The 60,948-nt window shown below is 37.6% G+C and overlaps 3 protein-coding genes across 3 annotated transcripts in view; all 3 read left to right on the top strand.

Moving 5' to 3' along the window:
- The first annotated feature begins 20,526 nt into the window (after nucleotides 1-20,526).
- Nucleotides 20,527-22,041, top strand: LOC129925950 (uncharacterized PPE family protein PPE12-like). Its single transcript, XM_056027555.1, has one exon. It carries the CDS (start codon nucleotides 20,527-20,529, stop codon nucleotides 22,039-22,041), a length of 1,515 nt encoding a protein of 504 aa, XP_055883530.1.
- Nucleotides 22,042-26,749: 4,708 nt separating this feature from the next.
- On the top strand, nucleotides 26,750-42,403 carry LOC106066368 (thyroid hormone receptor alpha-like). Its single transcript, XM_013225362.2, has 9 exons — nucleotides 26,750-26,796; nucleotides 28,447-28,683; nucleotides 29,114-29,289; nucleotides 29,757-29,828; nucleotides 30,066-30,209; nucleotides 30,691-30,929; nucleotides 31,146-31,276; nucleotides 31,488-31,580; nucleotides 41,132-42,403. Exons 2-9 carry the CDS (start codon nucleotides 28,560-28,562, stop codon nucleotides 41,287-41,289), a joined length of 1,137 nt encoding a protein of 378 aa, XP_013080816.2. The 5' UTR covers nucleotides 26,750-26,796; nucleotides 28,447-28,559; the 3' UTR covers nucleotides 41,290-42,403.
- A 6,624-nt stretch (nucleotides 42,404-49,027) lies between these two features.
- The window catches only part of LOC106066371 (uncharacterized), a 12,635-nt gene continuing 714 nt past the window's right edge, over nucleotides 49,028-60,948 (top strand). The window contains exons 1-4 of the mRNA XM_013225364.2: nucleotides 49,028-49,102; nucleotides 51,825-51,922; nucleotides 60,572-60,638; nucleotides 60,874-60,948. The exon at nucleotides 60,874-60,948 is cut by the window's right edge and continues 101 nt beyond it. Of these exons, the coding sequence (XP_013080818.2) occupies nucleotides 51,863-51,922; nucleotides 60,572-60,638; nucleotides 60,874-60,948 (202 nt within the window). The 5' untranslated portion in view covers nucleotides 49,028-49,102; nucleotides 51,825-51,862. The remainder of the gene's footprint in view (nucleotides 49,103-51,824; nucleotides 51,923-60,571; nucleotides 60,639-60,873) is intronic.

The following is a 60,948-nucleotide window of genomic DNA, read 5'->3' as shown; positions in this document are numbered from 1 at the left end:
AAGAAGGAAAGAGAGATAGAGAGAGAGAAAGAGAGTGAGAAAGAAGGAAAGAGAGATGTAGAGAGAGAGAAAGAGAGTGAGAAAGAAGGAAAGAGATGTAGAGAGAGAGAAAGAGAGTGAGAAAGAAGGAAAGAGAGATGTAGAGAGAGAGAGAAAGAGAGTGAGAAAGAAGGAAAGAGAGTTGTAGAGAGAGAGAGAGAAAGAGAGTGAGAAAGAAGGAAAGAGAGATGTAGAGAGAGAGAGAAAGAGAGTGAGAAAGAAGGAAAGAGATGTAGAGAGAGAGAAAGAGAGAGAGAAAGAGAGTGAGAAAGAAGGAAAGAGATGTAGAGAGAGAGAAAGAGAGTGAGAAAGAAGGAAAGAGAGATGTAGAGAGAGAGAAAGAGAGTGAGAAAGAAGGAAAGAGATGTAGAGAGAGAGAAAGAGAGTGAGAAAGAAGGAAAGAGATGTAGAGAGAGAGAAAGAGAGTGAGAAAGAAGGAAAGAGAGATGTAGAGAGAGAGAAAGAGAGTGAGAAAGAAGGAAAGAGAGATGTAGAGACAGAGAGAAAGAGAGTGAGAAAGAAGGAAAGAGAACGTTTCTTTCATTTTTCTGTAAGCCTACTTCAGGGGCTAAGTACGTAAGTGTCCTTCTAAATCTAAGGCGAGCAACTCAACGAAACAAATGGAATATCAGAGGATGTAGTTATTAGCAGTTACAAAACACACAGACAGTGACGTCAGCCATCAATACCCAAGGAGTCTTGTCATTAGCTCTGCCAGTCCTTTCCTACCCAAACCTTAATACCGACCACAGACACACTTCTCAGTGTCACTCCAGGTCCTTAATCCAGTTCTCTGGAAGCACGAAGGACTGATTTTAGTTCCAGACAGCTCATACTTCTCTTGCTAATCACTTCCTCCGGATCTACAACAGTCCTTCTTCTAGTATCGACCTGTCTATCACTCGTGTAGAACGGTGCGCTAGTGTGCAGCATCGGCCAGGGGCAAAGTTCCAATAGTATGCTGGGGGATCGTTAAAATGTGGCCGGATTATTGAAATTTCAATTCCGTTTGAACCTTAAAACCCCATAGGCTACATTTTTAAACTTTAGAGACTTCTGCTTTCCTTGGGGTTTTTATTGGCGGGGGGTTTTAAACTTTAGAGACTACTGCTTTCCTTGGGGTTTTTATTGGCGGGGGGTTTTAAACTTTAGAGACTTCTGCTTTCCTTGAGGTTTTTATTGGCGGGGGGTTTTAAACTTTAGAGACTACTGCTTTCCTGGGGTTTTTATTGGCGGGGGGTTTTAAACTCACCCCACCCCCCATGGCTAAGCTTATCGAATTAGGTGACTGTTGTTTGCTTAACTTTTATACTGATGAGAGTTTTTCAACATCAAAACCATCTGGAGGGGTTTTAACTTCAAAACCCTCCTGCCGGGGGGGGGATTTTATTTCGGAATGGGTGATGAATCACCCCCCACCCCCAAATAAGCCCATGCTGCAGGTCTTCATCTAAAGAGATAAATAAGTAAATAGTCGTTCTTAGTCTGTATCTAGCGGCCCATTATTAGAATTTTATATTCTGTGAGTAGATTTATACGTTCGCTAAACCAGGATTTGCGGGGCGGGCGTGGGAAACTATTTCATTTTTTTAACACCTATCATTCATTAGTTATTGAGAGCAAAACAATCGATCATACAAAGGTTGGTCAGCTGTATAAAGGATGAATTGTCCCGGGGGGGGGGCGGAGAACCAGGCGTCAAGGATTATTTCCTGTAGTTAAAAAATTGTAGGTCAAAAACCAAATTTTCTTCCGGTATTCACTTCACTTTATGAATGGAACCCAGCGACAGGCAGACAATGATAAACATAGTGTTTGTATTGGAGGAGGGTAACAACAAAATTCCTTTCGCTTCGCTCATGAAATGGAGGATAGCTTGGCTTTTCCTTTTGTTGGAACAGGGGGGGGGGTTAATCTCAAAGCTCATCTGCGCTGGAGCAAGTGATGGTTTAACATTCAAATCTTACCCACAAAAGGCTAAAATAATCAGAATTAAGGCTACAAACTAGTCACAAAATTCCAGCCCTTAACCATTCGCTGCGGGTTTGAACCCCGACCCTCCACCGGCTACGCTCATACAAAAACAACTCTTTCTAGGGTCAAACTTCAAATAAGAATTATTGATGTTGTTTGAGTTTGAACATTTATTTAGGAAACATTTAATTATTCTAATATTTTACAACTGAACTACTGAGCCCTATCGAATGTATCGCCTTTGAAAGAACTTCATTGTAATGATTCATTGAACTGATATGGTGTGTCCTTCGTAGCCTTGAACTTAGTTAAAAAAAAAAGGTTAAGCAGAATTCAACTTTTTTTTTGTCTCAGGAATGTGACCACACAGCCCTGACTTGAGCACAGCATGTATAACACTAGCACATTTATTTAGACCATTAAGAGACACACATTTATTTCGACCATTAAGAGACACACATTTATTTAGACCATTAAGAGACACACATTTATTTAGACCATTAAGAGACACACATTTATTTAGACCATTAAGAGACACACATTTATTTAGACCATTAAGAGACACACATTTATTTAGACCATTAAGAGACACACATTTATTTAGACCATTAAGAGACACACATTTATTTAGACCATTAAGAGACACACATTTATTTAGACCATTAAGAGACACACATTTATTTAGATAATGATGACATTTGTGTTTTAATTGAGTTTTTTTTCCATGGAAAATAATGTTCGCCCTTCCTAATGCGCTGTTTTTAGCAATCAATTAATCAATCAATTTGTCAGCTCAATCAATTGATTAATAGATAATTAAAACAATAAATCAATCGATTTAATCAATTAATTGAAAATTGTTTAACTACAGACACAATTAAGTTAAATCCCCAGGTTGTAAATTTTTAGAAACTGTCACGCTACACACTTATCTTATCTTTGAGTTATTTGCAGTACAAAAAAAATAAAAAGACATTGAAAAACACTTAAAATGTTTTTGTGAAAAACTTCATTTTAAAATGCTAAAACTAAAACACGTTCAATAGATCCATTTAGTTTGGATGTGAACATGTGAAGTTTCGAATGTACATTTATTTTTAGCCAAGAGAAAAGTTCCAACAAACAGAATGTCAGATACAGTCAAAGAAATTCTCTACTCGTTTATATCTCTTTTTGATTGGACAAGAGACTCAATAGTATACATTTCATGATTTCAGACATCTAAAATAGCGGGTAAACATTTCAGACATCTAAAATAGCGGGTAAACATTTCAGACATCTAAAATAGAAGATAAACAACTGCGGACACAAGTAAGGCATGTGAAATCACCAGACCTTGTAGCACTTTCACCAACAGCTGTATCCTCTGCGTAGAGACGCTCCCTTTTTAGAACTTTTCTAACTTTGGTTGTTTTCTTCAATCTGGATACATTAAAGAATTTTCCAGAGGATCTTGTATGGAGAAATACACCTTTGTTCATGTCGCTGTACACATAATGCAGTCGTCAGGAGAAGAATATGCCAAACCGAGTAGGTGCGAGCACACATTCCCGTGTGCAGGGCCGGTCTTAAGCCACTGCAGCCTATGCGGCCGCAGATTGCCCCGCGCTTTCATAGGCCCCGCGCTAAGTATATCTGTAATTGCATAAGGATGCAAAATATACGAAAAAGTCGTGGAAATTATTTTTAAAATCTCCTGAAAATTAGACAAAATTGTTATATGGAAAACACAAATCTTACGCGAATAAAACAAGATTACAAAGAGAGTTTGTGTTACACAAACTCAGAGGCGGCCCCCGTCGAAGTCGGATCCCTGTCGGATCTGCATATTCGCAAATAATATTCAAGAGGTGATTTAATTTTGATGTAAAATGTTTTACACGTTTCGGATGTTCCTTCAGAGTTGAAGATAATTACTTCCTAGTCCAAACCTCCCGCAGGACGACGGGGGATGGGAGCGGGCAGGGTTTGAACCCTGGGCCATCCATAAATTTGAACGACAGTCCAGCGCGCAAACCGCACGACCAGGCAGCCATCCGATGGTCAAAAGTAATAATGTTTCAAAGATTCATTTGCCGTAAATTTAAATTTAATAAAAAAATAGTAGATTAGTTTTAGTATATTAAAACATTACAATATTGATCAAAACGTTTGGAAATGAAAATCTACACTTTTTTTTTACACTTTAAGTTTAGAAATTGAAATTCTACATCTTAATCTAGTCTATTTTAGTCTAAACTAGATCTAGAAATTCTAGATCTAGACTCTAAAATAATTTTAATTAGAATATAAATCCAGATCTAGATATACTGTAATAAAAATCTAGATCTAGTTTAAAAAATCTAGATTAGATCTAAATCAAGATATCATTCCTTTTTTAAACGCGAGTCACATAACGAGGCTTAATAAACATTACTATACCGAGTTCTTTTTTCATTTCATTTGAAGAATTAATTCCATATAACGTCAGAGGGAAAAAAAACACTACGTCACACGGCCTAGCTAGACTAAAAATCGCCTTTATCTATAAGAGCCATTTATCGAGTGTTCATAGACTTTGGTGCACCGAGTGCGTTCTTTAAGCATTTCATTTAAAGAATTCATTCCATATGACGTCAAAGGAAAAAAAACCACTACGTCACACGGCCTAGCTAGAATAAAAATCGCCTTCATCATTACGAGCCTTTTATCGAGTGTTCATAGACATTGGTGCACCGAGTGCGTTCTTTTAGCATTTCATTTAAAGAATTCATTCCATATGACGTCAAAGGAAAAAAAAACACTACGTCACAAGGCCTAGCTAGACTAAAAATCACCTTTATCAACACGAGCCATTTCTCGAGTGTTCATAGACATTGGTGCACCGAGTGCGTTCTTTTAGCATTTCATTTAAAGAATTCATTCCATGTGACGTCAAAGGAAAAAAAAACACTACGTCACACGGCTTAGTTAGACTAAAATATGTTTTCATTAATACAAGCCATTTTTCGAGGGTTAATAGACATTGGTGCACCGAGTGCGTTCTTTTAACATTATATTTAAAGAGTCCATTCATATGACGTCAAAGAAAAAAAATTCCATTACCTCACAATAGGCTAGTACCGGTACCATAAAAAAACAAGATTACAAAGAGAGTTTGTGTTACACAAACTCAGAGGCGGCCCCCGTTGAAGTCGGATCCCTGTCGGATCTGCATATTCGCAAATAATATTCAAGAGGTGATTTAATTTTGATGTAAAATGTTTTACACGTTTCGGATGTTCCTTCAGAGTTGAAGATAATTACTTCCTAGTCCAAACCTCCCGCAGGACGACGGGGGATGGGAGCGGGCAGGGTTTGAACCCTGGGCCATCCATAAATCTGAACGACAGTCCAGCGCGCAAACCGCACGACCAGGCAGCCATCCGATGGTCAAAAGTAATAATGTTTCAAAGATTCATTTGCCGTAAATTTAAATTTAATAAAAAAATAGTAGATTAGTTTTAGTATATTAAAACATTACAATATTGATCAAAACGTTTGGAAATGAAAATCTACACTTTTTTTTTACACTTTAAGTTTAGAAATTGAAATTCTACATCTTAATCTAGTCTATTTTAGTCTAAACTAGATCTAGAAATTCTAGATCTAGACTCTAAAATAATTTTAATTAGAATATAAATCCAGATCTAGATATACTGTAATAAAAATCTAGATCTAGTTTAAAAAATCTAGATTAGATCTAAATCAAGATATCATTCCTTTTTTAAACGCGAGTCACATAACGAGGCTTAATAAACATTACTATACCGAGTTCTTTTTTCATTTCATTTGAAGAATTAATTCCATATAACGTCAGAGGGAAAAAAAAACACTACGTCACACGGCCTAGCTAGACTAAAAATCGCCTTTATCTATAAGAGCCATTTATCGAGTGTTCATAGACTTTGGTGCACCGAGTGCGTTCTTTAAGCATTTCATTTAAAGAATTCATTCCATATGACGTCAAAGGAAAAAAAAACACTACGTCACACGGCCTAGCTAGAATAAAAATCGCCTTTATCATTACGAGCCTTTTATCGAGTGTTCATAGACATTGGTGCACCGAGTGCGTTCTTTTAGCATTTCATTTAAAGAATTCATTCCATATGACGTCAAAGGAAAAAAAAACACTACGTCACAAGGCCTAGCTAGACTAAAAATCACCTTTATCAACACGAGCCATTTCTCGAGTGTTCATAGACATTGGTGCACCGAGTGCGTTCTTTTAGCATTTCATTTAAAGAATTCATTCCATGTGACGTCAAAGGAAAAAAAAACACTACGTCACACGGCTTAGTTAGACTAAAATATGTTTTCATTAATACAAGCCATTTTTCGAGGGTTAATAGACATTGGTGCACCGAGTGCGTTCTTTTAACATTATATTTAAAGAGTCCATTCATATGACGTCAAAGAAAAAAAATTCCATTACCTCACAATAGGCTAGTACCGGTACCATAAAAAAACAAGATTACAAAGAGAGTTTGTGTTACACAAACTCAGAGGCGGCCCCCGTTGAAGTCGGATCCCTGTCGGATCTGCATATTCGCAAATAATATTCAAGAGGTGATTTAATTTTGATGTAAAATGTTTTACACGTTTCGGATGTTCCTTCAGAGTTGAAGATAATTACTTCCTAGTCCAAACCTCCCGCAGGACGACGGGGGATGGGAGCGGGCAGGGTTTGAACCCTGGGCCATCCATAAATCTGAACGACAGTCCAGCGCGCAAACCGCACGACCAGGCAGCCATCCGATGGTCAAAAGTAATAATGTTTCAAAGATTCATTTGCCGTAAATTTAAATTTAATAAAAAAATAGTAGATTAGTTTTAGTATATTAAAACATTACAATATTGATCAAAACGTTTGGAAATGAAAATCTACACTTTTTTTTTACACTTTAAGTTTAGAAATTGAAATTCTACATCTTAATCTAGTCTATTTTAGTCTAAACTAGATCTAGAAATTCTAGATCTAGACTCTAAAATAATTTTAATTAGAATATAAATCCAGATCTAGATATACTGTAATAAAAATCTAGATCTAGTTTAAAAAATCTAGATTAGATCTAAATCAAGATATCATTCCTTTTTTAAACGCGAGTCACATAACGAGGCTTAATAAACATTACTATACCGAGTTCTTTTTTCATTTCATTTGAAGAATTAATTCCATATAACGTCAGAGGGAAAAAAAAACACTACGTCACACGGCCTAGCTAGACTAAAAATCGCCTTTATCTATAAGAGCCATTTATCGAGTGTTCATAGACTTTGGTGCACCGAGTGCGTTCTTTAAGCATTTCATTTAAAGAATTCATTCCATATGACGTCAAAGGAAAAAAAAACACTACGTCACACGGCCTAGCTAGAATAAAAATCGCCTTTATCATTACGAGCCTTTTATCGAGTGTTCATAGACATTGGTGCACCGAGTGCGTTCTTTTAGCATTTCATTTAAAGAATTCATTCCATATGACGTCAAAGGAAAAAAAAACACTACGTCACAAGGCCTAGCTAGACTAAAAATCACCTTTATCAACACGAGCCATTTCTCGAGTGTTCATAGACATTGGTGCACCGAGTGCGTTCTTTTAGCATTTCATTTAAAGAATTCATTCCATGTAACGTCAAAGGAAAAAAAAACACTACGTCACACGGCTTAGTTAGACTAAAATATGTTTTCATTAATACAAGCAATTTTTTCGAGGGTTAATAGACATTGGTGCACCGAGTGCGTTCTTTTAACATTACATTTAAAGAGTTCATTCATATGACGTCAAAGAAAAAAAATTCCATTACCTCACAATAGGCTAGTACCGGTACCATAAAAAAAAATGTCTTTATTTACACGAGATATTTAACGAGGGTTCATAGACATTGGTGCACTGAGTTCTAATAGATATTATTTAAAAAGGATCAAAGCTACATTGTTTTTGCGTTTTGTCTGTCAGTCGGTATGTCCTTTATCTTGATATAAAAAAAAACAACTAAAAGTTATTAAAAATTGATTAACCTTTATTTTACGTTTCAAAACATCGCAATAATTTTTAGGTATGAACACAATTGAAAAGTTTATATAATAGATTGTTCCGGATGTTTGTATAAATAGTAAAAGAAAAAGAGAATTTCAGATAAATGTAATACCGTTAATTAAATTTTTTGGATGGTCTCGTATAAAAATTAGATGTTCTACAGCCACGTGGAGAGATTTTCATACCTTACTTTGGTGTTTGGATTCTGTTTTCCTTAAAAATCGGAACATAATATTAACGATAATTAGATTTTTTAATGTTTTAGGTAGAAAGTTAAATGTACTGTAAGAGAGTAGTGAGTTAAAATATTTTTCATAAAAATCCGTAAAAACATTATTTCGTAAATGAGAAGATTATTTGTTTATTAATTAGAAGAGGGAGTTCAAACAATTATTTGGCGTTAGTAGATTTTTAAATAAATTCGGAAATTTCTGGCGACGATTTGTAAGAAACAAAATCCGGAACTTTCTTTATCGGTTACAAAACTTCTATGTTATGTTTTACAAGAAAATTAAATGTCTAAAAAGTAATTTTCAGTAATCAATTCTAGTAAATTACTTTTTTTAAAAGCCTTATGCGATTTCAAACAATCATTAGGCATAATTCATGTTTTATAAAACAATATTCGGAACATTTTTACACTTAATGAAATATAAGTCAGTATAGAGATTATGATTTAGCATTAATATGCTATTTACATAAAAAACGGAACAACATATTATTGATAATGTGTTTTTGCAACGTTTAAGCATGGAAATTGAATGTAATATAAGTTAGAAGAGCAAACAAACATTTGTTGGCGTTGATTAGTTTTGCACAAAAAAATCCGGAACAATCAATTTTAGATACTTAAAACTATTGAGATGTTATGGGAGGAACATTAAAGGGTAAATCAGATTTTCAATAGCTTTTAGAGTTCTAGTTTTTTAAATCTAATCGTGACGGACAGACCGACCAACAGACAAAACGCACAAAAATAAGCTTCTTTTATTCGGATGGGGGCACTAAACAAAAAATAAATAAAATCTGATTTTTTAAAAAAGTTTAAGGAATTGGTTTAGCACCTGATCATGTTGCGACGTTACGCTACTGCACGAAAATCGCTGCATAAAAAGTCCATTTAAAAAAATGTGCGTGATATTTACATACAAAGTGCATTATTAGCCTTTATAAACAAACAGAAATGTTTTCTTTTAATTTTAGCAGCTAGTTGACCAGAAAAAACGTCTTTAACTATTATTTGTATTTGTTGTAAACATTTCCTGTACATTTTAAAAATATATTTGACTTAGTGATACTGAAAATACACAAAAATTGTCCATCTTTGTTAGCATATTGTAACATTGCCTCCCTTACATTTACGTAATTGTTTTAGAATTGGTGTATTTTTATGAAAAAATCGCTTGCATAATTAATTTTATAAATTAAACGGTTTGCTTTTAGAAAACCAAAAGTAGCCGTTGCACCTAAACTTTTCAAGCCGGATTTAATGATGAAATAATATTTTTCATATCTCTTCTAGTTTTCGAGATCTGAGTGTGACAGACGGACAGACGGACAGACGGACAGACGGACAGACGGACAGACGGACATTTTGCACAAACCTAATAGCGGCTTTTCCCCTTACGGGGGCCGCTAAAAATGTCTTTATTTACACGAGATATTTAACGAGGGTTCATAGACATTGGTGCACTGAGTTCTAATAGATATTATTTAAAAAGGATCAAAGCCACATTGTTTTTGCGTTTTGTCTGTCAGTCGGTCTGTCCTTTATCTTGATATAAAAAAAACAACTAAAAGTTATTAAAAATTGATTAACCTTTATTTTACGTTTCAAAACATCGCAATAATTTTTAGGTATGAACACAATTGAAAAGTTTATATAATAGATTGTTCCGGATGTTTGTATAAATAGTAAAAGAAAAAGAGAATTTCAGATAAATGTAATACCGTTAATTAAATTTTTTGGATGGTCTCGTATAAAAATTAGATGTTCTACAGCCACGTGGAGAGATTTTCATACCTTACTTTGGTGTTTGGATTCTGTTTTCCTTAAAAATCGGAACATAATATTAACGATAATTAGATTTTTTAATGTTTTAGGTAGAAAGTTAAATGTACTGTAAGAGAGTAGTGAGTTAAAATATTTTTCATAAAAATCCGTAAAAACATTATTTCGTAAATGAGAAGATTATTTGTTTATTAATTAGAAGAGGGAGTTCAAACAATTATTTGGCGTTAGTAGATTTTTAAATAAATTCGGAAATTTCTGGCGACGATTTGTAAGAAACAAAATCCGGAACTTTCTTTATCGGTTACAAAACTTCTATGTTATGTTTTACAAGAAAATTAAATGTCTAAAAAGTAATTTTCAGTAATCAATTCTAGTAAATTACTTTTTTTAAAAGCCTTATGCGATTTCAAACAATCATTAGGCATAATTCATGTTTTATAAAACAATATTCGGAACATTTTTACACTTAATGAAATATAAGTCAGTATAGAGATTATGATTTAGCATTAATATGCTATTTACATAAAAAACGGAACAACATATTATTGATAATGTGTTTTTGCAACGTTTAAGCATGGAAATTGAATGTAATATAAGTTAGAAGAGCAAACAAACATTTGTTGGCGTTGATTAGTTTTGCACAAAAAAATCCGGAACAATCAATTTTAGATACTTAAAACTATTGAGATGTTATGGGAGGAACATTAAAGGGTAAATCAGATTTTCAATAGCTTTTAGAGTTCTAGTTTTTTAAATCTAATCGTGACGGACAGACCGACCAACAGACAAAACGCACAAAAATAAGCTTCTTTTATTCGGATGGGGGCACTAAACAAAAAATAAATAAAATCTGATTTTTAAAAAAAGTTTAAGGAATTGGTTTAGCACCTGATCATGTTGCGACGTTACGCTACTGCACGAAAATCGCTGCATAAAAAGTCCATTTAAAAAAATGTGCGTGATATTTACATACAAAGTGCATTATTAGCCTTTATAAACAAACAGAAATGTTTTCTTTTAATTTTAGCAGCTAGTTGACCAGAAAAAACGTCTTTAACTATTATTTGTATTTGTTGTAAACATTTCCTGTACATTTTAAAAATATATTTGACTTAGTGATACTGAAAATACACAAAAATTGTCCATCTTTGTTAGCATATTGTAACATTGCCTCCCTTACATTTACGTAATTGTTTTAGAATTGGTGTATTTTTATGAAAAAATCGCTTGCATAATTAATTTTATAAATTAAACGGTTTGCTTTTAGAAAACCAAAAGTAGCCGTTGCACCTAAACTTTTCAAGCCGGATTTAATGATGAAATAATATTTTTCATATCTCTTCTAGTTTTCGAGATCTGAGTGTGACAGACGGACAGACGGACATTTTGCACAAACCTAATAGCGGCTTTTTCCCCTTACGGGGGCCGCTAAAAAAACATTGTCAGCTTTCATATTTAAATAAAAATATAATAATAGTGCGAATTTTAACCGAAACGAAAGTTCCAATAGAACTAGAATACATTTTTAAAACGATCAAAACCCGAAAATGAGAACATAATCACTTTTAGTGAGACAGCTGAAACAGATTCTATGAAGAATGCAAAGACTGCAGTGGTGAATGTCGTAAGAGAAGAAGAAAATGATGTAACACTAACAACTTATCAACATGTTGTAAGAGATGAAGGCAATATGTAATGACTGATGAACATGTAGTTATAGATGAGCTAAATGTGGTCGATTCATTAAGAAATCTGGATTATCCTGCCATGTGTCTAGACAAAATTTATTACAAAAAGGTCAAACCTGAGATTACATTGGAGAATTTTCCGAAAAATAAGGATGGTAGACATTTCTCTTAAGTGCATTGTAAACCAAACCTGAGTAATGGTGAAAGTGTTTTGCGTCCTTGGCTGATATATTCTGTATCAGCAGACAAGATCTATTGTTTCTACTGTCGTCTACTGGAAAAACAAAAAAGTTCCTTTTTAAATGAAGGATTTGACCAGTGGCAAAGCTGTACCACAAGGTGAGCAGAGCATGAAAAAAGACGCCATGACCAGTTGCTGTGAAGCTGGAGCAAGACTAAGTAAAAAAAAAAGCAGGCATTGACAAAGTTCACCAGGAGATGCTTTATTCTGAAACTAAACGTTGGACTAGTTGCAATTGTACGATTTCTAGTGAAACGCAATTTAGCTTTAAGAGGGACCATTGAAAGACTTAAAGAGCCAAGTAATGGGAATTTCCTGGTCTAGTAGAATTACTAGCAAGTTTGATCCAGTAATGGGCGAACAACTTCGACGTGTTACCAATGCAGAAATTCATGATCATTACCTGGGAAAGAAGATTCAAAACGAACTCGTTACTGTAGTAGCTGATGATGTGGTGAATTCTATCCTTCGAGACATCAAGAATGCAGTGATATTGGATTGTACTCCAGACATAAGTCACAACGAGCAGATGTTATCGGTATCTCTCAGATAAAGGTTAATGTGAAAGAGCTTGTGGTTGTGTATGAACGTTTAAAGTTTCTTCCTGTTGTTTCTTCTTGTGACAGCAAAAAGAAGTTGGCTGGAAACATGGATGTTGTTGCAATCTTTCCAGCCAAAAGTCAAAGGAAAAGGCAGTATGATAAATATGTGGAAAACTTCACACATTGAAAAGCTGAAGATGGCTACAGGATAAAATGCTTCAACAGAATTGTGAACACTGCAATTTACTCCTTGCAGCTGAGATTTGAACTGTAACTGTGGCATCTTGTTAAAGAAGTTTCTCGCGTCTTAAACTAATCAAGAATTACTTAAGGTCAACAATTCACGAAGAGAGATTGAAGTATGTGACAATTCTTGCTATTGAGCGTGATCTATGTAGGTAACAGAATTTTGATGATCTGTATGGCTTCGCTACACACGAGGCTCGTAAAGTAAAGTTAATTTTATCGTGATTTTGTACTTAGTTAAGAATGTATAAAATGCAAAGACGAATTTATTTTTTAATACAAAATCTTAATTTTCACTTATATTCTTATCCCTACCCAGAATAGGCCCCGCGCAATCCGTTTCGCATAGGGCCCCGAATTGCTAGGACCGGCCCTGCCCGTGTGACACCTCTGCTGACCTCAAAAGGTGCTGATTGGGTTAAATTAAACAGTAATACCAGTTTCAAACGTCTCTGAGAAATGAATGATGAATAGGACAGACGCTGCAGACATCATTTTTGTTCACAAGAGTCTAAATCCAGATGATCACTTTGAAGTGTCCCAATCAGTTATTTAAAAAAAAACAACAACTTTATAAGCACTGGAGAAATTAAAAGTAAACGTGAAATTTCTAATTAATATATAAATTTGTTTATAAGGCTGTAGCTATAACTACACACAAGTCTATTACTACACTTAAACCTATAGGTTTATATATATAAATAAGTTTATCTTTTTTTTTAATCTTTAGATTTTCGCGAGTTTGTTCAAAATTGACATTTTCACATGAAACATACAAATAAAAATGTTCCTATTTATTTTAAAGACGCTCAACTTCTATTCAATCACTGCAAAAAAAAAGTATTTCATCAAATGGAGTTATTATTTTACGCTGAAATATAATTCCAGGCTAAACTGGCAAATTTGAAAGCAGTTGAAAGGAAACAAGTTTTTTTAATCAAACTCTCGTCTGCTGAGATTTTTTGTACAATCTGAGCTGACAAAACAATAGAGAAAGTGGAAAAAAAAAAGATTAAATTTATAGAAAAAATTAATTTTGGTTTATCAAAACATATTTTTTGCTATTTTATGGCTTGTTTTAAAAAGAAAACTAAGGTCGAAATAAAATGGAGTGTCGGTGAACACCTGAGTAGGGCAGGTAACTCTTAGATCATTTTTGAAAAATGAGGTAATTAAGTCTGCTTTAAATTGATTTCTGAGTTCGCGCCAAATGTTTATCTACATATTTTTTGATTTGGTTGATGGTAAGAGTTGAAAGAAATCTGGAGAAACTTGTGTCCTTGAACACTTCCGTTTGATAGGAGTGGCAGACAACAAAAACTCCACGTGCATCGCAATGGCTCATCACTTGGATGAAAGGGTCATCGGGTTACCTGGAGGAGAGCTTGCTGGAACTGACCTGCTGGAAGAACCAGATTGACCTATACAGGTGTAACCTTTGCTTCTGCTGGAGTTTTTAGATTTAAAAAAAAAGCCGACAAATACACAAAGAAACTCTTAAAATGTGTGAAATTAGGGCAGGTTTTAGGCATAGGCAAACTAGGCAGCCGCATAGGGCATCGATAGGTGGGGATTTCGCGTAGGGCTTCGTATGATCTATTAGAGAAGAAATAGTGCAACTTGTGTCCAGTTGTATTGTTGGTGAAAACTCGATTTTGAATCTATTGCATAATTTTAGTTTTTTTCGCCGTTAAATGTTATTTTTCTATTTCATTTGGGGGGGTGGCACCTAATTCACTTTCCGATGAAAAGATATGACCACTTTCTGTCACTGGCGGATGCAGGGGCGGGGGCGGTAAGTGGAGGGGAATTTCTATAGAAAATCACCCAATTTTTGTACAAAATTATTTACGTATCTTAACTATAAAATATACTTATTATTTATATTTTAACCTAGTTTAAATTATTTCGCCCTCCAGACATGTTTGCCGATTTTGTGGGAGTGAGACGATTGCACCTTCTGGCCTCTCCCTCCACTGTAATCCTTTGGTTGGGAGCGGGGCGGGCGAATTTCTAGAGATAAATCGTACAATTGGTGGAAACATTTATTTACCTAATAATACATACACATTATTTATGTTCAAACCAATTTTATATTATGTCGCCAGCCCCTCTAACAGATTGTGTGTGTGTGTGTGGGGGGGGGTGATAGCATCTACCCCTCTCTCCCAGAGTTCAGCTGACAGGGCGGGGTTTAATTTGTGTGCAGTTCACAGTTTGTGAACTAAATTTATCAAATATATATCTCGCTGTTTTATACTATTTAATTGTTCTATCGCTACGCACTGTAATCTCAAATTCAATCATATGTAAACATAAAATAAAATAAATATTGTCATTGCCAGATTCGACAGTGCGAGGGAAGATAGATGCCAGCTGTCATTAATAAGCTGTATAGTCTATATATCACCTTCTCTTATATCGAGTCATTAATATTCAATACAAACTGGAGAGAAGACCAGAACTTAATGAAGTGATGACATTCTACATTCTACAGCAACCTCAGCGGAAACTTTTAAAACAGGCGTGTCAGATATGGCGACAGTTTTTACGCCATTCGTCAGGTTCCAAAACTTCTATTATCTGGCATGAATTTGTCGAAATTATTTTAAAAAATTGGAATTCCTAAGAAACTTTCTAAGTATAACTTTAAGTAGAACAAAAGAGTTGCGCTTTGAGCCCAGATACATTTTTCTTAGTGGCCTTTTCCCAATCACACATTTGTCTATTTTATAATTAACATTGTAGATTTAAAATGCTAAAAAAGCACAAAAACTAAACGTAATACGCTTCATTCATTTTTTTCAATATTACCAACTTTTTGTTTAAAGCTTTGCAAGAGAATTAAATTCTAGTTGTTTATCAAACCAAAGTTTCACACAGATGTAGTGTGTAGTGAACAAAATGAATGTCTTCAATATGAAGGTCTTCTTTTAAATATTCTTTTTCGAAGATATTTTTGATTTCAGGGGCGACTCTTCAATTCCTCTGAATCTAAATCAGCTTTTCTCAAGCTGTAGGTTGCAATTTGGTGACGGGGGTTAAAAAAAGTGTCTTTTTTAATCTCTTGGAAAAAATCGGTTTTATATGCAATGTATTATGGGCGTATGAATTCATATTTGAATACTTATTAAGTAACATTTTTTTTTTAATATTTATTCACCAAACCAATTCTACCCTTTTGCAAGCGTTACGATGGTCGAATTTACCCATAGCGTTGAACTATCGTTCTGTGAAGGTCTTCTGATGGCCAAATTAATCCTAATACAAGAGATTTCGCTTAACATTTAAGATAGACTCGGATCAATAGACTAGGGCTCCATCCATCTCCTTCGATTGATGATGTGGCTCTTCTTGCCCTGCTCTCATAGAGCTCAGACGTAAAAGAGTAGTTTAGACAAATAGAACACACTGAAAAATAGTGCAAAGATAATTTTTTATTATTAAATGTAAAAAAAACCAAAGAAATGATAATCGATTTTCGTAGGGAAAAAAAGGAAAATGATATTGTTTCTGTAGCTGGAGAGACTATTGAAATTGTGCAAACCTTTAAATACCTTGGTACTAACCTAGACAACAAACTAAATTTTACAGGAAATACTGATTATATCAGCAAAAAAGGGCAGCAAAGATTACGATTACTGAGAAAACTGTACTCGTTTAATGCTAGCGAAAAGGCCTTGGCTATGTTTTATCACGCTCATATCTGCAATATTTTAAGTTTCTATATCACTGCCTGGTATGGCAATCTGAGCATTAAAATAAAAATAAACTTCACAAAATCCTAAATGCTGCTGGTAAGGTCATTGGCAAAAAAACAAACCCCATTTGGGCAGCTGTTTGAGACAAACATCCAAAGAAAAAGCGAAAAAGATTCTAGAAATAAAAAATCACCATTTGGGTCAGGATTGTGTGATTTTATCATCACAAAAGCGATACAAGCCACCGATAGCAAAGACAAACAGACACAAACACTCTTTTGTTCCCCTGGCAATCAAATCATTAAATAGAAACAATTTGATATAAACTTTTCACATGTAAATTATGAGTGAGTCTGGTGTGAATGTGCATTTTGTTTTTAAGCGGCCCCCAAAAGGGGAAAAGACGCTATTAGTTTTGTGCGAAATATCTGTCCGTCTGACCGTCTGTCCGTCCGTCCCGTTTAGATCTCGTAAACTAGAAAAGATATTGAAAATCCGACATCACAATATTTTAGACCATTCAAAGTTCTGATGCAACGGCTACCTACTTTTTTTTTCTGAAAGCGAAAAATCTAATTTTTAAAATCAGTTATGCAAGCAGTTTTTTAAAGAGAAAAAGCTAATTAGTATGTATTATAAGTTAGACCTAAATTAAAACGAATAGTAATCTTGTATACTTCATTTTCGTAAACATTTCCTCAATTTTAAAGGATGTGGCTTCTGAACCGGGGGCCCCGGGTTCGAATCCTGGTGAAGACTGGGATTTTCAACTTCGGAATCCTTAGGCGCCTCTGAGTCCACCCAGCTCCAATGGGTACCTGATATTAGTTGGGGAAAAGTAAAGGCGGTTGGTCGTTGTGCTGGCTACATGACACCCTCGTTAACTGTAGGCCACAAAAAACAGATGAACTTTACATCATCTGCCCTATAGACCACAAGGTCTGAAAGGTGAACTAGTTAGGCCAGGTTCACATCTAACTTTGCATTCACTTGCACCTATCCTTTGATCTGCTGTACCGTTGGGGCACTACACAAGATCTGTCAACCTTCTTTCTCCATTCTTATCTCTCATTTGTCTTTGATATAATTTCATTTGGATGTTCTTTCTGAAAATATTGAAGCCTGCCTGGGTGGACCACTTCGGGGGCCGATTTTGAGTTTGTGTTTCCACACAAACTGTCTTTGTAATCCTGTTTTTTTAGTTATAATGTTTTGTTTGTTGTAATGCACAAATTGTGAGACAAATTTTCTTATGGACAATAAAGATTATGATTATTATTCTCAACCTTACTCAACCATTATTCTCAACCATAGGGTTAGGGTTTACATGGGGTTAGGGTTTACATGGGGGTTAGGGTTTACATGGGGGTTAGGGTTTACATGGGGGTTAGGGTTTACATAGGGTTAGGGTTTACATGGGGGTTAGGGTTTACATGGGGTTAGGGTTTACATGGGGGTTAGGGTTTACATGGGGTTAGGGTTTACATGGGGGCTAGGGTTTACATGGGGTTAGGGTTTCCATGGGGTTAGGGTTTACATGGGGTTATGGTTTAGAAAAAACAATACTCCCCGCCCCCAACGTTTTCCAAAGTTTAGGCTCCTCTCTAAATGTGAATCACGTTGGAAAGATCTGTTCAGACTCTAGCTAAGGTTTTGCTTGGGTAGGACAAAAGAGAAAGAAAAACACAATTACGTCCCCTCGGGTTTAATATTTGAGCCTAACGTTTTCTTGTGAGAGAAGTTGAACAACAACAGAATGGAGTGAAAACAATCTGTTAAAAAAGACATTTTATAGTCTACACATCTTCCTTACGTTACAACAGTCTCTTCACTTTTTTTTTACTTTCGCTGTTCAGACGCTAGGAATATGAGTTTCTGAAGGTGAAAATTTATTGAAAATGCAGCAAAAGCTTTGCGCCGAGGGCTACGTCCCGAAATCAACCGAGGGAGCGCTCCCTCACACGCACTAGCTGGCAAAGAAATGGGAGGAGGGGGGACACGCACGTAAAATTTTAAGTTTAAGGCAACATGACTTGTGAAAATTTGAGATCCACTGGATTCTGTGATATTATTGTTATTCGCTATGGACTCGAGGAAAAAAAACTGTACTGGTTTACAAGCTTGAAATAATTACTTCCGCCAAGATAAAAAAAAAATATATAGGTTAGTAAGACAAAGAAAGAAAACAAAAACCCAGACTATTGATTTGAACATCTTTTATTTCTTTATGAACTCATATTTCTAATTCTCTGAACATCTTGTCTTCTTTTTGTGCCTTTCTGCTGGATTTTGTTTTTCAAAGGAAATTATTTTTGTTGATTATTAAATTTTTGTTTTATTGAAAGACATGGGAAAAGGGGGAGAAGGGGGTGGCGATGTAGCCGCGGCTGTCCAAGGCAAGCACTGTGAACATGTCTGCAACGGACCACCAAGTCATAAGATTATCGAGCCGGACATATGTAGTTTCTTTAAATACTGTCCTTCAATATAAAACATATGTTGGTAATAAGACAGTAGCTTAAATTGACTTATTAACGCGCGGTATTCGAGAAATTGTTCTCTTTATATTTCCTGAGAATATTTTGTTAATATTTTCACATTTTCTTAACTTTTTTTTTTTAATTATCGAAATTCCCGCATTGCGTCAGCTGTGATGGTGACGTCATTCAAAAAGGGACAAGAATCATCAATTTAATTAAATAGATCAAAACCTTTTATACTACTTTTAAAAATCCATTTAAGTGTACTCAGCTTTTATCACCAAGTATACGATAGCACATATAAATCTGTCCTGCCCCGATACGTTGGTGACCAGAATTGACCTAGATCTGCCGTGTTAGGTCCACATTGACCTGTGTTGTTATGAAACCTCAGCAAAGATTACAAGTAATCATAGTCATCAACAACATTCCGACCAGGCAATCTCAATAAGTAGGACCTACTAACAAAACGCTGTCTAGTCAAGTCTAGTCTAGTCTCACTCTTTTAACCAGATAACAAGAACTAGTGAAGGTCAGAACAAAAAATCAATGACCTAGAAAACTTTGCTTCCTTCTTGTTTAGCAGAAGTCTACAGTATTTCGATGTCACGCTCCAATAACTGCGTAGCCTCCAACGTTTCTGGGTTAAGTAGCATGTTTGTTTTTCTATTCCAACAAAAGTTCTAGGGCTAGAGCCACGTTTGTACAAAGGACACAATATTTGTTTGAGTTTTTCTGGATTTGTGAATCCCTCAACGAATACATTGCAAAAATATTTAGAAAAATAAACCTCAAGCTTTGAACTTTGTTTGTTGAAGAGATTTATGTCCATACAATCAAAGTTCTAAAACTATCTGAAATCAGAACTATGATTTGTAAGTAGAGTTCCGTACACTACAGCAAGTGCTCTATGTGTATTGCTGAAAATAGAAATTGGATATTGAAACAAATGTTGTGTATATATTTAAAAAACGAATTCATGACCTTTCAATTCTACCCAGTTACATTCACCACTCTTCTTTCAATTCTACCCAGTTATATTCACCACTCTTCTTTCAATTCTACCCAGTTATATTCACCACTCTTCTTCTATTTTCTTTTCACGTTCTACTCTCACTTTGTTGAAGCACGGAAACAATGAAAATTAAAGCGTCTTGTTTGTCGCCAAGGCCAAAGGTAGACTGCCTAAAAATGTGTGGAATAGACGAGGTATTACCACATATACAAAGCTATGGGTCTATCGGGCTGTCATCATTCCCACATTGCTCTATGTCTCAGAAACTTGGACAGTTTTCAGAAGACATGTCAAATTAAAAACAAAAAAACAGAAACACTTTCACATGATCTGTCTCAAAAAAATACTGAAAATCATCCAGACAATCCTGATGCAGCGAAGGGCAGGCGATGGCAGCGGAATGGAAGACTTAGCATCCAAAAACAAATTCCTTTACGGCCATCAATGGGAAGCAAGCACAAGGTGGACAAAGAGAACCTTTTAGGGACAGCCTCAAAGAGTCTATGTAAGGCTACAACACTGCCACCTGGATGTCAGGCTACAACACTGCCACCTGGGAGATGTCAGGCTACAACACTGCCACCTGGATGTCAGGCTACAACACTGCCACCTGGGAGATGTCAGGCTACAACACTGCCACCTGGGAGATGTCAGGCTACAACACTGCCACCTGGGAGATGTCAGGCTACAACATTGCCACCTGGATGTCAGGCTACAACACTGCCACCTGGGAGATGTCAGGCTACAACACTGCCACCTGGATGTCAGGCTACAACACTGCCACCTGGGAGATGTCAGGCTACAACACTGCCACCTGGGAGATGTCAGGCTACAACATTGCCACCTGGGAGATGTCAGGCTACAACAGTGCCACTTGGGAGATGTCAGGCTACAACACTGCCACCTGGGAGATGTCAGGCTACAACATTGCCACCTGGAAGATGTCAGGCTACAACACTGCCACCTGGGAGATGTCAGGCTACAACACTGCCACCTGGGAGATGTCAGGCTACAACATTGCCACCTGGGAGATGTCAGGCTACAACAGTGCCACCTGGGAGATGTCAGGCTACAACATTGCCACCTGGGAGATGTCAGGCTACAACAGTGCCACTTGGGAGATGTCAGGCTACAACATTGCCACCTGGAAGATGTCAGGCTACAACACTGCCACCTGGGAGATGTCAGGCTACAACACTGCCACCTGGGAGATGTCAGGCTACAACATTGCCACCTGGAAGATGTCAGGCTACAACACTGCCACCTGGGAGATGTCAGGCTACAACACTGCCACCTGGGAGATGTCAGGCTACAACATTGCCACCTGGAAGATGTCAGGCTACAACAGTGCCACTTGGAAGATGTCAGGCTACAACAGTGCCACTTGGGAGATGTCAGGCTACAACAGTGCCACCTGGAAGATGTCAGGCTACAACATTGCCACCTGGAAGATGTCAGGCTACAACAGTGCCACTTGGGAGATGTCAGGCTACAACAGTGCCACCTGGAAGATGTCAGGCTACAACACTGCCACCTGGGAGATGTCAGGCTACAACACTGCCACCTGGGAGATGTCAGGCTACAACACTGCCACCTGGGAGATGTCAGGCTACAACACTGCCACCTGGGAGATGTCAGGCTACAACACTGCCACCTGGGAGATGTCAGGCTACAACAGTGCCACTATGGAGATGTCAGGCTACAACATTGCCACCTGGGAGATGTCAGGCTACAACACTGCCACCTGGGAGATGTCAGGCTACAACACTGCCACCTGGGAGATGTCAGACTACAACACTGCCACCTGGGAGATGTCAGGCTACAACACTGCCACCTGGGAGATGTCAGGCTACAACACTGCCACCTGGGAAATGTCAGACTACAACATTGCCACCTGGGAGATGGAAGCACACGAGAAAGTATCATGGCGCCGCAAAGTGAAAACTGGCGCAAAAATTGGAAGAGAAAAAAAATCAAGTCAACGGACACAAGCTCCAGCTGGCATAACCTTTCAGCAAGCAGTCGAACATGCCCGGCTGACATAGGTCTCACTGGCCACACGAGGAGACACAAAACCGCAGTGCAAAGCTTTCAGCCGCCTGGATGACCAGAGTGGTTGTCATCAAACCCCGATGGACAAACTATGAAATCAGAAATGACCTCAGCCATTGACACAAAAGTAATTTTAAAACTTATCTGAAGTAGATCTAGATCTTTATGTTAGTAATTATAGATTCAACTGGGAATATCTACTGTATGCTCATTACTTGAACTGCACATCTGAAAATAAATCTTTGCTAGAATTTTAGTGCACAGAACTTAAAGTGACCTGAGCCTTTGTCTTGAAAGCGTATTGGTTCTCCAGTTGTAAGGATTCCTCCTGGTGTTAAAGCTGCTGTAGTGCTTGCAATAAGTAATCGAGTGGTTTCTATTAGTAGAGTTTCAACTCTTAGTCAGACGTGAACACCAAAATAGCAAGTTCGCAAATTACAAAAACAAAAAATTGTTTCAGAATTTTTTTAAAAATTAAATTAAACTTAGACTAGTATTAACTATAATCCATTCATTTTTAGGAGTGTTCTTACATTCTATATATGTGGGATTCTTATTCCATTCTTGAAGTGCTTATTGATTCCAGTTTGGAATACTAAAATATCCGAGTGTCTGAAGAGGAAATAGTTTGACTCATGGGCGTAGCCAGGATTTTTTTCGGGGGGGGGGTGAATCCCCACCCCGCCCACCCACCACCCCAGCCGCCGAATTTTTTTTTATATATATGTGTGTGTGTGTGTACATAATTAATCTTTATTACATTCTGACCCTTTCGGAAGACGTTTATTGTTTCCTAGAATAAGTTCTTCCTGGAATTAGTGGAAAACTTGTAGATTCCCCGCCCTTGCTAGCAAGGGGGTCTGGAGGAGCTCGCAGCGCTCCCCCAGCGCGGGGCAAAGCCCCGCCCCCGAGCACTATTTCTAGTATTGAAAGCCAACAAAATGCATATTCTGAGGTATCTACAGTGCAAGATCTTGTTATTAAAATGTTTTATTTCAAAAACCTAATGTGCTATTCTTACTGACTTAGACCCTCTCGCGCCATTCGGCGCATTTTCCGGCAAGCTGTTTCCGCAACTCTTATTTTGCATAATTCATTTTGTCGGAGAACATGTCCCGCAAAACCTCATGCGACGCTCTGTCACAACCTTACTAAGGATTCGACTCCCAGTTAGGCATATGATTTCTTTGATTTAGACCCGATCTCTATGACTGACTCTTAAAATCTGTCTTAGCCATCTTTGTTGAGCCACATTAAGTGTTTTTCAATTTCGGCAGAAAACTATTCACACTTTATTAATGGAGCCCAAGCCACTGGTAGAAATTTGTAACCTTTCTTGACTACGCTCTTGGAATTACATGCCTGTATTTCGTTTTAGATTTTATATCGAAAAGGAAAGTGTTTTCGTCAAAATCATCTGTTGAGGGGTTTTAATTCAAAAACCCAATAGAGCTACGATCATAGAATTAGGTGACTGTAGTTGGCTTTAAAATAATATTGAAGAGAGAGGTTTTCAACTCTAAACGCCCTTTAGAGGAGTTTTAAACTCAAAACCATCTGGAGGGGTTTTAAACTTTAAAGAAAAAGCCATCTGAAGGAGGGGGATTTAAACTCAAAACCCCCTTTGGCTACGCTCATAGCATTTTGAGTGCGTAATTTTCTTTTTTTTTAAATATTGAAGAGGTAGTTTTCAGCTTCAAACCCCGATGGCAGGGGGTTTAAAACTCAAAACCCCTTTGGCTACACTCATAGATTTTATAGTTTGTAATTTTCTTTTTTTTTAAATATTGAATAGGTACTTTTTAGCTTCAAACCCCAACTGGAGGGGGGGGGAATTAAACTCAAAACCCCTTTGGCTACGCTCATAGAGTTTTGAGTGTGTAATTTGCTTTTTTTTATATTGAAGAGGGGGTTTATCGTAAATTTTGGACGGGGTTTTAAATTCAAAATCTTCCTTAACTTTGCTGTTGGAAATTGGGGATTGTTGTTTGCTTTTTTTTGTTTTGTTTTATAGAAGTGGGGGATTTAACTGCAAAAACCTCTGGTAGGGGGTTTTAAACTCAAAAACCCCTGGTAGAGGGATTTGTATATCAAAACCTCCTGATAGGGTTTTTTTAAAACTCAAAACCAACTGGTAGAGGGTTTTTAACTCAAAACCCACTCGGCTGTGCTGTGGTAAGTGATGCTTTAGTATTAAAATCTCACCTAAAATAAACAAAATGAAAGCAAAAATCAGTCACTTAATTCCGTTCCCCCTTCCCCTGCCGGGGGGGGGGGATTTCATTTCGGGGGGGGGGGTTGAACCCCCCCCCCCCCGGCTACGCCCATGGTTTGACTCAATACCAAATCACGTAGCTCCAACATACACCTGAATTTCGTGTTACCACTCAGGCATCAACACTAGTTACCTTACAATGACCACAGTATAGCAGCGTTACAACTGCTCATAAGTCTTGAAGTAGCACAAAGAAGTTGCTCCAATCATTGTATCATCGTCACAGTTCTGTCAACAATCAAGCTCTGAGAAACACAGGCACTGACCTAGATCTATACTATACTGTCTCTGCATTATCTGTATTTGGTTTTAAAATGAAAATCACACCAAGTGATAAAGTATCTGTGAGTTTAATAACAAACTTGGGCAGATCCCTAAAGAGTCCAGCAAGTTGGTCTCCCGAATGTCCAGAAAGTCACACTACGCTGCACCATTTCAAGACACGTGTCTCGTAAACTAGTTTCTCCAACTCACGTCAAGGGAGACAAATTCAATCTTCTTGTTTGTCTTCGTACGCAGTTTCTAGGTTTTGGTGACCAGAGTTATTCGACAGAGATTGAAAAATAACACGGTCACCTTATTTAAAGATATGTCAACAATCCCTGATGTGGCTACTGGTAGTGCGGCGCGATACATCGGTTAGGAGAGTGCGAAGTAATCAAAGGGAACATCCATTTTAAACGTCTCCAAAAAAAAAAGTCTTTTGAGACTTCCCTGCAGTGCCAAAGTGATGTGAATACACAAGAGCAACATGAATTAATATTAAAATGACCTGCACTAACATATTTGTGTGTGTTTTGTAACAACACGGTTTCTCACTCTCGTTATATTCTAAATTTAACAACTCTACATATTTATAAATCAGGAGTTAAGAGTCACTTTTATAGTAGTCCTAGTTTTAGGCCTAACTACAAAGATATACTTGAAATGGGCGCTGTATTCTAGTCAGATCATTTATTTATTTTCTAGTATCTCGATTACCGCTTCTCTCTACATTGTGTCTGCCTTAAAAAAAAAGCAGTTTTATCGGCCAAAAAGTAAACTAAACACATTTTTTGGGCCAATATAAATTTTGGCTTGTATACCTATCTGGTTAATGCTTAATCTGGTCGTAATGTTCTGTGTGAGTCATTAGTGCTATAGACACAGTACTTTGTAAACATATGATGACTGTTTTGTAGACTGGTCATTAGTTTCTAGAGACACGGTATCCTCGTAAACAAGGGAAGACTGTTTTGTTCTTTAATTCTTATGTTCAAGATAATAAAATAATGGCAATGTCTTCGATTCCGATACTATATGATGGCTGCTTGGTCTTGCGGTTTGCGCTTTGACTAATCAAAGGACTTATCGATGGTCCCTGGTTCAAACCCTGGTCGCTGCCATCCCCCGTCGACCTGAAGGAGGTTTGAACCAGGGAGTAAACTATCTTCAACTCTGAAGGAACACCCGAAACATGTACATTCTACAAACATCTTCGTTGAGTATTATTATTATTGTGTAAAGGAGCAAATTTAAATTCTAAATCTCCACATTAAGACCTATACGTTTAACAATTATTACAATGCAATGTGAAATGCAGTGAGGCTTGAGAAAATACAAGAAAAAAAAAAACAGCATGTGAGCCTCATATCATCTTCCCACCTAAACTGGAAGGTCTGAAAAGAGCACCTTTATTTTGATTTATTATTTTTTATCTGCAGAGATTTGTCTTATGTGGCTTGGCCATGGCCTGTATACTCAGCCTCCGCCATTGCATGACTAGTGACCCTGAAGACGAGTGCACTCTCAGAAGTCTAAATAAGGAAAATGCTTACACAAAAAGATTGTATGTGTACACATCGCCCGTCTCCTCCCTTTCCCATCAATCTAGAAAGAAAAAGACTTGTGTTTTCTGACGGCAGTGGGAACAGCTGATCTAAAGTCGGTTACACGCCGGCTTAGAAATATGAACTAAGTTAATTTATTTCAGGTCAAGGGAGGGACTTTTAAAAAAATAACTGACAGACATCTGGGCGGATCCAAACAATTTACCGGCTGAGGGTGAACAGGATGTCTTCCACATATGAATTGCTCTATAGATTGAAAGATGCTATGTCGTGAGTAAATTCTTGAGAAGTCACCACCCCATCGACTGGCTCAAGTTATTCGTTCACTTGACTAAAGTATACAAATAGAAGGGTCTAGAAAGTTGAGTCGTTCACTTGACTAAAGTATAAAAATAGAAGGGTCTAGAAAGTTTAGTCGTTCACTTGACTAAAGTATACAAATAGAAGGGTCTAGAAAGTTTAGTCGTTCTCACCGACTTAACGGAAAATAAAATCAATGCCCCGCCTCCAAAATAAAAATCAAGGTTACATGCATGCTGAACACCCCCTTGACCGGCTTAAATAGACTCGCCCGATTACAATTTCAGCTATAAAACAGAGCTGTTTTCTGTGAGCTCACCATGCAGAGACTTCACTGCTTTCTGGTAAGTTGAGAAATGTAAGAGTTTGGTTGAGCAAACTTTAGGAACAGAGTCAATCAGACTTAAGAAACATTGTAGATCAATAGTTGTTGTTTTTTTTTTGTAAATCTCAGTTGGATATATGTGAACAATATTTATACAAAGGTATATTATAGAAATAACTTTAATTTGGTGGGTGTCAAACTGAACAATTTAAGCTTTGGTTTTATATCAATAATGTTGCACACTTTACTAAGTGACCTGTCTTTGACTTGAATTGTTTTACAATACTGACACTGTTCTAGCTTTGTAATATGTCTTCAAATAGAAATGTTAAATGTTAAATCCGAATTGAAGCTTTTTATAGTCTCTCTGCCTCTCTCTCTCTCTCTCTCTCTGCCTCTCTCTCTCTCTCTCTGTCTCTGCCTCTCTCTCTCTCACTCTGCCTCTCTCTCTCACTCTGCCTCTCTCTCTCTGTCTCTGCCTCTCTCTCTCTGTCTCTGCCTCTCTCACTCTGCCTCTCTCTCTCTCTCTCTCTCTGTCTCTGTCTCTCTCTTTCTCTCTGTCTCTGCCTCTCTCTCTCTGTCTCTGCCTCTCTCTCTCACTCTGCCTCTCTCTGCCTCTCTGTCTCTGCCTCTCTCTCTCACTCTGCCTCTCTCTCTGTCTCTGCCTCTCTCTCTCTCTCTGTCTCTGCCTCTCTCTCTCTCTGTCTCTGCCTCTCTCTCTCTCTCTCTCTCTCTGTCTCTGCCCCTCTCTCTCTGTCTCTGCCTATTTCTCTCTCTCTCTGTCTCTGCCTCTCTATCTCACTCTGCCTCTCTCTCTGTCTCTGCCTCTCTGTCTCTGCCTCTCTGTCTCTGCCTCTCTCTCTCACTCTGCCTCTCTCTCTGTCTCTGCCTCTCTGTCTCTGCCTCTCTGTCTCTGCCTCTCTCTCTCTCATTGTTAACGTTAATTGCAATGCTAAAGTTCAAAGTGTCTTACGATTTAGTGAGAAAAAAAAAACAATAGCAAAATAATAATAATAAATAATAATAATTTCTGACAACTTGGCATTAGTTCAACTATCTAGATACATTCAATTCTGTAATATGTTCAGAAAAAAAGCTTTTAACCCAATAATTCGAATATATAATGTCATTTATTTACCGACTATATAAGTCTGGGAGATCTAACTTTCGATTTTCTAATGAATACATCTGTTGTGTTAGTTAGATGTCTGCTCATAATTCAATACATGTTATCTAAATCTAGATTTAGTTCATTGTTCATGCTTGTAATCATCTAGGTCTTGTTTTAATTCATATTCATAGTTCATAGTTCAAATCATTTCGTTAAAAACAACTCATAGTCGATACTTCTTATCGGTTAGGGCCTAGTTTCAACTTTAATTCATATCATGTAGCTCTGAATCTAGTTCTCAAACAGCGCGCATTGTCTTCACAATTTATCGGTTTTTAGAATTGCACAGATAGAAAAAAAAGCAGATTTGAAATTTCACGACGGATTAACTCTTGAACAGCTGTAGCGGAGGCACTTGTCCCATTTTTTTTATAATTCTACGCGTCTAGTGGTGGCTAAAGAGTTAAACCTACACGTGGTTAGAAAGTATCTACTTCCAGACGTCTACTACGACATTAACATTTAATAACACCATGTTATTATTGTCTCCCTTAACAGCTGCGCACATTACAATCAAGGCGCCATCTATACCAGCAGACGACTCAGCACGACTAAAGTTTCACTTAGTGTTTCTATTTTTCACCAACTACAAAACCGAAATTGAAAGTAAAATGGCCGAACTCCAGCGATTACTTCAGTCTAACGAGGTCTTCAGATTTGAACCCATGAAAGCTTTTCTGTCTGGTCTTCAGCAGACGACCACCGCCTCGCCCGTAAATCTCAACGAAACTACTGGTGAGTGACCGACTTTGTGATGTAAACTTAAGGGTTTTGGTGATCTCAATGCCTATTCCTGTACCTGATGTATCAGGGTGTAGTGTGGCCTTTACAATTATCTTACCCTTTGCTCTTTAATTCCATAACTCCTCTTCAGAGAATGAAATATTTTAATATCACAAGGGACTTAAGTCTTAGTATTAAGTTTTAAGTAGAAATCTCTAAATCTTTACTCGGGCTTAAACCTGAGTTTCTTGGTCGGGCAGTGAAATGCCTAAGTTCTCATCCACCCTACTCTGATATTAGGCTATAATATGAACTATTCAAACTGACATGGTAGTCCAACTGATAGTATAAGCTAGTAAACTATTGGAAATACAAGAGTTAGGTTTGAGAAAGACACAAGACAAACTGACTGCCTTATCGTGTAGGGTAACTCTATCTACAGGTGCCCTTCCACTGAATGCTAATGTCAACCTAACCCGTGGATCTCCTGGCTTTAACGCCAACCTGAACACCACCAACCTGAACACCACCTCCACCATCACCATCGACAACCAAGGGCACGCCAACATCAACACCAACGTCTCAGCTACAGTTTCACGTTGTCCTGTCAGACAAGAGGTAAGCACTCTCAGTCAATGTAGACAATCAATGATATCAAAACATTATCTCCCTTGGCGAGCTGATAACGACATAAAAGAGGAACCATAGTATATTGTATTTATAAGATGCGAGCCGCTCCAATAATAGTCTAAATGACTAAAGATGTACGTGAATTAGTAACTGATTAATAGTACTTGTATTGTGTACATCTCATGCATAGTGGTGACGTGAGGACAAATATCCAGCTATTTTAACATATCAACAATTTTATAATTAAGGTAGTGACGCTGAGGTTGTCAATTGTAGTCAAAATTAAATTCTCTTATCTCTTAATTACAGCACTGCGTGTTAAGGTTAAAGTTTACATTAAGTGTGTATGTTACTTAAAATAGTTACAGGAGGATTTTAAAAAAAGGAGGAGATAATAATTTGGTTTCCAATTAATAAATGTAGGGCTGAAAATCTTTGACTTTTTTGCTCTCCAGACTGATACCCAGACACAAGCGACACCAGACCCTAACGCTAATGTTTCTGATGTGGCCAGACTTCTGATTGGGGTAAGTTGTTGTTTATTTTTCAAAATGAAACCATTTTAGTTTTACAGTCTAAGATTTCTTTAGTATAGAGAGATATGCCATTTTGTTCAATACGCTATAATCTTACTTTGATTTTTAAAGGTTTTTTTTGCTAAATATTGTAAAAATTAATTAGACTTTTACTCTTCGCCTAAAAATGAAGAATCAATCTTGTTCTTGTGCCTAGAGTTAATACATTTTCTTCTGTCCTCTACGCAGATCCGCGAGGAGACAAATGAATCTGAGAAAGTGTTACTGAAACAAATCACTGACACGATTGTAGGCGCCCACCTGGACACCACCATCAACACCCACGCCAATGTCTTGGACGCCAACGAAAGAATTAAAGAATCTAATGAACAGGTACAAAGACGGCATCACGTCTAATCTCTCAACATGGAAACTACAGATTTCCCTCGGTTTTAATTCTATGTTGATTGAAACACAACTGAATGTAACTTTGGATAGTACTCATGAAAATAGTAGAAGTCTTATATTTAATATCATAAAAAAAGAGTCATTCTATTGAATATTAAAAAATCTCAAACCAAAATTCCACTGTTCAACAGACATGCAGTAATGTAAGAGTCAATTGAAAGCTGAATGAGCACCATAAATAATATTAACTCTTTTCTATTGAATATAAAATTATTTTAACAATTTTACGTGAGCATAACTTACTGAAAACTTGTGGCTCATTGCCTTTATAGTTTCTTATTTCCTCACATAGATCTATTGTATTGTGACTTCGTATTTACCTCTTTCTGTTGGAAGTCTCTCATTCAAAGTTTAACTTAGTAGCTGCATATATTAATACAACGTTTTGGTTCTATCTTATCTTCAGGTGGACAGCAACAACCCAAGTCTCGTCTGGAAACAGTTCACCACCTCAATGGTCCCAGAACTGACCAAGGTCATCAACTTCTGCAAGATGCTGCCAGGATTCTCCGAGGTCAACCCCGAGGATCAGATCCAGCTCATCAAGCAGGGCAGCTTCGAGGTTATGGTGACACGCATCTCCCTTCTGATTGATGAGGTCAGCCAGGAAATGTTGGACCCGCAGCTCAAGATGAAATGCAAAAGGTGAGAGCTCAAACCCCATTGTCCTATTTCTACTGAAGTAATAGAGAAGTTTGTTGGACTAATGTATAAATGTATCCGCTGTTAAAGACTGAAGTAATAGAGAAGTTTTTTGAACTAATGTATAAATGTATCAGCTGTTTAAGACTGATATTTTAAGAGTAGATGACAATGTATGTGTTAACAGTCGACTAACAGTTTCTTGTGTATGTCTCACAGAGATGTTGTCCGTCAGATGCCTATGGGGCCACTCATAGATCAAATGTTTCAAGTGGCAGAACAGTTGAACCCACTCCGATTGACCGATGGAGAGTATGGTCTGTTCACAGCAGCCTTACTCATTTCCCCAGGTAAAAAATATCCATTTGACTCAAAGCTTTGTCAAATAATTATATGCAGAAGTAAAAAGGGAAATAATCCCAAATGTTTAAATTATTAACGAGTAAAATTCCAACTCTCGGCTAAAAATTATTTTTTTAAAGTGTTATTTATTTTTTTGAATTGCCAATAAAGAACAACAAAACATACAGTTAGTTTTAAACATTCTAACTTTGCTTCCAGATAGAACAGGTTTACAGAATGTGTCATCAGTCAAGACTATTCAAAAATTGTATTTGAGAGCTCTCTACCAACTATTGAAACAGACACATAATGGTGAGATTTAGAGAATATATACATATGTATAACTTACGTACTACTAGTGAAATAAATTTCGTTTCTATAGTATTACATTTTTTTAAAAAATTGCTTTTCTATACGTGCATCTTTTAGTACGCTCTAGTCCAATATCTTTGTGGGCCTGCTGGGGAATGGGTGTATCTGGGAGGTTCCTGTGCTGCCTTTAGGCGTTCAGCAAACAAAACTCAGTTCGAATCAAGATTCAAACTCGAGCTCCCGTGCTATTAGGTTGTATGTATCCCACAACAACAAAAAAAAACAACAAAAAAAACCCAACATGTTGTCAACTTCTCGTGAATCAGATTAATTGGCAGAAAAATAATTCAATGTGATTAATGACGTGATGAGACAAGGAATAGTTAGCTCCTAGTGTCATTAGTCACATCCCGCTAGCTCCTAGTGTCATTAGTCACATCCCACTAGCTCCTAGTGTCATAAGTCACATCCCGCTAGCTCCTAGTGTCATTAGTCACATCCCGCTAGCTCCTAGTGTCATTAGTCACATCCCTCTAGCTCCTAGTGTCATTAGTCACATCCCGCTAGCTCCTAGTGTCATTAGTCACATCCCGCTAGCTCCTAGTGTCATTAGTCACATCCCGCTAGCTCCTAGTGTCATTAGTCACATCCCGCTAGCTCCTAGTGTCATTAGTCACATCCCACTAGCTCCTAGTGTCATTAGTCACATCCCGCTAGCTCCTAGTGTCATTAGTCACATCCCACTAGCTCCTAGTGTCATAAGTCACATCCCGCTATCTCCCAGTGTCATTAGTCACATCCCGCTAGCTCCTAGTGTCATAAGTCACATCCCGCTAGCTCCCAGTGTCATTAGTCACATCCCGCTAGCTCCTAGTGTCATTAGTCACATCCCGCTAGCTCCCAGTGTCATTAGTCACATCCCGCTAGCTCCCAGTGTCATTAGTCACATCCCACTAGCTCGTAGTGTCATTAGTCACATCCCGCTAGCTCCCAGTGTCATTAGTCACATCCCCCTACCTCCTAGTGTCATTAGTCACATCCCGCTAGCTCGTAGTGTCATTAGTCACATCCCGCTAGCTCCCAGTGTCATTAGTCACATCCCGCTAGCTCCCAGTGTCATTAGTCACATCCCACTAGCTCGTAGTGTCATTAGTCACATCCCGCTAGCTCCTAGTGTCATTAGTCACATCCCACTAGCTCCCAGTGTCATTAGTCACATCCCACTAGCTATTAGTGTCATTAGTCATATCCCACTAGCTCGTAGTGTCATTAGTCACATCCCACTAGCTCCTAGTGTCATTAGTCACATCCCACTAGCTCGTAGTGTCATTAGTCACATCCCACTAGCTCGTAGTGTCATTAGTCACATACCGCTAGCTCCCAGTGTCATTAGTCACATCCCACTAGCTCCTAGTGTCATTAGTCACATCCCACTAGCTCCTAGTGTCATTAGTCACATCCCGCTAGCTCCCAGTGTCATTAGTCACATCCCACTAGCTCGTAGTGTCATTAGTCACATCCCGCTAGCTCCCAGTGTCATTAGTCACATCCCACTACCTCCTAGTGTCATTAGTCACATCCCGCTAGCTCCTAGTGTCATTAGTCACATCCCGCTAGCTCCCAGTGTCATTAGTCACATCCCGCTAGCTCCCAGTGTCATTAGTCACATCCCACTAGCTCGTAGTGTCATTAGTCACATCCCGCTCGCTCCCAGTGTCATTAGTCACATCCCACTAGCTCCCAGTGTCATTAGTCACATCCCACTAGCTATTAGTGTCATTAGTCATATCCCACTAGCTCGTAGTGTCATTAGTCACATCCCACTAGCTCCTAGTGTCATTAGTCACATCCCACTAGCTCGTAGTGTCATTAGTCACATCCCACTAGCTCGTAGTGTCATTAGTCACATACCGCTAGCTCCCAGTGTCATTAGTCACATCCCGCTAGCTCCTAGTGTCATTAGTCACATCCCGCTAGCTCCTAGTGTCATTAGTCACATCCCACTAGCTCCTAGTGTCATAAGTCACATCCCGTTATCTCCCAGTGTCATTAGTCACATCCCGCTAGCTCCTAGTGTCATAAGTCACATCCCGCTAGCTCCCAGTGTCATTAGTCACATCCCGCTAGCTCCTAGTGTCATTAGTCACATCCCGCTAGCTCCCAGTGTCATTAGTCACATCCCGCTAGCTCCCAGTGTCATTAGTCACATCCCACTAGCTCGTAGTGTCATTAGTCACATCCCGCTAGCTCCCAGTGTCATTAGTCACATCCCCCTACCTCCTAGTGTCATTAGTCACATCCCGCTAGCTCCTAGTGTCATTAGTCACATCCCGCTAGCTCCCAGTGTCATTAGTCACATCCCGCTAGCTCCCAGTGTCATTAGTCACATCCCACTAGCTCGTAGTGTCATTAGTCACATCCCGCTAGCTCCCAGTGTCATTAGTCACATCCCACTAGCTCCCAGTGTCATTAGTCACATCCCACTAGCTATTAGTGTCATTAGTCATATCCCACTAGCTCGTAGTGTCATTAGTCACATCCCACTAGCTCCTAGTGTCATTAGTCACATCCCACTAGCTCGTAGTGTCATTAGTCACATCCCACTAGCTCGTAGTGTCATTAGTCACATACCGCTAGCTCCCAGTGTCATTAGTCACATCCCACTAGCTCCTAGTGTCATTAGTCACATCCCACTAGCTCCTAGTGTCATTAGTCACATCCCGCTAGCTCCCAGTGTCATTAGTCACATCCCACTAGCTCGTAGTGTCATTAGTCACATCCCGCTAGCTCCCAGTGTCATTAGTCACATCCCACTACCTCCTAGTGTCATTAGTCACATCCCGCTAGCTCCTAGTGTCATTAGTCACATCCCGCTAGCTCCCAGTGTCATTAGTCACATCCCGCTAGCTCCCAGTGTCATTAGTCACATCCCACTAGCTCGTAGTGTCATTAGTCACATCCCGCTCGCTCCCAGTGTCATTAGTCACATCCCACTAGCTCCCAGTGTCATTAGTCACATCCCACTAGCTATTAGTGTCATTAGTCATATCCCACTAGCTCGTAGTGTCATTAGTCACATCCCACTAGCTCCTAGTGTCATTAGTCACATCCCACTAGCTCGTAGTGTCATTAGTCACATCCCACTAGCTCGTAGTGTCATTAGTCACATACCGCTAGCTCCCAGTGTCATTAGTCACATCCCGCTAGCTCCTAGTGTCATTAGTCACTTCCCGCTAGCTCCTAGTGTCATTAGTCACATCCCGCTAGCTCCTAGTGTCATTAGTCACATCCCGCTAGCTCCCAGTGTCATTCGTCACATCCCGCTAGCTCCTAGTGTCATAAGTCTGTGGCATTTTACGTCTCGTGAGACGATCTTTTCCCTTTGCAACTTCTTGTGTGACTAAAGAGGCCAATCCTTGATACACAGCTGCGATCACAGGTTGGGCATATAAAATCACCAGGCGCCATTGCATTTTCACCCTTCTTTCTGCTTCTGTTGTGTATGACATCTGCAATCTGTGACCCTTCCTTTATGCTCTCTCTCCATGTGGATCTGTCCAGTGCCACCTCTTCCCAGTTGCCAGTGTCGATTTTGAAGAGCTTCATGTCGCGTTTGCATACATCCGTATAACGTAAAAGTGGGCGACCAGCGGCTCTCCTGCCTTCAATTAGATCGCCATACAGGATGTCCTGTGGAAGTCGACCTACTGGCATTCTACGAACGTGGCCAAGCCAGCCAAGGCGTCTGCTGCTGATAACAGAGCGGATGTCCTGGCATCCTGCTCTATGTAGCACTTCCTCATTTGTTATCTTATCTTGCCACCTTATTTTAAAGATCCGCCTTAGGCATCGGAGGTGGAAGACATTCAGCTTTTTTTCCTGCCATGAGTAGGTTGACCATGTTTCACTTCCGTACAGCAAGGTGCTCAACACACAGGTCCGGTAGACTAGGGCTTTAGTACTGCTAGTCAGCAATATGTTGTCCCAGACTCTTTTCTGCAACCGTGACATGGTGGCCATTGCCTTGGCTATCCTGTTGTTTATGTCTTTATCCAGTAGAGTGTTGTTGGATATGATGGAGCCAAGGTAACAAAAGTGATCAACAATTTCTAGTGGTTGGCCATTAATGCTTACTTGAGGTGCAGTGTTTGTGTTTTGGACAAGTATCTTAGTCTTGCTTTGACTGATGTTTAAGCCGAACTTCTGGCAAGCAGCAGATAGTTTGTCAACCATGGACTGTAGCTGAATATCAGAATCAGCCACAATAGCTGCATCATCAGCATACAGGAGTTCCCTGACGAGTAGCTTCCTAACCTTGGTTTTTGCCCGCAGCCTTGATACATTAAATAGTTTTCCAGAGGATCTTGTATGGAGAAACACACCTTCGTTTATGTCGCTGTACGCATAATGCAGTAGACAGGAGAAGAATATGCCAAACAGAGTAGGTGCGAGCACAAATCCCTGCTTGACACCGCTGCAAACCTCAAAAGGTGCTGATTGGGCTCCATTGAATTTGACAGTACATTTAGTTTCCTCGTGAAAACATTCAATTAACTTCAGTAGTTTGGGAGGGCAACCTATTTTCCTCAGGAGTTTGAAAAGGCCACTTCTGCTGACCATGTCAAAAGCTTTAGTCAGATCGACAAAAACAATGTAAAGGGGTCTGTCTCTCTCTCTGAATTTCTCCTGCAGTAGTCGTAGAGAAGATATCATGTCTATAGTGGACATACCACTCCTGAATCCACACTGAGACTCTGGGTAGACTCTAGAAGCTATCACTTGCAGCCTGGATAGTGCCACTCTAGCAAAGATCTTGCCCACTATACTGAGGAGAGAGATACCCCTATAGTTGTTGCAATCACTCCGATCCCCTTTGTTCTTGTATATTGTGACTATAGTTGCGTCACGCATGTCCTGTGGGACATGACCTGTTTCCCAACAGCGGCAGAGGAGAATATAGAGTTCAGGGAGCAGGAGTGATTCGTTGACTTTCACTACTTCCACTGGGATACCATCACTCCCAGGAGATTTTCTATTTTTTAAGCAGTTAATGGCTTTTTTGAGGTCACTAAGGCTCGGAAGCTCATCTAGACATTCCAGTACTGGAAGATCTGGTAGAGAAGCCAGGGCGACATCGTCTACTGTATTCTGTGTGGCATAGACTTCGAGGTAGTGTTCTGTCCATCGTTCTAGCTGCTTGGTTTGATCTGTAATTTTTTCTCCTGATTTGGATAGAAGGGGGGCAGGCTTAGACACTGCTGGACCCAGGGCCGCTTTAATGATATCAAATAGAGCTTTGCTATTTCCTGAGTGGAGACTGTCTTGGATTCTGTTGCAGGTATCCCTCCAGAAGTTGTTAGCACATTTTCTAGCCATTTGTTTTGCCTCTTTATTAGCACTTTTGAAGGCCTCCAGAGATTTTGGATTAGGCTTTGTCTTGTGAGCGAGGTGTGCAGATCGTTTTTTCTCGATGCAAGGTTCCATATGTGCTAGATTCGCCTCAAACCAGTCTACATTTTTGTGTTTTTGAGGCCCAAAGGCGGTGATTGCCGAACTGTAGACTACGTCTCTTAATTTCTCCCATCTGATCGAGATGTCTTCTTCATCACTTAACGAGGGGATTGAACTGTTCAGGAGCTCGCCAAAGAGTGCACACTTCTCTGGGTCACCTACATGGTTGACGTTAATTCGCCTAGTTCTGGGTTGAGTGGAAGTGTAAGCCTTCTTGAGAAGTAGTTTGATTTTGCTTAGCACTAGTGAATGGTCTGAGTTGCAGTCCGCACTATGGTATGAACGGGTGTGGATGACACTTTTCAGATCCATCCTTCGGGTGATGCAGAGGTCAAGCTGGTGCAACCTTTTTGAGCGTGGGTGCTGCCAAGAGACTTTATGGCGTTCCTTGCCAGAGAAGAATGTATTTGTTACACACATAAGTCATAAGTCACATCCCGCTAGCTCCTAGTGTCATAAGTCACATCCCGCTAGCTCCTAGTGTCATTAGTCACATCCCGCTAGCTCCCAGTGTCATTCGTCACATCCCGCTAGCTCCTAGTGTCATAAGTCACATCCCGCTAGCTCCCAGTGTCATTAGTCACATCCCGCTAGCTCCTAGTGTCATAAGTCACATCCCGCTAGCTCCCAGTGTCATTCGTCACATCCCGCTAGCTCCTAGTGTCATAAGTCTGTGGCATTTTACGTCTCGTGAGACGATCTTTTCCCTTTGCAACTTCTTGTGTGACTAAAGAGGCCAATCCTTGATACACAGCTGCGATCACAGGTTGGGCATATAAAATCACCAGGCGCCATTGCATTTTCACCCTTCTTTCTGCTTCTGTTGTGTATGACATCTGCAATCTGTGACCCTTCCTTTATGCTCTCTCTCCATGTGGATCTGTCCAGTGCCACCTCTTCCCAGTTGCTAGTGTCGATTTTGAAGAGCTTCATGTCGCGTTTGCATACATCCGTATAACGTAAAAGTGGGCGACCAGCGGCTCTCCTGCCTTCAATTAGATCGCCATACAGGATGTCCTGTGGAAGTCGACCTACTGGCATTCTACGAACGTGGCCAAGCCAGCCAAGGCGTCTGCTGCTGATAACAGAGCGGATGTCCTGGCATCCTGCTCTATGTAGCACTTCCTCATTTGTTATCTTATCTTGCCACCTTATTTTAAAGATCCGCCTTAGGCATCGGAGGTGGAAGACATTCAGCTTTTTTTCCTGCCATGAGTAGGTTGACCATGTTTCACTTCCGTACAGCAAGGTGCTCAACACACAGGTCCGGTAGACTAGGGCTTTAGTACTGCTAGTCAGCAATATGTTGTCCCAGACTCTTTTCTGCAACCGTGACATGGTGGCCATTGCCTTGGCTATCCTGTTGTTTATGTCTTTATCCAGTAGAGTGTTGTTGGATATGATGGAGCCAAGGTAACAAAAGTGATCAACAATTTCTAGTGGTTGGCCATTAATGCTTACTTGAGGTGCAGTGTTTGTGTTTTGGACAAGTATCTTAGTCTTGCTTTGACTGATGTTTAAGCCGAACTTCTGGCAAGCAGCAGATAGTTTGTCAACCATGGACTGTAGCTGAATATCAGAATCAGCCACAATAGCTGCATCATCAGCATACAGGAGTTCCCTGACGAGTAGCTTCCTAACCTTGGTTTTTGCCCGCAGCCTTGATACATTAAATAGTTTTCCAGAGGATCTTGTATGGAGAAACACACCTTCGTTTATGTCGCTGTACGCATAATGCAGTAGACAGGAGAAGAATATGCCAAACAGAGTAGGTGCGAGCACAAATCCCTGCTTGACACCGCTGCAAACCTCAAAAGGTGCTGATTGGGCTCCATTGAATTTGACAGTACATTTAGTTTCCTCGTGAAAACATTCAATTAACTTCAGTAGTTTGGGAGGGCAACCTATTTTCCTCAGGAGTTTGAAAAGGCCACTTCTGCTGACCATGTCAAAAGCTTTAGTCAGATCGACAAAAACAATGTAAAGGGGTCTGTCTCTCTCTCTGAATTTCTCCTGCAGTAGTCGTAGAGAAGATATCATGTCTATAGTGGACATACCACTCCTGAATCCACACTGAGACTCTGGGTAGACTCTAGAAGCTATCACTTGCAGCCTGGATAGTGCCACTCTAGCAAAGATCTTGCCCACTATACTGAGGAGAGAGATACCCCTATAGTTGTTGCAATCACTCCGATCCCCTTTGTTCTTGTATATTGTGACTATAGTTGCGTCACGCATGTCCTGTGGGACATGACCTGTTTCCCAACAGCGGCAGAGGAGAATATAGAGTTCAGGGAGCAGGAGTGATTCGTTGACTTTCACTACTTCCACTGGGATACCATCACTCCCAGGAGATTTTCTATTTTTTAAGCAGTTAATGGCTTTTTTGAGGTCACTAAGGCTCGGAAGCTCATCTAGACATTCCAGTACTGGAAGATCTGGTAGAGAAGCCAGGGCGACATCGTCTACTGTATTCTGTGTGGCATAGACTTCGAGGTAGTGTTCTGTCCATCGTTCTAGCTGCTTGGTTTGATCTGTAATTTTTTCTCCTGATTTGGATAGAAGGGGGGCAGGCTTAGACACTGCTGGACCCAGGGCCGCTTTAATGATATCAAATAGAGCTTTGCTATTTCCTGAGTGGAGACTGTCTTGGATTCTGTTGCAGGTATCCCTCCAGAAGTTGTTAGCACATTTTCTAGCCATTTGTTTTGCCTCTTTATTAGCACTTTTGAAGGCCTCCAGAGATTTTGGATTAGGCTTTGTCTTGTGAGCGAGGTGTGCAGATCGTTTTTTCTCGATGCAAGGTTCCATATGTGCTAGATTCGCCTCAAACCAGTCTACATTTTTGTGTTTTTGAGGCCCAAAGGCGGTGATTGCCGAACTGTAGATTACGTCTCTTAATTTCTCCCATCTGATCGAGATGTCTTCTTCATCACTTAACGAGGGGATTGAACTGTTCAGGAGCTCGCCAAAGAGTGCACACTTCTCTGGGTCACCTACATGGTTGACGTTAATTCGCCTAGTTCTGGGTTGAGTGGAAGTGTAAGCCTTCTTGAGAAGTAGTTTGATTTTGCTTAGCACTAGTGAATGGTCTGAGTTGCAGTCCGCACTATGGTATGAACGGGTGTGGATGACACTTTTCAGATCCATCCTTCGGGTGATGCAGAGGTCAAGCTGGTGCCACCTTTTTGAGCGTGGGTGCTGCCAAGAGACTTTATGGCGTTCCTTGCCAGAGAAGAATGTATTTGTTACACACATAAGTCATAAGTCACATCCCGCTAGCTCCTAGTGTCATAAGTCACATCCCGCTAGCTCCTAGTGTTATTAGTCACATCCCGCTAGCTCCCAGTGTCATTCGTCACATCCCGCTAGCTCCTAGTGTCATAAGTCACATCCCGCTAGCTCCCAGTGTCATTAGTCACATCCCGCTAGCTCCTAGTGTCATAAGTCACATCCCGCTAGCTCCCAGTGTCATTAGTCACATCCCACTAGCTCCTAGTGTCATAAGTCACATCCCGCTAGCTCCTAGTGTCATAAGTCACATCCCGCTAGCTCCCAGTGTCATTAGTCACATCCCGCTAGCTCCTAGTGTCCTAAGTCACATCCCGCTAGCTCCCAGTGTCATTAGTCACATCCCGCTAGCTCCTAGTGTCATAAGTCACATCCCGCTAGCTCCCAGTGTCATTAATCACATCCCGCTAGCTCCTAGTGTCATAAGTCACATCCCGCTAGCTCCCAGTGTCATTAGTCACATCCCACTAGCTCCTAGTGTCATTAGTCACATCCCACTAGCTCCTAGTGTCATAAGTCACATCCCGCTAGCTCCCAGTGTCATTAGTCACATCCCGCTAGTGAGTGACAAGGGAAACTATTGTTCTAAATCCTATTGAGTCTAGAAATGGAAACTGATGAAATTTTCTAAACAATGTTCGTAACACAGTAGCAATACGAAGTTGTACTTATTCTATGTTAAGATTTCTTAGTAGGAGTTCTCTCTCTTGTAGATCAGTCCTAGAGTGGTCTCTCTTTATTTTCCCCAGACCCAGATAAAACGTTCAGAAATCTTCTGAGTCTCCTGCCACTCCTGAACCAGATCAACCAGAGCCACATCAAATTCTTGAACAACATCAAAGACAAATCTCCAGAGATGTTCTCAGCCCACTTCCCACAGCTCCACCAAGAAGTCTTCGTCAGCTAAACACATTCACCATCTGAATACTTTGCAGTAAACACATACACTAAACTAATGGCAACTAACACAGCTATGTGCAGTCTGTGAAAACAAATATCTCTCCCTCAGAGATGCAGCCACTGGACCAGATCCACTTTAAAGATGTACTTATTTATTAGTCTAGAATGTATTATTTATTGATAGTATAAGTTTAAGTGAGGGGGGCGTCAGTTTTTTAATTATTTTTCTTTGGCCAGGTACTTGAATGAATAGCTAGACTAGTAGCAGTACTATTCATGTCTTTACCTTGCATGCCAATTAGTCCTATTGGTCCCTTATGTGACATATTATGAACATCCTTGACATTGAGAGCTTATTATCATGGATCATATGTCTTCAGAAATCCATATTGTATCACCTGGTGATGACTGCACTATGTCTTGGACATGCCCCCTTCCCCTACCTCCTCCACCCCACCATCGATATTTATGAAACTTATGCAAATCACTTTGTTTCCTGTCCGATGTTGTTTAGATCAGGACCAAATGCAGATATTATTTAAAGCAATCGTGTTCACGTGTTGACAGTGTGACATTAAAAGAAGTAACAATGTGATATGTAGTGTGTGATGTGGTGTGTGTGGTATGTAGTATGATGTGTTGTATGATGTGTGATGTATTGTGTGATGAGTATAGTGAGATGTGTTGTCAGTTGTGCATATGACAACGAGTGCATTGTTTGATCACAAGTTGTAAAAAAGTCTGGCACGCTTGATTTGCCAGGTAAAAATGTTTGAAGTTGACTGAAAAACAAATGTAAATAGAAACAAAACAAATCAATGACGTATGTACACATTAATGTATGTAAGCTCATGAACAAAGAATGTGTGTGTGTGTGTGTGTGTGTAATGTGCAGATGTGGCCATTGGATTCTCGACTAGAACGAATGTAAATGTTCTCCACAAATGTGAGACAAAAATCGAGATATATATATATTTTTTTTTTATATGTAGTAATGAACTTATGATATCGTCTCAATATTACCAGTTTGTTCTACTTTTTTTACTACTGTACAATTGTTATACACACGAGGCACAAAAAAAAAGTTTGTATTGCAGAAATAAATTATTTTAGTGAACAGATTTAGCCTTTTGTTTTTTATTTATGTTGTTTTTTTTGTGTATAGCATGTCTTACTGTTCCACATGATATCGTTCCTGTAAAGGGTGTCCATGTATATGACACTGCTCTGTAAGGATTCAAATATAATTGAGATGTTGTGTTGCATAGGATCAATTTGTTTTCCTCTGTCGTGCCTGGCAGCCCATTATGGAGTTATTGACTAGAAAAGAAAAACAAGAACAAAAACATCAAAAAGACATTATTTAAAACAAACAGATGAGACAAAGTGTCGCTGGATCGATTCGTTTGGATTAGTCATATCATTCAGTTTGAAATAGATCTACTAGACCAACAAACATACATCTGTGAGATGAGAAATATTTTTACCGATTGTTTTTGTTTAGCACCATTTCATGCTTTTAGCTTTCTTAATATGCTATGATCCTAGCGCTTGTCTGGACCAGTTGGGAAGATGGGGGAGGGGGGAGGAATTAAAGGGATATCTGGGTGAATTTTACCGTAATCATTTTTAAAAAGAATTCATTTAAAGGATTAATTTTCCTCGTTGATATCAAACAAAATAATTAACTATCAGTAAATAATTGGCTAATTGTTATTTTTTATTGATCTTTGTACTGTTTAGCTTATGCCTGGCGTTTGAATTGAAGTACCGATATTAGAGATATTGATCTTTTATAGTGACAATTAAAAGTTATTTTTTAGGTGGATAATCTTATTCATAGAAACCTTTTAACAACAATTCATTTCAGTTATCTTTATAAATAAAAAAAATGAATGGTTAAAAATCGTTTCTTTACCCAGTCTAAGATTTCTGTGTCTAGTATAATAAATAGTGCATAGCATAGGATGACTGTCTAATCTTATGTTAAGTGAATGTCAAGGTCACATAGTTATAATGTAGATTAAATGTCACTGTAATACTAATATACGTCACATTTTTAATAATCGTCGCATGTATTCACAACATCTTGTTTTTTTTTATAATGATACATTGCGAATACCGCACGACCAGGCAGCCGTCCAATAGACGGTTCCTGTAACTGTAAAGCACAATGGATGGAGCTGTAACTGTAAAGCACAATGGGTGGAGCTGTAACTGTAAAGCACAATGGATGGAGCTGTAACTGTAAAGCACAATGGATGGAGCTGTAACTGTAAAGCACAATGGATGGAGCTGTAACTGTAAAGCACAATGGATGGAGCTGTAACAGTAAAGCACAATGGATGGAGCTGTAATTGTAAAGCACAATGGATGGAGCTGTAACTGTAAAGCACAATTGATGGAGCTGTAACTGTAAAGCACAATGGATGGAGCTGTAACTGTAAAGCACAATGGATGGAGCTGTAACTGTAAAGCACAATGGATGGAGCTGTAACAGTAAAGCACAATGGATGGAGCTGTAACAGTAAAGCACAATGGATGGAGCTGTAACAGTAAAGCACAATGGATGGAGCTGTAATTGTAAAGCACAATGGATGGAGCTGTAACTGTAAAGCACAATGGATGGAGCTGTAACTGTAAAGCACAATGGATGGAGCTGTAACTGTAAAGCACAATGGATGGAGCTGTAACTGTAAAGCACAATGGATGGAGCTGTAACTGTAAAGCACAATGGATGGAGCTGTAACTGTAAAGCACAATGGATGGAGCTGTAACTGTAAAGCACAATGGATGGAGCTGTAACTGTAACTGTAAAGCACAATGGATGGAGTTGTAACTGTAAAGCACAATGGATGGAGCTGTCATTTAAACAATATGAAACATGATGAATACAGGAGAGAAATGGAATGAACTTATGAACTGTCTAGTTCAGCGGTTCTCAACTTTTTTAGCTCGGCGACCTCTTTGTACTGTTCCCTACTATTCGGCGACCCCCAACAGTATAATCTTTTTCGTTTATAAGCTTTAACTCTTTCTCTCCTAATTGACAATGCCAACGTTGATTTGACCCCCAATAAACTAAATGGAGCTTTGGATTTATAAACTTTAATACAATACCAAATATAACATTTTCTGATAACAAACAAAAACGTTATTGAAGTTTTTAATCATAACAGGATAGTGAGATACAAATGAGCAAAGCGAATAATACTATCGAAACGAGGAAAATAATTACGGAGAGAAAGAGTTAAGTAACTTTGTTTTTCCTTCTGGTATAAAAACGTAATCCACATGTGAATATCTGATATGTATTTCCTAAGTGTTATGTTTAATAACAAACCAATATGTAACAGCCGTAGATTCTTGAAATAGATATTTCACCATATAATTAAAGTCCAATAAATGAAATATCTAGAACGAAGAAGAAGCTACGCTCCAACAAAACAAACATGAGAACGAAGAAGACATATCTACATGACGGTCATTTATTAACTTTTAGTTTCGGTATTCGCCATATACATGTTCCATATTTATGACACAATTTGAGAAGCATGATGGAGCACGGATAGTGATCAGAGTTAGAGTAAACTACATCACTGCAATTGTTGCGACAGTCTGACATTCTTTCTTTCTGTTTCACCTAATTAGGAATCAATGGGACCCTAACGCTAACCTTTACAAAATCACAGCAAACACTTTATCCAGATTGGCGTAACTGACATTAAAGATAAATCATTTTGGCTCTATCGCTAGTAATGAGTTCTAGAAACTCGTTCTGCATCATCTTTGACTGTGAGTGGACTTTAGGCAAGTCTAGTTCTGGTACGTTTGGAAATGAGGAGGACATTTGTCCATAAGCATTCACAAAATGTTCTTTCAGAGAAACTACCATTCTATCTGTTGGTCAAGTTCAATGGTATTTTCATCATAGAGAACACTAACGATTGGCCACGTGTAGGACTAAAATGCTTTTGATCCTTGTAGTGACATTTGTCATAGCTTCTTGTCCTTCTTGTGGCTTTGTCTCTTCGTTTCTCATATTCCTCCATGAATCATAGAGTAAGTTTCGATACATTTTGATGGCTTATTATGTACCGAACGTGACACGGTATCCATGCCGACAAAGCGAGGATGTTAAGTTGCAGTTATGTAGGCTACATGGTTTCTGTTTGTAGAACTTCCTTACAAATGACGCACCGAAATGTTTCCATCTCTGCATTTACTATGGAAGTCAGACCATAACGAAAACAAGTCACAATAATAATTTATAGTTATGGTCTCTGGTATGTTATGCATCTATACATATACAATTAAAACATATCATTTTAATAATAGGGACTATTAAACGAGAACCTATTGTTATTAACTATAAACAAAATGGCTTTTTTAATTTCGTCAAGACAGTGCCATAGAAATGATATCTTCTATTCCGCAACGTTACGTTATGCACAAATTAATTAATTAAAACATCAGTTTAAACTGTTAAAAATGTATATGCTGCGACAATCAAAATGTTTGAAATTATACAGATTGGATTGTCTATCCTTGAAAAACAAAAGAAAAGATAACTTCCAAAAGGAGAACTTTGTACGATGTCAAGTTAAAAAAAAGTGTTCTTAGGTGATACCCGGTAAATTGTCATTCGAGCCTCAAAGAGGTCGCAATCCATATGTTGAGAACCCCTGACCTAGTCAATTCAGAGTCTTGTGGCGTCTCATCAATGTAGCAGATGTCGGTGCGAATGAAGGTGAAGGACATATGCTGCAGCTTTTACTTTTGGCAATTGGGTATCATGGTTCCAATTTTGACTTGTCAAAGAATTTTAATTAAAAAAATACTTTTCGAACGATATTATTTGTTAGAGCAAAGATTATAATGGCTCGAAGAATCCCCGACAAGTGGAGAGATAAACTCTAGTGACTGTAGTCGTAAGTTTTCAATTGATTTGTTTGTTTCATCCGAAAACAAGTTTCTTCTTTTTTCTTTTCTTCATTTGTTTTCTACCTCTGAAGGCTTTGCGTTGAAATACATTTCGATTGAATTCTAAGTTCATACAATTGTTAGGACTACACATTTAAAATACTTTAAAAAAAAACACAACAATACCTCCTATATGCAGCCTTTGAACTCATAGTTTCCACATAGGAAATGAAATGAATGTTTTAGATTTAAACACATTTTTTTTAACCCCTTCCCATTCTCCCTTTTTCCCGAGAAAGTGAATGTCTAGATCTACTACACCGTTTAATAGTCCAAGGATAAACATTTAGATCTAGAATTACAAGACAATGCGCAAAATCAGTGGCGTCACTAGGGGGGAGCGGTCTGAACAAATGCAAATTTTCAATAACTAACAATTTAAAAAAAAAAAGTAAGTGTTAGTGCAGTGGCTAAATATTGCAACATATTATTCCCAATTAATAACTATATCTATGTCCATTTTGTTTTAAGTTTCGGCTAAACATATTTACATTTTTTAATAAATTCTATCAAAATGTCCAAAATATTACATCATACTTTATATTACAAACAAAACGTGAAAGGTTACTTTCAGCTGTATACCAGCTGCATGAACATTGCTTTAATTTAAGAAATATTTTTAAGACTAAGACTAAGACTGCTTTATTGATCCTTACGGAAATTTGTTGTGATTACAAGGACTCGTTTCTCATATAAAGACAACACAACAGAAAAATACACATAAATACAACAGACAACATAAAGAGTTCATTCAGCGACTACACACAGGTATCTTGGTGCATTTCATGTTCCCTGATCAATGAGTGGCGGTGATAGAGTCTGACCGAGTGAGGTACGAACGAGTTTTTGTACCGCTCCGTTCTTGTTTTGATTGACAGCAGTCGCCCACTTCGCGACGACCTGGCGTAGTTCTGATGGAGCGGGTGGCCGTTGTCTTCCAAGATTTTTTCGATTTTTCTTAGGCACGTTTGTTCAAAAAGTTCCTTTAAATGTGGTAATGTTGTGAGTGTAATTTTTGATGCTTTTTTAATGATGTTTTCTAGACGTTGCAACAGTTTAGATGAGGCGTTGCCTTGCCAACAACTTATTCCGTATGTTAGCAGATTTTGTACAGTCGCGCCGTAAAATGTCTCAAGGATCTTCTTATTTAATTTAAAACTGTTGAGCTTGTATAGAAAAAAGAGTCGCTGGGCTGTTTTCTTTGTCAGAGTTCCAAGGTGGTCTTCCCATGAAAGCTTATCGAATCAATTTTATAGAAATTAATGAAGTAGTAGCTACTAGCTAGCGTCGTAATACAAGGATGCCAACCAATAATCACAGTTTATCAAATGACATTCTTCAGGCATAACATATAACACAAATCTCATATGCTAATAATGTAAATTTCTCAGAATCGAAAAGTAACTAAGTGACAATTGAAATGTCTAAAGACGATGATGTAATGTCAGATGTTGACTGTAAAAGAAACTCTAACCAAGATGAAGGAAATGTTGCAATGAGTCAGTCGAATGATATAGACTTCAATATTTTAGGGGATTGTTCTTCTTGGCATGTGCATCTTCACGTGAATTCATGAAGGAAATTATCCAGAGCTTAAGGAAAAGACACCAGTTGTCGACAGAATGGTTCTATAAGTGGCTTATTAACTGAAATGAATTTCTCACGTAATAACAAACAATTTTTTTTCTTTTAACTATTTTCAGCCAATTCTATAGAAATGAAATAAAAATGTGTTACTTCATTTCATAGGTGGCAAAAATAAAGTCTAAAATTGGGATATTAAAAGCTAAGGGTCACATGCTCTTGATTTTACTTCAAGATTTACTCTCAAATCATTGTTTATGTTTGAGTATAGAGTATAGAGGTTTAAATTAAGTGTTTTCCTTCCTCTGGTCTAAACTCTATTAATTCTTATCAAGTAGTATAGTGTCACTAAGTCCTATCTGTACTTAGCGAATAGTCTAGTTTTTTTCTATTTATACTTTTCTTCCCCTGGCCACCAAGTCATTCAATACAATTCAACTATCTGGTATAAACATTTCACGTGTAAATTGTGCGTGAGTTTAATGCGAATGTATATTTTGGTTTTCCTAAAGTTATACTGTTTTGTTTGGTGTAATGCACAGATTGTAAGACACATTTCTTATAAATAATAAAGATTAGTATTATTATGATCTACCTTACTCAGTTACTTCAACTCTTTGATACAAATTGAATGGCTGTTTTAAATTTGTGAAGTAAATATTTCAGTCTTTACATTTATTGAATTCAGAACTAATTATTTATTCGCATTTTTCGGTCAAGTTAAATATCAGTCAACACATGCGTTTTTTTTTCTATTGACATTCGAATTCCTTTAACCAGAATTCGGCTGGAAAGTGTACTCAATACTTTTTAGAATAAAGGGTAAATCGTAAAAAGACATTTGAGCTGCATATTTATTATGATAAGGGGAAGGGGGTCAAGCAAGATATGCAGACATCTGGCCCTGGGTAAGTTCAAACAAATATATCAGGCAAGGGTTGACCAACATGTTTTTGAAGATTTTTTCCTAAAGCGTTAAGGATAAAAATAAATCAACTTGAAGCCACGGCACCTTAGAATGACACCGCCGTGCCTCAAATATCACATACAAGTCATGGGGTATAGGCTTAATTCATCTTGACTCTCACCGACTTTGAAGACAAGAACAATCTTTGTCCCGCCCATCGAAGGGATTTCATGACATTCTGCACACCCCTTTGGCCGCCTTAAATGGACTAGCCTGATTTATTTTTGTGTATATATATCAAATTAGTTTGGTGTGAAACTCAAGTACATTTTTGTATAACTCTCAGGTGAGTAGACATATAAGTAGACTCTAATTGATTTAAATTTAATCCTTTGACTTTATAACTCTCGCAATATGTTAGTAAAGTTTGTTTCACTTTTTTTAATACTATTGTCTTGGAGAGACCGTCACGTCAAGAGTAGAGCATGGGCGTAGCCAGGGGGGGGGTTCTTGGGGTTCAACCCCCCCCCCGAAATGAAATCCCCCCCCCCCGCAGGGGGGGGGGCGGACTTAAGTGACTGATTTTTGCTTTCATTTTGTTTATTTTAGGTGAGACTTTAATACTAAATCATCACTTACCACAGCACAGCCGAGGGGGTTTTGAATTAAAAACCCTCTACCAGGGGGTTTTGAGATTTTAAAACCCCCTATCAGGGGGTTTTAAGATACAAATCCCTCTACCAGGGGGCTTTGAGTTTAAAACCCCCTACAGGGGGTTTTGATTTTTAAACTCCCTACCAGAGGTTTTTGCAGTTAAATCCCCCTCATCTATAAAACAAAACAAAAAAAAATGCAAACAACAATCCCCAAATTCCAACAGCACAGTTAAGGAAGATTTTGATTTTAAAAGCCTTCCAAATTTACGATAAACCCCCTCTACAATATAAAAAAAAACAAAATTACACACTCAAAATTTTATGAGCGTAGCCAAAGGGGTTTTGAGTTTAACCCCCCCCCCCTCCAGTTGGGGTTTGAAGCTAAAAACTACTTCTTTAATATAAAAAAAAGCAAATTACACACTATAAAATCTATGAGCTTAGCCAAAGGGGTTTTGAGTTTAAATCCCCCTCCTCCAGATAGCTTTTTCTTTAAAGTTTAAAACCCCTCCAGATGGTTTTGAGTTTAAAATTCCCCTAAAGAGCGTTTAGAGTTGAAATCCTCTCTCTTCAATATTATTTTAAAGCAAACAACAGTCACCAAATTCTATGATCGTAGCTAAATGGGGTTTTGAATATTAAAAAAACAACAAAAAAACTCCAGAGATTTATTGGTTTAAAACCCCTCAACAGATGATTTGACGAAAAAAATTTCCTTTTCGATAAAAAATCTAAAGCGAAATACAGGCATGTAATTCCAAGAGCGTAGTCAAGAAAGGTTACAAATTTCTACCAGTGGCTTGGGCTCCATTAATAAAGTGTGAATAGTTTTCTGCCGAAATTGAAAAACACTAAATGTGGCTCAACAAAGATGGCTACGACAGATTTTAGGAGTCAGTCATAGAGATCGGGTCTAAATCAAAGAAATCATATGCCGAACTGGAAGTCGAATCCTTAGTAAGATTGTGACAGAGCTTCGCATGAGGTTTTGCGGGACATGTTCACCGACAAAATGAATTACGCAAAATAAGAGTTGCGGAAACAGCTTGCCGGAAAATGCGCCGAACGGCGCGAGAGGGTCTAAGTCAGTAAGAATAGCACATTAGGTTTGTGAAATAAAAAATTTTAATAGCAAGATAATGCACTGTAGATACCTCACAATATGCATTTTGTTGGCTTTCAATACCAGAAATAGTGCTCGGGGGCGGGGCTTCGCCCCGCGCTGGGGGAGCGCTGCTAACTCCCCCAGACCCCCTTGCTAGCAAGGGCGGGAGGTCTACAATAAACGTCTTCCGAAAGGGTCAGAATGTAATAAAGATTAATTATGTACACACAAACACACACACACACACACACACACACACACATATATATATATATATATATATATAATTTTTTTCCGCGGATGGGGTGGGTGGTAGGAATCCCCCCCAAACCCCCCCCCCCCGAAAAAAAATCCTGGCTACGCCCATGGAGTAGAGTAACAATTTATAAAAAGAGTTTGCATAACTAATTTATAGTAGTAGTTGATAGAGTCAATTTATAGAAGTAGTTTATAAAATCAATTTATAAATTAGTTTATAGAATCAATATATAGAAGTAGTCTATAGAATCAATTTATAGAAGTAGTTTATAAAATCAATTTATTGAAGTAGTTTATAGAATAAATTTATAAAAGTAGTTTATAGAATAAATTTATAGAAGTAGTTTATAGAATCAATTTTATTAATGTAGTCTATAGAATTAATTTATAGAAGTAGTCAATAGAAATAATTTTAATTATTCAATTCAATTTATTTCAATTTATAAAACCCATTGGTAGAAACAATTTATAGAATTATTTTATAGATGAATTGTTATAACATCTCTTGATGTTGCTACTCATCGCCTTGTTATTAGTGCATCGCTGTAAAGGACTATAGGATCAATACTCTGACCATGACATTGCTATCAAAAGTCTTGACATTTTGAAATATACAAATTTCAAGCATATTGAACACTTACATCAGATTTCACTTTAAATATGAACCTCTTGTTGATTACTAATTTATTTCTGTCCTCAAAGAGTGATTTAGCAAAGAAACAAGTAAACTTATACTTCAAGTTTTTAGGCCAAAAAGAAAAAGTTATATTCATCAATACAATTTGTAGCCAGTCAGTTTTAGTCGTAGGGGATTTCGATTGATTTTATTTCTCAAAGCACAGATCAATATGTCTACTCTAGACTTATACTACTTCATTTCTTGATAGTGCTCATTGTGTACATGGGGGGGGGGGGACAGGTTTCACTCTTCTCCTTTGTCTCTGGACTCAACAAATAAGTTCATGGGAGACTTGAAATATAGTTATTAGTTGCACAAAATATTTATAAGAGACATCCTTTATGTCTAGCTAACTTTCTTAACATTTTAGACTCGAAACTCTGAATCAAACAAGACTTCAATAACATAATGGCTGAACTCCAAAGACTGCTTCAGTCAAACGAGGTTTTCCGATTTGAGCCGATGAAGGTGAGTAATATTCACCTCAATTTATATAGATTTGAGTTATTTTTGTCTAGTGTTAGACACCTTATTTATATAGGTTAGTTACTTAGCGACGCACCATAGGAGACGTATATTGAACGGGACTAGTGACGTTTGGGATATGTTGGGTTAGAGACTGAAAAATGAGTTAGCGATAGAACATTCCAGGGTAACGACGTGTTTAGTGACAGAGACTTCTACTGCGGCCTTTTATCAGAATAAATCCATGTACAATTGTTCATCAGAGTTGACTACGTCTCTTCACTTGTTAAAATAGATGTTGTATAGTCCTTGTTTGGATTGTCGTTCAACTGCACGTAATACACCCGAACAATTACACCCAAACGATTGCAGAGTAATTGGTTGACTTCAAGACAGCCTGAACTAGCAACATCACAGTGGCGACCCCGACGCTCGAAGCCCGAACCTCGAAGCCGAACATCGAACCGGACCTCGAAGCAGAACGTTTACTCAGGTGAGGGTCGTACACTCGAAGTTATAAAGTTTTATCGGAGTACGGCTGAACACAGAATCATCGCAGAGTGACTTTGTTCTAGATCTACATGTTCTTGATCGTACGTTCAACGAGCCGTTAACTCAGGGTGACCTTCGTCAGGACAGTAATCATCGCAACGTCTGGTCTACTTAACCAGTATATTATCAACGCCTGATCTTCATATGCCGAATCGACCTACAACCAGAGAAACCGTTCATTCATAACGGGTGAGAGATCGCTAGTGAACCTGTTGGACATATTTTTTCTTCGTCATAGGAGCCACATCGAGTATCAAGTTTTACCTCGTCAGTTTCGAGAAGGACAGTTTGCCCGCTGTCAGAAGTATTGTGAGTACTACAAGTTTGGTAGCTAACTAAATCGCTCTGTCGTCTTACCCTTGGAGAGATTCTTGTGGAGCAGTTTGCTCATTGAACCGGTTGCTTACCACGTTTATAACGGTCACTGTGTTTAGCCTTTGGAAGGTTAGTGAAGTAATATTTATCAGTACTGAACATTGATCTATGTAGTATTCGTTGGTCTAGACGATATCTAGACGTGCTGATATTGAAGTTGTGGAAACAGCTACATCCACCTAATTTCGTTGAAAACCGTTAATTGTCTAACGGAACGTCGTCGGAGGTGACCTTGGTTTCACCTAGTCTACATTGGACAGTTTGGTCTAGCGAAGCAGAGTACAACAGAAAACTTCGTCGTACTACCAGAGTAGCAGCAGAAGCAGTGAACTATTTTAGAGAACCGTTATTCGTCAGCCCAGATCAAGTCATCGTCAAGAAAGTCGTTATTCGTCAACCCAGATCAAGTCATCGTCAAGAAAGCCGTTATTTGTCAGCCCAGACCAAGTCATCGTCAAGAAATTCGTTATTCGTCAGTCGTCCAGATCAAGTTGCCGTCAAGAGACTGTTATTTGTCAGTAGTCGTCTACACAAGTCAAGTCATCGCCAGAAGAACCGTTAACCTATTCGTCAGTAACTGTGTACACAAAGTCGTCGGAACTACACATACGGTCATCAACAGTCATCGAAGAAACTGGGACATTTTGCTGTGGCATATCAGGACATCTGTGGCATTAAGTGGGATACTGGTAGCACCGGAGAACAGAGTCAGAACTGGAAGAGAGGCAGTGGAATTTGTTGTGATCTAGCATATTCGGGAGTCCGAACAAAGGGATCTTTCTTATCAAAAGCTAAGTGCCATTTTTCTTATTAGTATATGTTTAGATTGCCCTTAGAAATAGATTTTGTCTAAATTTGGTATGTTAGCCTGAGTAAAATCAGGTGGTGCTGAAGCCTTAAACCCGTTCGGGGTAAAGACATAATTTAGATGAAAAGCTATATTATACGTTTAGGGTTGTAATTTGTTTTGTTTGTGTAAACGTCATATCCGTTGTTGCCTGGTTACTTCGTGACGTTATCATTGTGTGCCATATTGTCACATCCCAACCCATAGTGATAGTCTCATTTTAATTATTTCATTTGTTTATATTATTTTAAATTATTTATTTTTATTAATTTAATTAGATCTGTATTTTTTTTTCACTTAATGATAGAAAGTGCGGGTAGGATTCTTTTACTGTGAATCAGACTAAAATAATTTTAATTTGAGCGGTTAAAATCAAATATGATTTTGCCATGAGAATAATGCCGAAACTGGCTATGTAGTCAAACACTATCGTCTGGCTAAATTTAGATCTACAAATTGTACATCTCTTTGATACATTTGATTATCTAGACTCGAATTTGGAATATTATCATTAATTGAAAAGATGAATGAAGGTAGTACATTCTAGATATATATATCGTGTTGAAGATCTATTTGACATTGTATACACATATTTGTTTCGTATGGTTAAATAGAACCATAATCTACTCTAGATCTAGACTCTAGACAGTCTTTGAATTTACTCTAGACACTTCAATCACATCGGATTTTAAAATTGATCATAGTTATTCATACTAGATCTAAAAGTCATAGTGCTCTTGATAACTAGATCTAAATGGTAATATTATACATACTATAATATACTAGATTTAAATTTGTATGATACTAGATCTAATATACAGATCTGAATATAACTCAGACTAGACTTACTCATTTACTAAATCTATAGATAGAGACATAACACTTAAAACTTATATAAAAGTTTGTAAAAACCTAAATATAAAATAAATTTAAAGTATAGCCATAACCAATATAGGCTAAGTAAAATATATATAAAATATAAAATACAATGGCTACATCATCATATGTGGACCTTAAGGAGGTTAAGGAAACAGCTATGCAGGATGGAAAGGCCATGGAGTTAAAAGGAAAGGACTTAGCAGCTTATGTACAGCAAGTTGTAAAGGAAGAAACGGAACGTCAAAGACAAGAGATAGAGAGACAGAAAGAAGAAAAAAGACAAGAGATAGAGAGGCAAGAAAGGATCAGAAAGGAAGAATATGAGAAGCAAAAAGAGGACCAAGATAGGCAAGACAAAGAGAGAGAAAAAATTAGAGAACATGAAGCTAAAATGGAAAAGATGAGATTGGATGCAGCACAAGCCAGAGCCCAAACTGAACTAGGAAATAACACAAATAACTCAAATAATTATACCACTCAAAGAGACAACCCTAATTCCCAGACATGGTTAAAGAGGAAGATACAAAGTTTTGATGAACAGAAGGATGACATTGGTGATTTTTTGAAAAGATATGAGGCAAAAATGTCTACATTTAATATGCCTGAAGAAGAATGGTCTGAAATACTGATAGACTTTGTTCATGGTCAAGCTCTAACAATATGTCAAAATCATGACCATCATATTGATGATAGCTATCAAGTCTTAAAGAGAGAGTTATTGAATGCATACGGTCATAATGCTACAACTTTTAGAAAGAAATACTTTGACAATATACCATCATTAGGAATAGAACCCCAAACTACTATTAATATGGAAAAGGATTTTTTCAATAAGTGGGTAAAATTAGAAAAAGTGACAAACTCTTATGAGGGATTAAAAAATTTTATTCTAGTGGACAACTTTGTAAATAAATGTGATCCTCAATTACAATCTTTTATTAGAGAAAGAAATCCAAAAACTATAGATGAAATAACAGAGATAATGAGGGTATACAAAAATGCCTATCCAAACAAACCATTTTCTGATAGGGATAAGAGCAAAGTAGATTTAATAGGATACACCAAAGAAAATGTTGATAGAAGTAGAAATAGAAACAGATCAAATAGTGGAAATAGGAAATATAGTGAAATAACCTGTTTTAAATGTCAAGGAAAAGGTCATATAGCAGCTAACTGTAGAAGAGGGAATAGTAGGCCTGGAAGTAGAAATAGATACAATGAACAAAATAACAGTAGATATAGGAGTAGAGATAGGAATGACAGGGGAAATTATAGAAATAGGAGTTACAGTAGGGAATACAAAAATAAAGGTACAGATAGGGTATATTTCATGGAAGGAAATAGGAACAATTTTGCAGTGTACCCAGGATTTGTAGATAGAATTCCGGTGGAATTAATCAGGGATTCAGGTTGTAACACCTTGGCAGTAAAAACTAAATTTGTCAAACCTCATTGGTATAAAGGGTTTACTAGGAAAGTAGAACTAGCAGATGGCACTGTAAGGGAATTTAAAGCTATAAGGGTATACATTGAAACTCCATTTTTCACTGGTTATTGTGATGGCATTGCAATACCAGAAATGAGATATGATATGTTAGTAGGAAACATAAACGGAGTTAAAGAATGTTCTAGAAAAGAATTAGAAGACTGGCAAAACAAATACAAAAACATAAGACAAAATTATGAAAACATAGAAACACAAAATATAACAAGTATGATAATAACAAGATAGGGTATACATTGAAACTCCATTTTTCACTGGTTATTGTGATGGCATTGCAATACCAGAAATGAGATATGATATGTTAGTAGGAAACATAAACGGAGTTAAAGAATGTTCTAGAAAAGAATTAGAAGACTGGCAAAACAAATACAAAAACATAAGACAAAATTATGAAAACATAGAAACACAAAATATAACAAGTATGATAATAACAAGATCAATGGATAAACAAGATAAGAAACAGGAAAATACAATAAATGTAATAAGTAATGATGAAGAAAAAGAAACCAGTAATGTAATACAAATAGAAAATACAGATATTAAGGAAAGAGAGATAGAAAATGAAACACAAAATAGTCTTGAAACACAAATATTTCAAAGTGAAAAAGAAACAATACCCACATTTGCATTAGAACAAATGAATGACAATATTATTGGGAAAATTTATTCAAGAATATCAGATAAAAACAATAATAATCCAATGGAGAAATTTTGTATAGAGAATAAAATATTATTTAGACAAACAAGTAATGATAACAAGAAAATAAAACAACTTGTCTTACCACAGAAATATTGGAAAGATGTTTTAATCATGACACATGATAATAATTTAGCAGCACATAGGGGAGTAAAGAAATGTTATAGGAATTTGTCAAAACAAGTATTTTGGCCCAAAATGAAAGCAACAATCAATAAATACATAAACTCATGTGACATATGTCAAAAGAGATCTAACAAAAGCCTAGTGAATAAAGCACCTATTCAAGAAATGGATGAACCTACAGAACCATTTCAGAAAGTATCTATTGATTTAATAGGTCCTTTAATTCAAACTGAAAATAATAACAAATACATTCTAACAGTAATAGACATGTTTAGTAGATATCCAGAGGCAATCCCATTATCAAATACAAGTGCAGAGAATATCATTAATGCCATAACTCAAAAAGTAATTACAAGACATGGTATACCTAAAATTATATTGAGTGATCAGGGATCTCAGTTTAAATCAGAACAATTTAAGAAATGGACTAAACAATACAATATACAACACATATATTCTTCGGTTTACCACCCGGAGAGTAACGGTTTATGTGAACGATATGGTGGTTCATTAAAAAGATCACTAACAAAAATAATTCAGAATAATCAGAACAAGTGGGATCATTACATTAACTATGTACTATTTGCTCATAGAAACAACATCCATGAAGCAACACAATTTTCACCATATGAAGTAATACATGGAAGAAAACCTAGAGATGAATTAGATGTTTTTAAAGAAAATCTAATAGACAATGAGAATAAATTAAATAATGACAGTGAAACAACAATCACAACAGAACTGAAAGAAATATGGACTCAAGCATATAACAACAATAAGAAGTACAAACAAAGTGCTCATGAGAATCTAAATAAGAAAAGACAATTGAAAACACTAGAAGTAGGAAACAATGTATTAATATTGATAAATGACCTGAAAAATAAAATTGGTAAACAATGGAAAGGTCCATTTAAAGTGATAAAACAAATTAATGATGTGAATTATCAAATTGAAATAAATGGGAAAATTAAAACATATCACATAAATAATTTGAAACTGTATCATGATAGAGAAGATGAGTTAATACAAAACATTCAGGAGGAAATAGAAAATACATTTTCAGAAAGAGAAGAATGCTTGATGATAATAACAAATGAAAATCACAATGAAAATGATATTAAGGAAATACCTGTAATAGAAACAAAAGAGAATCAAACTTGGCAAAAGATTAATCTTAATAATTTAACTAAGGAAAAGTCAAAAGATATTACTAAAATAATACAGGAATACAAAGAAATTTTTTCCAGTATACCAGGAAAAACTAATATTATTAAACATGACATTAAAGTAACAGACACAAAACCTATCAAGCTTAAGCCATATAGAATACCGCTACATTTACAAGACAAAGTAAAGAAAGAAATAGACAATTTACTAGAATCAGGTATAATTGAACCATCAACATCTCCTTATGCTTCACCAATTGTGATAGCCAAAAAGAAGAATGGAGATATACGGTTATGTATTGATTATAGGAAACTTAACAACATCACAGAATTTGACCCATATCCAATGCCAAATATAGAGGATATTTTACATAAATTAAATGGAGCAAAATTTTTTACTAAATTAGATTTAACTAAAGGTTATTGGCAAATACCTTTAACAGAAAATGCAAAACCTTACACAGCATTTGTAACACCATATGGTATTTTTCAATGGAATTATATGAGTTTTGGATTAGTAAATGCACCTGCCACATTTAATAGAATGATGAACATGATAATTGGAAACAAAGAAAATGTTATTTGCTATTTGGATGACATATGTATTTTTAATAATAGTTGGGAGGAACATTTGGTAGATGTAAAAGAAGTATTCAAAATAATAAAAGAAAGTGGACTTACAATTCAAGCAGAAAAAGTAGAAATAGGATTGGAGGAAATAATTTTCTTAGGACATAAAATAAATAACAACATGATTAGCCCTATTGAAGATAACATAAAGAAAGTACTTAATATTGAAATACCTACAACAAAAAGACAAATTAAAAGCATATTAGGAATAGTAAATTATTACAGAAAGTTTATAAAGAACTTAGCAGAAATAGTGAATCCATTAAATGACTTACTTAAAAAAGGAAAACCTCAAAAAGTAGTTTGTAATGAGGAATGTGTGAAAGCTATTGACAGAATTAAAGATGTTTTTAGTCATGAATTAATATTAAGACTACCTGATAAAGACAAAATATTTTATGTCACAACTGATGCATCTGGTAATGCTATTGGTGGTTGTTTAATGCAGAACTATGATAACTTACATCCTATATTATATGTAAGTAGAAAATTGTCAGAGGCAGAGAAAAAATATAGTGTCATTGAAAGAGAAGCCTTAGCTGTAATATGGGTAATTACTAAGCTAGAGAGCTATTTAATAGGAAGGAAATTCATTTTATTAACTGATCATAAACCTATTCAGTATATACAGCAAAAGAGCATGAAAAACAGTCGTGTTTATAGATGGTTCTTAGCACTACAGGAATATAAATTTGAAGTGAAAGCTATTAGTGGATCTGTGAATATTGTAGCTGATCTATTGTCTAGAATGACATTGAAGTGAAATAATTTTGTAAATAAACTATGATTATATTGAGTATGTAATATATATTAATAGATTGACACCATTTATATGTTATGAAAAAGGGAGATAAGTAAATTTGATGTTAAGCATTTAAAAGTAAGTATGGATATTTTTTTTTGTGTGAATCATTTCATATATCATTGATGAAAGTTAGTTCTATGGAAAATGGTGAGTATAAAAGAAAAATGGACAAAAGCGTATAAAAGGGTGGTAAGGAAAAATTTATTGAATGTGTAAATAAAGTCTGTAATTGTTTTTTGAAATATTGTATTTTATCAGATTACTGCCAGTGAAGAACACTTGTGACGTGTGACGTGCCCATAAGATGCCACATTTTCCTACATGATGAACTATGTACTAATGAAGATGATTCTGGAGTGTTATGAACATTGACATTGAATATGAGGAACTGTCAAGTTAGGATGAAGATGTCAAGATGAAGATGTCAAGATTTTATGTTTGTTTGTCTTCCCCTTAAATTGAAAATGCCCTTGTAAGACTTGACAGTAGTGGAAAAATATTGACATATTTTTTTTCAAGGGGGGGAGGAATCTGTTAGACACCTTATTTATATAGGTTAGTTACTTAGCGACGCACCATAGGAGACGTATATTGAACGGGACTAGTGACGTTTGGGATATGTTGGGTTAGAGACTGAAAAATGAGTTAGCGATAGAACATTCCAGGGTAACGACGTGTTTAGTGACAGAGACTTCTACTGCGCCTTTTATCAGAATAAATCCATGTACAATTGTTCATCAGAGTTGACTACGTCTCTTCACTTGTTAAAATAGATGTTGTATAGTCCTTGTTTGGATTGTCGTTCAACTGCACGTAATACACCCGAACAATTACACCCAAACGATTGCAGAGTAATTGGTTGACTTCAAGACAGCCTGAACTAGCAACATCACACTAGGCATTATAAAAAAAAACTATACGTTTATTTAAAATAAACCATACATATATTGTGCAACTTCTTCATCTGAATCACTTTGATTAATCCACAACTAACATTACATGGCTACATTGTTTATTTTTCGACTCAATACTTTCCACAAAATCAGTCTATTGTTTTACATCTTAAACCAGACTTTTCTGAGTGGTCTTCAGCAGACGTCCATAGCCACAAGCCCCAGCAACCTGAACGAGACCACAGGTACGTGTTTGATTCAAACTTCAAACCTGACAAAGTTTTCTGATGATAACTTTCTAAGGTTTAAACTATTCTTTGAATCCAATAAACCATCTGGAATTGAGGTGTTCAGCCTGCAATATAGTAATATCTCTTTACATGCAGGTAGCATTCTAAAGGCTTATTTTAAAAAGTCTTGTCTCTCTGCTTGCAGGTAGTATTCTAAAAAAAGAGACCTAATTATTGTATGTCATTGCAGGTCTTCTCCCTCAGAACGCTAATGTCAACTTGCCAAGGATGTCACCTAGCTACAATGTCAATCTGAACACCACCA

The sequence above is a fragment of the Biomphalaria glabrata genome, chromosome 4 (assembly GCF_947242115.1).
Source record: "Biomphalaria glabrata chromosome 4, xgBioGlab47.1, whole genome shotgun sequence".
NCBI lineage: Eukaryota > Metazoa > Mollusca > Gastropoda > Planorbidae > Biomphalaria > Biomphalaria glabrata.
Note: the sequence above shows the minus strand (reverse complement) of the source record. Positions and strands in the feature narration are given on the sequence as shown.

Bases quoted from the DNA above. Each gene is read 5' to 3' on its own strand.
- LOC129925950 (XM_056027555.1), top strand. From the start codon at position 20,527: ATGTCAGGCTACAACACTGCCACCTGGGAGATGTCAGGCTACAACACT.
- LOC106066368 (XM_013225362.2), top strand. From the start codon at position 28,560: ATGGCCGAACTCCAGCGATTACTTCAGTCTAACGAGGTCTTCAGATTT. The intron at 29,829-30,065 runs GTAAGTTGTTGT...TCCTCTACGCAG, and splicing joins TGGCCAGACTTCTGATTGGG to ATCCGCGAGGAGACAAATGA. The intron at 31,277-31,487 runs GTAAAAAATATC...CTTTGCTTCCAG, and splicing joins AGCCTTACTCATTTCCCCAG to ATAGAACAGGTTTACAGAAT.